Source organism: Neolamprologus brichardi, chromosome 18, assembly GCF_056152115.1.
Source record: "Neolamprologus brichardi isolate AB-2024 chromosome 18, ASM5615211v1, whole genome shotgun sequence".
Lineage (NCBI taxonomy): Eukaryota > Metazoa > Chordata > Actinopteri > Cichliformes > Cichlidae > Neolamprologus > Neolamprologus brichardi.
The window spans coordinates 32,137,526-32,208,277 of record NC_142121.1 but is presented as its reverse complement, the minus strand read 5'-3'; the positions used below and the strand labels follow the sequence as shown (position 1 = coordinate 32,208,277).

Genomic DNA, 70,752 nt, shown 5'->3' with positions numbered 1-70,752 from the left:
AGTCTCGTAAAACTATGTACTGTGACTCAAACTTTATTTACATATGCACCATGAACGCGTCACAGATTTAAGGTGTCGAGTGAAGTCGTGTTAAGTTTATTGAGAGTGAAGTTTATTGTGTGTTGTCAACGTGGAGGATTTCTCTGTGCAGTACTGCATTCACCATTCCTTGACCCTGACTAGTCTTACAGTTCCTGCTGACTAAGGAAATCCCTTTTACCCCGATCGTTCAGATTGGCCAGTGAAAGTCTGCTCACACGTGGATTTTAATCAAGTAGAGTTAGTAGAAACATTTGACAGATGATCAGTGGGAGCAGGATAGACTTGAGCTCAGTTTTGAGTGTCACGGCAAAGGCTGTGAATGCTTATGTACATGTTATATATATACTTTTTTTAATAAATAAATTTCACATTGTCATCAAGGAGTATTCTGGCAAAAAATGAATTTAAACCATTTTGGAATAAGGCTGTAACATGACAAAATGCAGAACAGGTGAAGTGTTATCAATACTTTCTGGACGCACTGCACTGTAGCGACGAACAGTTTAAAGGATTTCATGAGTTACAAAAACTTTTACTGGCAAATAAATACAAATTTTTGTTTTGGAAGTGCTGCCACTGCTGTTTATCCTCGTGCACCTCCTGAAATCACCTACTGTCATTGCAGTGTGTTCAGTGAAAATACTGAAGTCTCACACTTCACTGATCGTTGCTTCATCCTTTACCTTCAGCCCTCCTCTGTCTGTCATCCTATCATCCTGCATGTTGCATTCTATAAATACAGAAAATCATTGACAGACTTGTGCTTTCTGTACTGGCACATATTAATGAAAATGTAGCTGTAAGATAATGTTGCTATAGATTTGTTAACTATAGCAAAAACGGACCCATTTACAGATTGTAAGCTGTGTATTACTAATATTTGGTCAGCCTGCAGAAACAATATTTTAATGTACAGATTGGTAAGTCTTTTAAATACACACACTCTCACTAAGACCTGATCATATGTTTTATTATTTTCAGGCATATTTTGTTCCTCCATCCTTCGATCGTTCCTTTGTTCCAAATCCTTTTAAATGCGTGGGTGACAGACCGTCATGTGCATTTATCCACGTTCACGTCTAAAAACCCCAGCTGTTTACAGCTTCGTGCGCTTGTGTGTGGGTTTGGCAGGATTTGGCATACATTATTGGAGTTGTTTGTTTGTATATGCGAGTGTGTCTGTGAAAGTGTGTTTTCCCATGCTGTTGTTCTAGATATTAGAATGAAATGAAGTGTGAAATAAGCTTCTCTGTCTCTGGAGTGGAGCTGTGGGAAATCCCCCCTCCTTCAGCTTGTAACACATGTTTACCATCTATCCCGCCATCTATATACCCTCCCACCTTGCCCATTAGACCTCTACTTAAGCTAGTATTTGATAGTGACAGTATGGGTATATCATGATGTATACACTACTCACGTATAGGCACATTTAAGGGAATGTGGAGGAAGTACAGAACAGATGAATCCTCCTGTCTGAATGGTTATCTGCTTCTCTTTTCTTTTTTTTAAAGAGTAGATTTAATGTAATAATATTTTGAATTACGAGTTATACATTTTGCATTTCTATATACATGTATTTTTAATTATTTTTCTTGAAGTTGTTATTCAAGAAAAATAATTTTTCTTGAATTTTTCTTTTGTTTGGTTCGATAGGAGTATGACATTCCAGTGACAACAGTCCATTTCTCCACTCGGTCTCTTTGTTTGTAGTTGGGTGTTTGTCCCCAGCCCATGTGGGTTTCCTCTGGTATCAGAGGTGTGGATGGGAGTGGTTGTCTATCTGTTTTAGTTCTGTGACTGACAGGGAGTACACTGACTCTACACTGACTCTAGGCACTATGTCAGTTGGGATGGACTTTAGCCCTCTCATAACCGTAGTAATACAGGCCATGACATAAGGAACTGCCATCTAAAGTTGACGCATCCAAGACTCTTGGATGGTTAAAATTCATGCAAACAGTGCCTGAGGTTTGTATCCATGCAAGAAGCCATGTCAGAAGGATTTCTTCCACAAAATGCTACTGGACAACATCCCTTTTGTCACAACATTAGCTACACATAATCACACCAGACACCTGTGTTTAAGTGCATATCAGCTGGACTGATGTTAGTTACCCCTCCCACCTGAAATGACAAAAAGAGGTTATCAGTAGGGGTGGGTTTTTATAATCGATTTATCGATTAAAATCGATTCTGGCTTGGATAACATAAAATTGATTCATTAAAAGCCTGAATCGATTTTTTGATATAAATTTATTTTGCCCGAAACACCAGAATCTCTGGTGAAATCTCACAAAATTTCAACAACCACCAAACAGCTAAGACAGTAAATGAGAGCAGGAACACGGATTCTGCACAAAGACTTAAACACACAGCGCAACCCGTGGATCAGAATCAGTGAGATGTCGCCTTTCTCACAGTCGGGGCTGAAAGCCGACAGCTCGCTGATTCTGATCTGTCGGCGGGTCCGAGCTTTGTGTTCACGCCCTTTATGCGCTGATTCTAGAACTGTTACTTTCTCCAAACGATATTGACCGAACCAGCAGCAAAAGAAGATCCAAACTACGCTTCACAAAAACATCGTCATGACCTCTGACTTTTACTGTTTTGCTTCCACCAGGATAAAATCACACTTCATGCACAGCTCTCTCTCTCTCTCTGTACTTCAAGAACAGTTTCCCATCTAAAAATCTGTTTTCTTCATTATTCGCTTGCTTGTTACGCACAAGTCTACCGTTGTTTACAGCGCTGTCGGCCGACGTTTTTTTTTCCCGTTTTATATACTTCCGAAAAGAAAACCCAATTTCTGCCGTTCAATACTGAACAAATTCAAACTTTTTAAAATTATGCAAAATGCAAAACGCTTAGCTGTGTCTCTAATAAAACCGCTGTAACTTCAGAGGTGATGTTCATGTGTTGATTAATGGTTTTCTTTCGTTTTTGATGTACTGCAGAATATTTTTATAAAATCCCAGGAAAATCGCCTTCATGTTTTTCTGTGTTTTATCTTCAGCTACTTTGACACAAAGGCATCTGCTGTGATGCTCACACCTTTGATAAAGTTTTGCGTGTGTCAGCTTCCTTTTTATAGATACAAAAATATGTAAATGTACTGATCTGAATTATAATTATTATATACTGATCTGGCAAAATTTCCCAGATTCAAATCGAATTGAATCGAATTGAATCGAATTAAATCAAATCAAATCGTGGATCGAATCGATTCAGGACCTTGTGAATCGGAATTGAATCGATTCTAGAAATCAGTGACGATACCCAGCCCTATGACAAAAATGACAAAAAGAGGTTATCAGCTATCTCTTGTATACCTAGAACATCTTCTACCGCAATCGGCACGTAGTAGTTATTATACAATGTACATGGTGTCCACAACTACAGGTTTTACAGCGTAGTTAAGCTTTCAAATATACTCAGAAAATACATTTAGTAGCTTATAACTGGGACAGCACTCTTTAAGGCCATACCTTTGACTTGGAGTACTTACTTGCAGCCTTGTTTTTGTAAAATATGGAGACCAACCTTCAACTTCTTATGGCAATTCAGTACCTTAATGTAACAATATAAAATGCACCTTTTGATGAACTTGGTGAAATCATACATCACACATTAATTTACTTCACTTCTCAATGTAACATCGTGTCTTTGAATTCCAAAACCAGATAAAACCCACCAGGCACAAGGAGGACAAAAGCCCCACGAAGATTCGTTCACAACCATCCATCATGTGAAGCAACAGTGCTGACCTCGTGCATACATAGCTTTTACAACATGAATATATACATATCTTGGCCTTGATAAAGGTACCCACAGTTACATTGAGGCCCAGTAATTAGCCTGGGGCTGTAAATTTGTGTAGAGACCTGTACATGTGCTTGTACATTACAAACAGATTTTTAATATATCCTTATTTGGGCTCGGATCTCACAGTTGAATCTGAAGCGGTGCTATTTCTTTCACTGGAGCCTCCTTTCTCACATCTTACTGCTCCGTGGCCTTCCCCAACTCATACAGGAAAAACTGAGCATCAGCATCGCTACATTCTTCTGTCGATTCGCAGGTGCAGTCCCCCCTCACATCATCAAGAATTAATAACGTGACCTCCTCACAGCGTTCCTTGAAGTTTTGTAGCAAGCAACTGTATGAAGTTTGTCCCTCAGTTTGTTTTTAATATAGTGAGTACCAAAATCCTCCCCTTTACCACTTTTTCCACATTTGGTGACATTAACTTGCTAAATAAGACCCATTTCACCATGTCATATTATAATGTTACATCATCTGCTGCCTAGAGATACAGATTTAATTGTCTTGGAGTGTTCATTGATGCTGCAAACTAAAACAAAGCCTGTCAAAGTCGTGTTTCACGGCCTACCTGCCCGTGATTCAGCCCCTCAGTGGCCCGAAAAGAAAGCACACAAGAAGGCAGTCGACATCGAGATAGTATGTATCTGCCAACCCGCTGCCCTGCGCTACCTCAGTAAGCTCCATATGGAACATCTCCTCCCTACAGTAATGCTCTCATGCTCCCTAAACTCAACACTTACACCCCAGATTGCAGTTTCCAGCCCCTCCGTGGTAATGTGCTCAGGATTACATTTTTAATCCCTAACTATGCCCCTCGAGGGCCACTCCTTCGACCCAACAGTGGATCTCCATTAGCTGAAGCCTCCAGAGGAACGCTGTGGCTTCACCTTGCCCCAAGGCTCTGCTCCACTTTTTCATTTATTAGCAAAGGCCAGACAAAGACACTTGTCAGCATCCACATTCATGAACTCCCCACGCTTGCTCTCTCCCCACACATACACACACACACACACACATTGAAGTGGGTTGGAGGTGGTGTACTGTAGGCTTTCTTTGAAAGCCTCAAACAAATGAAAAAAACACCTCTATTTTTAATAGCAGCATATTTTTTTGAATAATAATAACAATAATGCCGAAGGGAAAATGTTACCTGCCAACAAGCCCACGCCTGGCACATTTTTCCCTAGCAAATCATGCAACGCATTCCTAATCAGAATTTGGACGCATGCTAAAGAACACAGTGTACAGATGTAGAGTGACAGGAACCTGAAAATGATTAAATTCCACTCTGACGCACGGTATCTTAAGTCCATCTAACACTGATAAATTTATCAACATCAGACAAAGCAAAATTTAAGTCCTGGTGACTCACACTTTTTTTCCCCCTAAGTCTTTGTGTCCTCTCCATTGCCCCCCCCCCCCACCCCCACCCCAACACACACACACACACCCTCCTGTCTCTCTTCCTCCTCCTCTCCAGCTGTTAAACCAATTAAATGTTCACAGAGGGTAGACTGCCCACTCTCCTGTTGAGAAAAATACATGCAATAAAAGCTCGTTCTGTGCAGAGCCATTGTGCAACAGCAAGGCCGCCATCTTTAATTATGGCCTACGCCCCCACCCTTCTCCTTGCTGAATAGGAGTGGGCTGTAGGTACAGACAGCCGCTGGCACTGGATCAGGTTTTTGTGTTTCGTGTTGAGCGAGCAGCTAAAAAGAGGTGAGCTGGTGGATGGTGCTGATCCTGGACCAGCTCGGGGGGTCAGGTTGCATCACAGAAGGCTTGATAGCTGTAGTTTGGTTGGAAACGTGTGTTTTAGAACACAGAGACCATTAGCTTGAAAAGTTTCAGAGAGAAGTATAATTGTATAGGTAGAATTATAAATTGTACGTGCCTCCTTATATCAATCCAGCCAACAAAACTGAGTCAGAAATTATAGCGCTTTGGGAATAGAGGAGATGATGGAGAGTGTGTGCGAGTGAGTGTGTGGGAGGGGAATGGGCAGAATTGATGTAAGAGACTGAGAGAGAAGAGGGAAGGCTGTTAACTGTCAGTTTTATGACCGGCCACAAGAAAGGAGAGAAAGGGCATCAGTAAAAGCTTGGAGAAGCCTTAAAAAAAGGAAAAAAGATGTGACGGTGGTGGTGTGGTGGGGTTTGAAAGAGCGATACTATCAGAAAGAGAAAGGGAAATGGGGGTGTACAGAGACTCCTGCCCCTCCCAGTGCCCTGTGCCTTGAGGGGGGACCCAGGGCAGGACTAGGGAATGTGAGGCATGAGGAGGGGAACAAAGCAGACTACTGTCCCCCAGAGAGAAGCCTTGTTCTGGGGCGGGGAGGAGGGCACAAGAAGTCAGCCACTCTGTGTATGAATGGATGGATGGCTGACTGGCTATATGGATGGATGCTGGGTCCCTGGCTGGCAGGCTGGCTGGCCTGCTTGCCCACAGAGAAGGCATGTAAGCGAGCGAACCAGGGAAGGCCTTGGGAATGTAAGGCACGATATAGGAACAAAGCTGACTACTGTCCCCTGGAGTGAGGCCCTGTCCTGGGCTACAGGGCACAAGGAGTCAGCCTATATGGTTAGAGGCATGTCTGACAGTAATACTTGTGTGTACTGTGGACCATTTAAGCACCCACATTATATTTTATGTAATTTAATTTGGAGTTAATATTCTAAATTAATCTTTAATGTGCAGAAACGGTTGGAGGTTCATAGATTGTGTGTATTTGTCTTACATTTATTGAACTTGGCCTATCTGCCTCTATTTTCCCAGCTGCATACTATTCAGAAATACTCATAAAGAAAATATGAGGCTTTTTAAAGAATTATTATTTAAGCACAGCACAGCAACAACTAGTGAATTGGCAGCAGGGGTGGGAGGTTTTTTCTAGAATAAAAGAGGCATACTGTCAAGACGACTGCAGGTTGCTGGTACAAGTGTGCTATTCAGCCCTGTATGTACTTTTACATTATTCAGCCTTACACTGAGTTTTCGGCTTTCAGTCATGCATTGAGCTCTGCGTTCACCCCCTCCGCACAGTACAGCTTGGCATTCATCTTTAGGCTTTCAGTCCTGCATTAAGTCTGTCACAGAGCTTTAACTGAGAGGCGAGATGCACAGAGTAGCTCCAGTCAACAGTATGTGTGCTTTGATGTGGCGAACAAAAGAGTTTTTATCTAAGAGTTTAACCAACTATGTTCTCGGTAGTGTGAAATAGAAGAGAAACGCCATCTGAAAATGCTGGTCTTTGAGTGGGAACAACTTCAGGGTAGCCACATGACAGCTCCTACCCAGCTGTGTCAGACACAGGTTGCTCTCTGAAGGTCATCCATCTACCGCGGGGCTCCTTCAAGTCACATCACTTTATTACTAAAGTAAATTTAAAGGTTGACTGAAGTCTTCTCAAAAATAAAAGTTCATGTGAGCTGATTTGAAAAGAACAAGATATTGCGTGTATAGCAGGACATAAAAGGCATTCATAGATCTTTAAAAGCTTTTGAGTTGGAACTTTTCATTTTGACTTTCAATTGTGAGAGCTCGTCTATTAATAGGAGAGGCCGATTCATAGCACCGGAGCAATAATAGCAAAGGCTCGGTGTTGCTTGCAAGCCAACTAAGCCAGCTAAAGGTCAGATCACCTCAAGGATGTGAGGGAATTCTTGGAGTTCAAAAACGTGGCGGAGTAGGTTGGGGGGCTCGTGACCCATGTTCACAATAATATGAGTTGGAAAACGCTAAGAAAAAAAAATCGTTATCTCGACCTTCCATCAAGACCAGCTGAGAAAGATCTTTTCAAAAGTGCTCTTCGAAGTGGGTGTATTTGAAAATGGTCCTGTGTTGAGGTTTTGAACTAGAATAAAAGGGCCTTTCAAAGCCGACATGTAATATTATTGTCCTGGGATAAAGTGTCACAAGCCTGGCTAACTCTGGGGACCTTTCCTGCAATGGTTATGAGCAAAAAGCAATAAACCTTAAAGCAGCTATAATTAGCAGTTTTATAATAATGTAAAAATAGTCAGACAGTGTGACAGGGATTATCTGTGCTGATGAATCTGCTGATTCGCTAACACCCAAATTTGCAGCAAAATTATGGAGCTCTTTTTGTTTAGCTGTTTATTCCCATGATTATTTTAGCTGGTATTTCATCAGTTTCGGCCACAGCTGGCAGCTGTTTCTAATGCAAAACAAGATGAAAGGATCAAACCAGTTCACTATTAAACTAAACAGTCACAGTTAGGGACAAGCTGATGAAAATAACAATGCACATAGCAGATAAAAACACCACAAAACACAACATTTCCCTCATAAATAGGCAGAGACCAATGACTGTAGTAAACATGGTTCCAAACACACCTCAGATGATAATATTGTAACACATGGAAAGACATGGAAATAAGTAAATGCTAAAAATTTATATTATCATGTTCATAAGTTTTTATTATTCCTGAGCAGCCCTCACCCCTTACTAGGGATGGGTATTGTTTAGGTTTTATCCGATACTTTTGAAACGGTAAAGCGGTACTTTTGAAACGGTGCCGGTGCTTAAACGGTGCTCAAACCGCTTAAAGAATGGAGAAAACAAAATTGGTCCAAAAACTTCTCATGTTCAGCTGTTTTTTTGTAAAAAGATAACAATGTTAGCCTTTTCTGCAGCTATGGGGCATATATGGTATCACTCTTGGCTGGAAGCAGTGCTTAACAATGGAAAAAACACAAACTTTGTCCAAAAACCTCTCATGTTTAACTGTTTTCCACTTTTTCTTTGGTCATTTTAGCCTTTTTGGCCAGGGTGAAGGGAGTATCTGCCATCAAACAAGAAGACAGCCGCATGTAGCTATGATAATGTTTGCTAGTTCACCTTACATGCATTAATGTAATAACGTGGTTAGCCTACTCAACGTAAATTACACACAAACAACATTAAGCTACTCACGCAGAGAAGAACGGCTGCTGCTGCCATCATCATCCCTCATCATTTCTGCTACACTGGCAAGGCCAGGACTCTACTCTTCGGGTTCTTGGGGGATGTTGCTAACTCCGGGTCCGATAACAGGCACCACACCCGCAGTAGATGTGCTCGGTGTGAGGTCTCGCAGCAAGCTATCAAATACGGCGCATTTCTCGGCTTTTTAAAAAAAACGCTATGCGTCGCCAGGTGTTTCATCGGATTTGAGGTGTTATCTCCTTTGCACAGTATCACAGTATCAGCTTAAAGCACTTGTTGCAGGCTGCTGAGTTTGTATATTTTGCTGTGAAGTACAGCCAGTTACTTTTCATGACAGCGTTGTTCTTTGTAGCGCCACTGAAAGGTGAAGTAACCAGCATGCTTTCACCAATCAAGAGGCAGCCGTTAATGTGAATTTTTGTGAATGGAGACAGCAGCAGATCTGGAACAGACTTGCAAGTTTCACTTATTTATCGCTGTTAATTACTGTATTTATCACAAACAGACTGTGTGTAACTTCACTCCAGTTGTACACTGAAGGCAGATTGATAGCAAACTGACTCTGTCTCAATGTTTCACCACTTTCTTAATCAGTGCTGTGTCGTTGCTCAAAGAAAAAAAAGTACATTATTCATTACTTTTCACAAAAGTAATTCAGTAGATCACTTAATTACTCACTTTAGAGACTTCAGAGTGATGGCCACTGTGCTGCAAGCCTGACTGCTCATCACTGCCTTTGTTATCTGCTGAAGTTCAGGCTCTGGCTGCTGGACTGGGGTTGCCATACACTCACCTTTAACATCACTCTGGGTTTTTGGCTAGCTTTGTGTTAGCATGCTGTCAGTGAAGATGTTTGAAAACGAGCAGAGTTGTGTTAGCAGAAATATGTAGTTGTTTCCGTCTTGAAATTTCACCGTCATACTCACATTGTTATGTGCAATAACAATACAAGTATAGCCAGGGGTGCACATAAGTGGTCTGCAGGTGCGCATGCGCTGTCAAAATAAAAGACGCACACCAGATAAGAAGTTGCAACGCGTGTTTGCGTACATACGATTTTCTGGAGGAGGACAGACATTTGTTTAGAACTCTCAGAGATGTAGAAGAAGCAAGCTCCTTTAAGCAATTACTTTGGTGTTCCTCCACCCTCAAAGAAATCTCAGAAGGAACATTTCTTTGAAGAACCGCAAAAGAAGAGCATATTCTCGGAAAACTGGTTGCAGGAAGTGAGCTGGCATTTGTTTGAAGCCAACAAACATGTACGCAAACGTGCGTTGCAACTTCTTATCTGGTGCGTGTCTTTTATTTTGACACTGCATGTGCACCTGCAGACCACTTATGTGCACCCCTGAGTATAGCCCATATCTCCTTTCCTAAAAAACTGTAGGTCCTTCCACTATTTTCCACTAAGTTCATTACACACGGCTGAATAGTTTTGGTCTTGCTGTGATCTCCAACCACAGTTTTGCCAAATGTTACTGAAGTACTGGCTATAATTTTCAAACATTTATGATTTGTTGAATTTTTCATGGCAATTCTGTCAGATATCAGTGTAACACACAAATACACAAACAGGACCACAACCTGTAAAAACTATCTTGTTTGTGTTCCTCGGGCTGACCAATAGAAATGAAGCCTACAGCTGCGCCAAGTTCAACCACACGATGAAGGAAAACATTCTGTGCGTATCAGACTTCGGTGAACTTTTTAACACGGGTTTAGATGCATATATAAGGACCTCCAGAGCCTTTGAGAAAGCCAATCCTTTCAACGACACCGAGGACCTCAGGAGGAAAGCAGTGTTGTGGAAACGATGCACAAAATGATGTACAAGCAACACAAATTTTGGGTCCTTTGCTCAAGTTAGCGGTCAGTGCAGCGCATGCAGCATCCTCTGTGAAAGGGCCTGGAGCCTTGTTTTTTTGTATTGCAAATTCTGAGCACATTTTAACGACCATTAAATCACTGTGATTTTTACTTCCCACAATACTGAGTTTGTCTCTGAAGCACGTTCTGGCTCACGGTCAGCTTATTTTATTTAAATGTGCTGCATGCTATAAATAAAATCCACGTTGACAGTCAATACAAAAAGGTTCTGGCATTTTTCATTGTGCATGTTTGAAGTATATTAGTTTTAACGGTTGTGAAGACAGAACACCTTTGGTTATGTTTTACAAACAGTGTTTTTGTATTTTTTGTCAGTTGCATGAACATATAGCTGACAAATTCATCTTGAAGAATGTCATGTTTGCGTTGGTCAGGTATTATGCAATAAGTGAATTTTGGAAGATTCTCTTAGAACCAGACACGGATTTTCCAAATTGGTGTGACGTTAATCAACACTATCATCAAGAACAGCAGGAAATGGCTGGAGTTTGTGACATATGCTATAACAAAGTGCTTTTGGAAAGAAGTGCAGTTGATAATAATTTGATATGTAGACAGAACTACGGGGGTTTCTTCATTATCAGGTTGGACCAACCAGATTTCACCAACACAGAGGGGAAATACCAGCAAATTACCAGGGTTACTGCAGTTGTTTCAGGTAATTCTGGGTTATTAACGCCTAGGTTGCCAATCACATTGTGGTATGTCACCCATTCATTATCCTTACTTTCGCTCTCTGGTTGTTGCTAGTTTTTCTTATTGTCTCAATCCCATCTCATCCAAACCAAATTAGTTTTTCTTTTTCTGCATCTTGTTATTCAGTTCTGTAAAACACCGTGATTTCAGCAGTTGCAACTGAAACTGGAACTGAGGTAAGATAGAAACGGTTCATTGGCAGCAAACAGAAATCTTGTTGAAGAGACTGAAAAAGAAACACAAACATATTTGGATCCACCTTGCTTTAAGTTTACTAGTTAGGGTTAATCTCAGGAATACAAAGGGTGCTTTATGTTATGCCAAAAGTAGCCATGGCAACAAACCATCCAATGTTGGTTTTGCTGTTTGTGATATATGCATAGTGAATATGCATATATGTGTGTGTGCGTGTGTGTGTGTGTGTGTGTGTGTGTAATGTAGCCTCCCTTCAAAAATTCTACACAAATCCTACAAAGAAAAAAATAAAAATTGTTTGATTCTTTGTGTCTTAAGGGATCCAAGTAAACCTTAATGTGAAGTCATTTTTATAGCAGGGATGAAATTTCGCTTCTCTGGAGTCAATGTAGAAATAATACAAAGGACAAAAACTTATGCAAAGTAGCCTGAAAGGGTTAAATCCTGTGAGGCTACCCAAATTTCAACGTGCCCAAGCTGAACGTACCATGGCCGCATCTACTGTGGATATTTAAAAGTCAGCCACAGAATAACAAAGCTGATGCTTAGCAGTTATTTTTTTAATATTTCTAATTGCCAACTGTTAAAAAAAGAACCTGTGATGAGGTAAAAACAAGTAAAAATTTATGCTATAGATGTATGAAGTTAATGAAGATGGAGGGGGGAGGACTACTGTCCCTTCTCGTTCACTTCTCCAAGGTTAGTGCTAGAAACAGCTCCCCCTTTTGTCTTTTGCTTTTCCATTTTTGTCAAATACTAGATGTGCGCAGCTCGATACTGAAATATGGATTCTTCTGATACCAGGTATTTATGTTCTAGAATCAATTCTCATAGAAAAAAAAATCAATATTTTAGTCATTTTGGATCAATTTGTAGTTTGTCATTTCCAGGAACACAGTGGAGAGTAACTATACTACTGAGACTGTCTAAATGATTGGTAGGAACTACTTCTTCTTTCGCCTGCCATGGGGATATATGAAATGTATAAATACGTCACGTGTGCTCACTCACTTAGTTGAGCTATTTCAGCTCCATAAACAGCTAAGATGCAGTTTGTGACACATGTGCCAAGGCTACAAACCTTGTCAAACATAAACAAAAGTAAATCATTACACAGAATGTCATCACATTCTGTGTAATGATTTACTTTAGTTTATAAACTTTAGCTTATGATGAGGCGAACGGAAGAGGAGTGGGACAGGTGTCGCTCATGGAGTTCTTTGGTGCTGCATGCAGGCTCTATCCTGGTACAGAGGGTGAAAATGTCAAGCTGTTAGCGACATGTAGCACAGTTGCTAAACTTTGGAAAGTGACTTGGTTTTTGTGTTGATGTTTAAAGGTCGGGAATTCCCTGCATCCTTAAAACTATGTTATCCCATTTGTTTAAATTTACATACATAAATATGTTTGTAAAATAAGTAATGAAATAAATACATGCTACGTTAAATAGTATGTATGTATGAGTTTAGCTTTAAGTAATGTGTGTGTCCCCGAGATCACCTGACAGCAATTCAGTTGGCCTGATTTAGTCAGGTAAGGTTGTAGAGTAGAGCATTTGAAGTAGATTAACATAGGCTAGGAATTATTAAAAAAATATAGTGTACTTGCAGTACTATCTATAAAATGTTTCGCAGCTGTATTATTATTTTTAATCAGTCACATTTGTTTTGAGTGATGGTTAATAGAATATTTCAAAATGTAGGTATTGACTTTTAAGGGTTTATTTTTTATTTCTTGCGTGATAATTCTTCATAATTAAGCAATTACAACAAGTAGTCTGATGTCTTGTATTCATTATGAAAGTATAATTTGAAATACACTGCTTTTAATTTAGATTTTCCAAGCACGTTTTTGTACTACGTATCGCCGACACCAGCCTGAGTTTTACTTGGTTTTAGATTGGAATAGAAATCAGGGGTATCGCATGTCGCTATCAAACAGTTCCTCCACATGAATGAATTTGTTCTACAAGGTGCAGGAAAGGTAGGGCAGGGCTGGTTGTATCATAGGATTTGATTGGGCAACATGAGTGGGTCAGCCCACTGGGCAAATTACCAGTGCAGCTGTGAAGACATGTGTAGCACACGTGAACAAAGCACAAGAAGTAGAAGTGCTTCTTGAGTCACTCATTTGCTTCTTGTTTGTAGTTCAACTGCTCCTTTCATTTTGTGCCAGGTTCTTCTGTTATGGAGAAACCAAGAATTCTCTCTTTCTTTTTCCCATCCAACCAGCCATTAGTTTTCTTCTGCTTAGTCAATTCAGGGGCGAATTGGGCTAGAGGCTATCCTAGCAGTCGAAGGGCGGGAGCAAGCTCAACATCTGTATGCAAAAGATGAAATTAGGGAGTGTCTACGTCTATACTTGGTAAAAAAGAAGTAAGTGAAAATCAGGTTGGTACACGTGGCTTTTTAATTACGACTCTGATGTTTAATGCCACCACAACCAGTAATAGCAGTGATAGCAAAGTTTTTTTTTTATTTTGTTTTTCGCCTTTGCATTTGTGCAAATGCCTCAGAAGTTAATCCTACCACGTGACTTTCACAAATGCACATCCTGGGACACAACGGCACAGAATACAGGTCAGCTTGTTTGGTCTCGGTGTTTTTCAGGATCCATCCATCCATTCGCTTCCGCTTATCCTTTTCAGGGTCGTGGGGGGTGCTGGAGCCTATCCCAGCTGTCATAGGGCGAGAGGCGGGGTACACCCTGGACAGGTCGCCAGTCTGTCGCAGGGCTAACACACAGGGACAGACAACCATTCGCACTTACATTCACTCCTGCATTCACACCTGTGGGCAATTAAGATTTTTCAATTAAGCTATCCCCACAAAGTGCATGTCTTTGGACTGTGGGCAGAAGCCGGAGTACCTGGAGAGAACCCACGCAAACACGGGGAGAACATGCATACTCCACACAGAAAGACCCCAGCCTGATGGTGGAATTAAACTCTTGCTGTGCAGCAACAGTGTTAACCTCCGTGCCACCGTGCTGCCCTGTTTTTCAGGATGTTATCCAAAAACTCGCTGTTGAGAGGCTGTCCATCAGTCTGTGTGTAGAGAATAAGATGAACGTGCTCCTTAGAGACAAGTCGCAATATGTCACGATCCTTAACTAGTAAACTGTCTCTGGGCCTGAAAACTGAATATGTTTACTCTCTGCAGTATTTTTAGGGGCACAGTGCATTGTCACTTTTTAGGAAGCAATATGAGAATAGACGCACTGGAAGAATCCTGGAGGTGCATCAGAAGAGAAAAATTGGCCAAATTTAAATATTTTAAAACATGATTTTGGGCTAGTTTGTGTAATTTCCCATATGTGCATTCACCTGAAAGAGTTGTAGTGTAATAATAATCCAGGTATCAAGACCTCCAATTATATTGACTTTTTTTTTTGTAGTTAACCAAGTAAAGCATGAGCTCGTCATGTTTTACTTATCATCACGTCTTAATCTATTAATGAAATTTAATTACTAACATCCACAATGCTTGGTGATGCTTGTTCATACTTGAATAACATGTTGCCAGCTTAGGTAGAAACACAACACTGTGTTGACAGTCTGCGTCACAGACATGCAAGTACATATTGCGACTTGTCTCCAAGAGCACTTGAAGGTGCAGATCACAAAAACAGAAAGAGAAACACAATATGGAGATGTTAACAAGCCATTTTCTCTCCACTTCTGGTTGCAGAGATGGAGGCCAATCAGAAAAAGGCAGAATGGCCAATCAGAAACAGTAGCCTTGGAAATAGCCAATTAGGCCTGTTTGTCTGTGAGGACAAAGGAAGCGATATTGCAGAGTGATTGCGCCAGCGCCGAGCTACACAAACACGCTCAAATGACACCTTGCTTGTTGCCTTCCAACCCTAATTTTGCAGGAGTGTGAGATCTTGATTGCATCTGTGCTGGCGAGAGAGGACGTCTCATTATTACACCAAAACAATCGCCACCTCAGAGGCAAAAAACAGAGATTTTGTTTTCATTAGGGAGCTATTGAGTCACCGGCTCTCGAGTCAAGGCCATCAGACGCACACGCACTCACACACATGTACATGCACCAAGGGTGTAGTCTGGCAATTTTACTCAAAAGATTTGTACCTTACTCCAGTCCACTTAATGAAGCTGTAAATTTAGAGACGTGAGGGCCTTTACAGTGCTCCTTTGAGAGCTGCTACAATGATCCTGGGACTGAGCTGGTTAATTAACTGATTGTTTGCTTGGCTTGGAGCCACAGAGAAAATGGGTGGATGTGGAGCGAGACAAGGAGATGAAAAGAGGGTGCATGAGGGGAGAGGATGGAAAAGAATGGGTGTGAAAGGGAGAAGAGAGCACAGAAGTGGTCAGGGGGCAGTAAGAGAGAATCAAAGAATAGAACAGAAAACGGTGGGAGAGGATAGAAAATCACAGGAAACAAGCTTCAAGGGCAGCATCTCCTGTTTCAACTAACATGTGGATGCTGAACAGATAAGCGCCTTGAGGCGACTTTTGTTGTGATTTGGCGCTATATAAATAAAATTGAATTGAATTGAATTACTGTCTTTTGTGCTTGCGATTGCTAATTAAAGGTACAGCTGAGGCTGAGAGAAACAACATTAATACAAATGTCTGTACCAAATTTCATGGCTGTGAATCATTTTACATTTCAATTTCATGGTGATGCTATGGGAAAAGCTGGGGGATCACCAAAGTTAGGAGGGTTTACTACCAGACACCAAAAACACACGTCTGACCTCGGAAACATGTGATCCTCTTTGAAACGTTGCCTGTAGGCAAAGGTTGGGTGTTTCAAACAAGGACCTTTTCTAAAAAAAAAAAATAAAAATAAAAATAATATTATTCATTCAAAAAAACAGACCTTCAGCGGGAGATGCTAGTATTACCTCCTTTATCAGAAGTAACTTCTTGGGTGTTTTGACGCTGAAATCTTTAAAGACGTGAACTTCTCTATAAATGAAAACTTTAAAATCATAAAAACTGGACACCCAGAAGTCCCATGTCTGTGACCTGATGGTTCAGAGCTTTTATAGTGACCTAACCTTAGATGGTTCCAGTGTTTTCGCGGTTTTATTGTTGTTCGCTGGCGAGCTGTCGTGCTCCGCTGTTCTTTCCAGACAGCACTCTCTTTCTAATCGTGGATATATGCATGAAGTGTCACATAAACAGTTAAAAGACCTGCAGACCCTATGTCATCATTTCTTGGTTCTTCAAGACTTTTATTTTTTTACATGAACATGTTGTGCTCAATAGCTATCTGTAACAAACCCACGACAGACCTGACCACATCTCACCACTTTTGAGCATTGTTTCTTTATTACGGTTGCTTGTTTACATGCGGCTCAGGACCCAGTTCAGCCGGCGAGGCGTGATTGCAGATGTCACTCAGGTGCGTCCCCCTCCCCCCGGACGAACCTACCCCCTCAGAATCATACCCAACCGTCGGCATCCCTAGCCCATGGCCCAGCGGTGGGGATGTGTTGGTTCTGGGGGTTGGCCACTTGTACCGCAGTGACGATGATGCTGGTCTGCAGGCCGCAGTGGCGTAGCAGTCGAGCCCATGATCCGAGGCTCCCAGGCGGCTTGGTAAGCGGCCGGCGGACAGGACCACACACCGGCCTCACTTCCACCTCAGGCTGGTGCGCTGTGTGGTCGGTCCGGTCCCACAGTTCTCCCCATTGGCGGCGTGCCTCCGCTGCCTGCTCCTTCTGCGTGGCCGCAAGCTCAGCCACCATTTGGGCCAGCGCCTTCCCTGGCTGGCCCGGTCCTGGGTCTGCCGTGCCCCAATACTGGGTTTTGGCACCAGTGTAACAAACCCACGACACACCCAACCACAGCTCACTGCTTTTCAGCATACTTTCTTTATTACGGTTGCTTGTTTACAAGCGGCTGCAGCATTTCAGCCACCAGCACACACCACCAACAACAAAGCTCAACAACAAAACCGGTGTTCTGACAAAACGTCCTACTTTGTCACAACATCCTACCGTAGCGTAAATTTATAGTCATGTCTATCAATCCTTATCAGAATATACTACCTTACTTAGTGTATGCCTCCATCATACAAATCTATAGGTAGGATGTTCTGGTGGCCAAATCACGCTATCAAAACATGCTTCCAACACACATTCATCTAATGTTAACACAGAATACAAGGAGAAATGGGATCCATTATGTAAGACGCAACGCACATACAGTAAATAAAATGATCAATGTAAAGGTTCTTACAAATTAAACAATGTTATCACTCAGTTAACAAGTATGTAGTGCTATATTACTTTCTTCGACATAACAACGGAGCGTGGTGTCCACTAACTGCAGGAGGACTAAAATTAATTGACAAGGTTTACGCTGTACGCCAGTTAACGGATGTTTATGAGTACTAAATCAAGACTTGAAATATGACTTTAATTGAGACACCAAATTGGAATATCTTTGCACAAAAAACAAAACACATGTTAGCTTGAAAAGTTAACAAATTGACAACAGCTTAAGGAAAAAAGTATCAACTGTAATAAAGAAGTAAAACATATATTACTAACCTTTTTTTGCACGCACAAGATTGGGGTAGGATCAAATAATAGGCGTGTACTATTCACACCGAAAACACACCGTTTTGAGTTGTGCGCATACGCAGTAACAACATGTAGGACAGTTTTGTCAGAACGCCGGCAAGGCGTGATTGCAGATGCTGCTCAGGTGCGTCTGCCTACTATGCAGCTGTGGCGCCGACCACGCCCTGCCACACTATCCTAAAAAAATATGCAGTTATTTGGAAACAATGGAATTCTTACAATGAAATGGACTACTTGTGGAGAACCTTATATATACCAGACTCAGAGGCGTCCTTCATCATTTTTGATGAGTGAGCTCTTTAATCTTAGATTGATGGCACCGCACGCTTAGATAACAAAAAGAAAAGCAAACCTGAGATGTCAGAGATTTAAATCTGATATACAGGACAAACTTGCCCCTGTCTTGGGAAGTCACTAATCATCATCTGATCAATTACCTCCACACAGGAGGTTATGTTTTTGGCAGCGTTTGTGTGCGTGCATGTCAAGGGCGTAGATTTGGTTTTGGCATTGGTGGGGACGGATGATTCAACCACTGAACTCTGCCCTGTTTCTTATTTTTGTCCTTTTTGTCTTTGCTTCTTGATAAAAAAGGAGAAATATACTTGCCTGCATATGCTATTCTACATGCTTTTAAACCATTTAAAATTACAATTCATAGTTTTATATGTGAATTATGTAATGTTAAATTACTATTAAACAAATGACTGACTAAGTATTTTAGGCTTTAGTTTACTTCAGCCATATTCCATATAAATCAGTTATCATACAAACATAAAAATAGCTTCAAATACAGTCATGACAATAAAAGAATATGACTTTAAGGACTTAACAACATTACTTCAGTTATAGTACACCAACATCTCTTATACATTAGCACAAAGGGAACACTCAACGACCTGGTGGTTTTTGTCCATAAAACTACTCATCTAAGATTACCACAAAGTAAAAGATCTCTCAGCAAAATTATGCAACATTTTAGGCACTATTGCCCCGATCAAATCAGTGAGCTGGGATGTTTTATTCTAAACATGAACTACTGTTACAGCAACAGACATGGACTACATGTCCCACACAACAACTCAATGTCCACTATGTGAAGGAGCCAAACACATGCCTGCTCCTCTCATTAACAGAGATAAACTGCTGGCACATTTTAACGTTAGACATATAATTTTAACAGCCTCTGTAAACTAAAATCCTGGCTCGCTCGAGGCTGCTGTTTTCTCTAACAGTTTCAATCAAAATTAGAAATGCTGCTCTGAGACTGAGATAACTAATAGTGCTGCCTGTTGTGCAGTTAGTTTCCAAAACACGTTATTCATGGTTCCATACAATTTTAGACTGATGTGGGCCAAAGCCTAGCATAGCCTGTAACATTATGACGGACACATTTTATGAGTGAGCTTGACTTTAAGTGACTTACAGGTTTCTTTGAAAAATACTTTCTTATATCCAGGTTCTTCCTTTTTGCTCCTCTCCTCCTCTCCTCCTCGCAGCGCAGGCTTGCCGCTGCTAAAACTAAACAGAGCTCCCTGAAAGGCTCAGCCAATCACATTGGCCATATTTGTCACATGACTAGGACTCCAGTAGAGAACGTAATTTAACTCTTTCTGCTCTGCTGGGTGAATGAGACGCTGACAGATCGTTTTTTCTTACTATCGGGATTGTTGTTCTTTACTCGAAGAGATCAAATTATTGGTGGGGACAATTCAGTAATCGCAGGATATTGGTGGGGACACGTCCCTGCCGTCCATGCCAAATCTACGCCCTTGGTGCATGTCATTCTGTATGTGAATCGATCGCTCAAAAAGTTTTGAGTTAATTCTAATAAAACTTTGTAGGTTGTAGAGTGGGGTCAGATTGACAGGCCATTAAATTTTGCCTTACATCCTCCAAGGTCTTCAAGGTCAACGTTATCATTTATTGGGTGGAAATTGATAAATTCTGATAAAACAATGTACTTTGTCTCATACTATATTTACATCTGCACCATGAACACATCACAGATTTAAGGTGTAATGTTAACAATCCATTCAAATTTGGCTTCAAGGTCAGGGTTTAATGATTTATAGATCGAGAATTGACAAAAAGCCTGATTCATACAAGCATGATGTGTATTGCTAACATGTACAAAAAACCTATAAATAGAAAATAATTAAAGAGATATAAACTATCATGTCACATTTGACCTCTTCATTATATTATATATAAGAAGGTAGTCAAGACAAAGCGAATGAGTTGCCTAGTTAGACATACACCTACATACTGTTTGTATAATCAAAGTAAATATGTGTCATGCTACTCTAATCTGATTTTTACTGCACTACAAACTTCCTTAAGTACGTTTAAAACGAACAAAGAAAACAAAATCAGTATAAAGAAAATACAATACTGTTCCATCCATCCAGCCATTCATCCATTCTCCTCCACTTACCCTTATCAGGATCACAGGGCAATACAATTACCTTCAAAGTAAATACTGCCCACAGAGCAACCTGCATTTGCTTTACAAATCTTGTTTACCTTGATTCTAGTTCAGTGAATTTAAAGAGGTGGGATACATGTAGGAGAGTGTTGTTTGAGTACATCATCTTCTTTTTCTAGGCCCTCTTTCAATGCTTCAGTGCTTCTCTGACTGTGCTACTGAAAAGTTGTACTTGTTACTTGTTAAATTAAAACTCAGCGTCTCTTCTGGGAACCAAGAATTTCACAGTGATCCAATACTTATTCAAATTTTTGAGATATTTCAGTCCAGGCCAGTATGACTGATCACCATGTGTATTGATAAAGTCAGCCCAGGTCATCTGTGCAGAAGATAGATGAGTGTTTACTGCACCCTGGCTTTGAGCCACCACTGGTTGCAATATAAGCATTGCAGCTGAGAGGCATGGCACTTAGTCAGACTTCAGTTTTTCTTTGTCTGAGATAAAAGTTTAAATTATCCCCTTCCTCCAGTTTCTAAGAGAAATGACACCAAGTAGGTATTTTTCTTAGAAACACTTATATGAGAGCAATTTCAATGCAAGCACTTACAATTTACTGAAACATCTACTAACTGTAGCTTAGAAACGTTCAGATCTTTGTTAGTGTTTTTGTCAGTCAGCTGTCAAACTGTCACTGTTCTGCTTAAACTCCCATTTCTGTCAATCAGGCAAATGCTCTTTTCCTATAGAAAACGAACAAACTAATAGACGTGTTTAAAGGTCACGCCGCTGCTATCCCCTGCAAAGTCTGAAGCCACAGTTGTGTCTTTATCGTAGCCTGATTCTTTGTCATCAACTCTTGTAGTTTGAAAAAAAAAAAAAGCATGAGTTTAAACTTATATCATCTAGAAGTCACATCGTATCCCCACAGAGTAGAAAACATAGACAGAAACACAGGTTCAAGTTGGCACGGTGACCATAGTTTATTAATTAACACAAATATCGTTCCGAGGTCTCCATTGTAACTGTTAAAGATGAGAGTTAGATCTTCTTGCTGATTCTCTTCAGCACTACAGAGCCGGCTTTGGAGGTCTGCAGAAAGACAGGAAATGACTTCAATTAGCTTTTGCAGTGCTTCTTTACATCTGGTTTTATGCTGTGAAACTATTTCTTTTGAAGTGTCAGACAAATTAAAAAATACCACTGTAACAGTAACTTTATCCTTGTCAGCTTCTGACCAACCCTGACACCTGAAAACTGCAGACTTTAGCAATTTAAGTAATTATAAATTAAGCATCTGTGTCAGTCAGCTGAAACAGTCTTCATTTTGAATTTTCCACTGTGTTTGGCTTCCTTTTAACTGGATACATTTTTGCTGTTTTTCTCAAAATAAAAGTGTTGAAAATTTCTGAAAAGCAGACTATAAAATGGAAACAAAAAAGAGATAACCTGCAAAGAGAGAACTGTCTCGTATAAATTCTCAGGATTAAAAGGTTAAATATGGGAATGAATTGGTTGTTAAAGTGCATTCAGTAGCAATACTCTGTGTTTCAGAGTTTTTTTCTCATTAGCCGTTCCTGGTCTCCAGCTGCAGAAGTATAACTTTGATGACTCTAATGATCCCTGCGGGGAGTTGAGTGTAATAACTGCTGTCACTGCCCAACGTTCGCACCACTAAAAGCCTAAGTGAGTGTGTTTACCTCGATGAGTTTGCCACCACTGATCTCAGAGGTGTGGTGGTAGTTGGGGAAGGTCACACTTAGCTTGCCTCCTTCCATTTGTACTGTAGCCTGTAAACAAAAGTGTGATATAACCAGTTAGGAGAGTAGCATTCATAGCTTTATGCTTCTGCTAGCTATAGCTAAAGTGAAACTTTGGATCATTTCCTCCCAACCTTGAATTTCTTTCCTCCAATGGTCTCCATGTCGGCCTCCTTTCCGATAGTGAAATTGTTGGTGACCTTGGCATTGGCAGGATATAAGAGGGTCCAGGTGAAATCTTTGCCATCCTGGGTGACCTCTGTGATCAACTTGTAGTCACGGCCCCTCTCGATGACATCATCTGGAATGCCTATAGTGGGACGGGATGCAGGGTCAAAAAAGGCCAAAGATGTGCAGAAAACAATGGAGTGCAGAAGCAGAGGAAGTGGAAAATTTGAGCCTGCGTTCTCACCTAGCACCTTGCAGAAGGCGTCGTATCCCTCCTGGGTCTCGGTTTCCCATCTTCCAGCGAATGCCATTTTGGTAACGTTGAGGGTAGAGGAGTGAGATCAGAGATGCTGAGGCAAGCTGAGGAAAGAGCAATGTACTGAGACCAAGAATATTCCCCGTTTATATACTTTACATCTCTCGCCACCTCCTTCATTTGCATGTGATGACACAAGAGAGCAATTACAACTGAATATGATGAGTTCAACAGGTTACGAGGGAGAGGCCAATAAAAAGCATAAACGGGTGTTCATGGAGTTCACAGGCAGGGAGTAAAACGCTGACTGCTCTCTGGGTGAGCTGCAAGCTTACCTCTAGGTCAGTGAACTCACCTGCAATGGCTTTACGGACATACCCTCCACTTTTACTGCTGCTGATTCGAAAAGTAAATAAAAAGACAATAAAGGCTCCATTTCAAGATATGATCCATCTTTTTCAGAGTACACTGTTATGTCCAAAATGGAAACTGTCTGGGGTGTAATCGGGTCATCATTTACCTATAAAAAGGCTATAATCATTGTCTGGCACCGGGAAGGCTCGAGATGATCTAATGTAATTGGAGCCATTTCACTATTTTAAAGGTGTAATTTTTACACAGTCATCGCATTAGTATAAAGTCTGAAGACATTAAGACAGAATTTTACACACAATCAATTATAACATCGTGCATGTAAATTCAAATGTATTATACTGTAATCCTTTCATCTAGCAGATGAGCTCCTTTACAAAATGTAAAATGTATCAGCACATTTCCTCAGTTCCTTTCTTTGTAATTCAGACCCAAACCCAGGGCTACCAAAGTACAGACAAAACACGCAATAAACACAGTTAATGATGTAGTTATTAACCTGTTCTTGTGAATAAAACCTAGTCACCAAGTATAGCATCATGACTTAAAAGTACGATTTGAATCATCTTGTGTTAATAAGGAAGCTGTACAGTATGGAAGCTAATTTCCAAAACTGAAAAAACTTTCCAAAAGTCAAAATTTGGGGTCATTATCTCAAAGTTTCAACTTTAGCACAAAGGGGACAGGGGTGGGCAACTCCAGGCCTCGAGGTGTCCTGCAGGCTTTAGATGTGTCCTTGAACCAACACAGCTGATCTAAATGGCTAAATGACCTCCTCAACTTATCCTGAAGTTCTCCAGAGGCCTGGTAATAAACTAATCATCTGATTCATGTGTTGACCCAGGGTGATACCTAAAACCTGCAGGACACCGGCCCTCGAGGCCTTTGCTGGTTTTGGTCTTTCGATCAGTTCTACTCCCACTTAAACAAGGAATTTATAGAATGAATCATAATTATGGCACAAATGAATGTTTTGGCACTGTGGTAAAAATATAGTTATCAAATACTTTTGTGTAAATAAGTGCATTTAATTTGTTTTTTATTTTTTCTGATGAATTATTGATAAATATGTGATGCATCTTTGTTTTTTTGGATAAGAAAAACAAAAAGAAAAACATATTTAGTCATAAAAATGTCATCTCGTTGTCAGTGTAGGATATGGCTTAATCTCATTATAGGAGATGTGTTGATTTATTAGTGAAATATTACTCCATATAGATGACTGACAGGCTTCTGACAGATGTGTGACAGCAAAACAGATGAAAGCAGTAAACCAGTGACAAAAAACACTTCCTGAATCTTTCTTAAAGAAAAAAAAGTAGATAGCCACAGTGCTAACACAATTACAGTAAAGTGTTGCTTATACTGTTGGTAGCTGAAAATTGTCCATTATGGTGACTATATGACTGAAGCACACTGGGCTTTCAGTTCTGACAAACTGTGAATAGGTAAAAGCTTTTGACGCTGCACTTTGATCGCACACAAACCATGAAAAGTCAACTTGGCCTTGGAGCTCTTTATTGATACATAAAACATCATATTGGCCAACATCCTATAAAAGACACCCACTATCTCTTTCTTTTATTTCACTGTCACTCTCTGCCCTTTCTCACTCTTGCGCGCACACACACACACACACAGACACTAATCAGTGTGCAGAAGCAGATCAAATCCAGATCGAAAAAAGCGAAAACACACACACACTCGTATCGATATTTGTCATGAGAATTTAACCTGCTGAATCTTTATCATTACAAATGCATATTTATAAGTGCATAGTCATCATAAATGTGTAGTTCAAACATCATTACACACTTTAAACACACTGAAGAGGAGGCATGGTCGAGAGCTTGCTTTGACTTATAAGTGTGACATTAGAAAGAAAAAAATATGAGTTCAGGAAACGGAGAAAGTGGCAGTTCAGTCCCTCCCTGCCCGATTGCACTAATCTGCACCCTAAGCACGGCACAATGGGACTGCACTCCATAGTTTTTGATAGGTGTTTTAATAGCCTACAATACACTTGAATTCGGGGTTTTAGTATCAGTGTGGAAGATTTTACAATATAGAATATATGGCTTGGTCATAAGCTGAACATGTACCACCATGTAACACTGTGTAAGTGCTGGTGTGGATCCAGTTCTACCCTGGTGCTTTCTGAGAACCAGCTCAAGTCTTTAAGAACCAACTATTAAGAAATATGTCTGTGTAGGTTCTCAGTCATCAAGGTCATGGTAGTCTATGGAGCTTGGAAAGAAAGCAACTGGACTTCTTTAGTAAGTTTCACCTCTCGCCCAAGAGGCTTCTTCAGTTCTAAAACCAAACGGTGAAGAGTCCCGGGGACTCTACCAATTGCTGGGACTCTCCACCATTTAGTTTTAGAACTGAAGAAGCCTCTTGGATGAGAGGTGAAACGTCTTCATGAAACTGTTGCTCTTTAGACAACTATTAAGAAACAAAGAAAATCACGATGAGTTTCTCTACTTTAGCCCCTCTATTAGCCACTAGCAAGAATGGTTCCAGCTTTGGTAAAGTCGTTTTTTTGGTGGCGCACTGGTGATGGAAATGTGTGCAAATAGTTCCAGATTGAGAACCAGCAGCACGTTGGTGGAAAAGGACTAGACATCTGTGAGAAGTTGTTAAGTTCTCTGATTTTGGATAACTGCTATCAGATCAAAGTCTCTGGATTTTCTTTGGATTTAAATTCACACAAAAATTTTCAAATAAAGAAATAAACCATCACGATGTTCACATTATTATACTGAATACATTACATGGTGTAGCATCAGATATAGCCATTTATTATCTGCAGACGCCGTGCCAGACACATAAATCTTAAATATATTTTTGAGTCATCGCAGTGATTCAGTGTGGCGAGCAGTGAGAAACTGCAATGTCAGGTACTCATTTTTCCTGCCACTAAAATCTGATGTTATGCAGAACATGCCAGAAAAAAAAAGATTTCAGCCGGTTTCTGCCCGTCAGTCTCGAGGTCAAACTTATTCTCAATTCACAGTGAATAGTGAGCAAAGTGCACTTGTCTCTCGAGTTTATTGTCAGTGTTGTAATTGTGTTGGTTACATTTTAATAGTTGGCTGTAATTTCAACTTTTGCCTAAACTTTTTTTTCCACTCTCCTCCCTAATTCCCCCAAGTGCGATTCCAACTAGATAATAAGTAACTAGGATTACTGGCCATTACGTTATTATGTCCAATCACATGTCGATGAAGTTGTGCTTTACTTTTTCCCTCTCCTCTTGTCTTATGAAAGGCATCTTTCGAAATACACAAGAAAGGGGCACATATAAAGGCGACTTAAAGGAAATGATGAATACTAAATGCAAGAAAAGAAAAAAACAAGGATATGAACAAACGAACAAGTAGTTAATGAAGAACAAGAAGGGGGAGAGGAGGAAAGGAAGAAAAGATTCTAAAGAAAGATACATATAGATAGATTCCTTTTATCTACAGCTCTAAAGAGGGGATTTGCGATGGAGGAATTAAAGGAGGGGAGGCCTTGATATGCAAATGAAGCCCCTGCTAATCAAAGCAATAAGATTAGCCTTCCAAATTGAGATGAAGAAAGGCTCCATTATCTGGGCCGAGTGTCATGTTTAATAACGCGGAACGGCATGGTAATTCACTAGTGATGCAACTGGAGCCTATGTGCGTGAGTGTGTGCGTTTATGTGTTATGCGAGAAAAGTGGCGGTCTGCAATTGTTCGATGTGAAAATAGGAAAAAAAGACAAAGATGATTATATAGATATATATGCATATATATATAGAGAGAGAATTAAACTTTTGAAAGACAATTCATGAACTTGTCTGCATGTCATCCAGTGTGAGATGAATAGGAAGAGTAAATGCAGCAGGCATGAGAGGAGAAAGTGTGTGAGTGCGTGTGCTTGGCTTTGATGCTAAAGTTTTGTGCTATGTTGTACAGGGAAATGAAAACTCTGTGAAAAATGCTTCTGTAGAGGAACACTGGTGTATGCTCACACATTATCAGATAACACTGAGCCACGTGGTTTGATCAGGTACACATTTACTCAAAGAAGGAGTGCAACGCTTTACCCAGAATCCCATCCCAACGTACACACTGCCAAAATAATGTCTGCTTTCTCAAACCGCAGTGTGACTATAGCATAAGGTTTGCTCACTGCTGCAGCAGGAGGAATATTTGGTTATAAAATGCACATAAACAAAAATGTGAGATGTGTTTTGCTGTTACCAACCAGCAGTCTCTAACTAGTAGAGCATGTGGAAGCTTACAAGCTCGATGTCTCTCCCAGGAGTTGGTGAAAATCAAAACAGCCCAATTGGAGAGGGAATATTGGGTTGATAGATGTGCAAATAGGATGCTGTTTGTATGATATCACATGGTAACATGTCAATATGGTATTTACACAATAAACAAGAAGCGCTGTGAGAGTGCAAAACTCCACCAATGCAGCTCACTCTCTGGGCAGTACTTGGGCTGAAACCCATTTTATTATACATGAAATAATTTTGAACATATTTTTTAAATGTATACATGGTGAAGTACATGTGGAGCATTGATTTCATCTTTTAGTTCAATTTGTCCAAATGTTTAGTTATTGTAACTAGTGGTCAGGTTATCGAGGAACATTGCACACGTGTTCAAATTGTTATTTATTTAAATGCTTATAACCTGGCACTGTACTGCACTCTACAGCCCTACAAAGTTTTATCAGAATTTATGCAAAACTTTTTGAGATATCGTGTTAGCAGACAGAATGACATGCATGCAAAAACATAACAGAATTTATGTTATATAAGCCAAAAATGTAATGTCCTTATGGTCTTATATGTCAATGAAAGGGTGTTAATCCACAAGCACCTTGCAGACATTTCTTTCTTATTTTGGGATGTAAACAATCCTGCTCAGTGTTATCATCAAACCCGGTATCACTAAGGGTGTAGAGACAGAAAATAACACAAACACATTTGCTTACGTTGGAATTTACAAAAACTGAGGGGAAAATGCAAAACAGCTGAATTGTGACTTTATGTCTGTTTTACAGTGTTTGTTTTTGTAATCAAATTTACACAAGTGATATTTATCTCTTCACTATCAGAAATTAACATAATTAATGGCTTCAGTCTAAACTTCACACCCACACAAAGGGGATCATCTCGTCGACTGTACAGTTTTAAAAAGGCATCCCTTTAAAAATGAAAGCTGAATGGATCAGTGAAAACTTCCATTTGGAAATGCGAAAGCTGGATAATAGTGTGGTTCCACTAAATTAGAAGAATTTCACCTAGCTTTAAAACATAGCCTAAAAACCTGCTCCAGCCGAGGCAGAGGGCTGGCCTCAGTGAGCTTGGTTCTGTTGGAGGATTCTTCCTGTTAAAGGAACCGTTTTACTTCTTTCTATCATCCAGTCAAAATCTTTACATTACAATATCAACTAAAACTGGGGTGAATTACATACTGTTCAGTGGTTTGATCACTGCATGCTAAAATTATATATATATATATATATATATATATATATATATATATATATATATATATATATGTGTGTAATATAGAGGGGTAAAAAGGTTCAATATTTCCATTTGAAATGCATTTGTGTAGTACTTTATATTCTAGTGTAGCACTAAATATACTTATATGTTTTCCACCTTCTACTGCTTTATATAACAGAACAGCATCTCACAAGGACACGGGGTAGATTTAGTAAGTCAATAAAGTTTTTTTATCCTCAGGAAAACAAGTGAAGCAAACAGAAGGGAGTGAGGAACAAGCAGAAACAGCTTCTCTGAAGCAAACGTGTTTGTGAGAAGCAGGACTAGCAATATCACTGGTGCGCAAGAGAGACTACCAATTGTTTATGGTAATTATACCAGTCTATCACCACTAATTTGAGCATGACCACTGATGGTTGAAAATGCTGCACATGGCACCTTTAACTTTGAAAAGCCTGAGAGGGAGAGCTGCTTCAGTAACTCAGGCAATGAGCCAATATAACCATTAAACACCAGGACAGAAATAGGCCACAGTAGCCGCCAACACTTAGCATTCTGTTGTTGTTATCTTTGCTGTTTCTCAATCCTTCCTGACAGCCTTACCATCCTTTGGGGAAGGAAACAGCAGTCACTGGTGATTATGGAGAGCCCACCACCCCCACCTCCACCCCTCACCCAGGGAGCCAAATTATGCCTGCATTAATATTTCATATTACACAAGAGAAACCACATGTGTACTCAGCCCTTTGTCTTTATGTCAAATGAAATGTGCTCGGCAATCATCAGAGGGCGAACCGACGTGGAGGGAGGAGGGGTGAGAGCAGGAGAGGAAGAGGAGGAGAAAAGGAGGAGATGAGGGAGAAGGAGGAGGACAAGAAGTGAGGCAAGTCAGGCAAGAAGCGGAGAGCCGAGGGAAAAGATGAGGCGAGACCAGGTGAGATGAGCAAAGGGACGGGGAAGAGAGGATGTTTGGATGCCAACAAAGATGAGGCAGGAAGAGGAGCAAGAAGACATGAAAGTGGTGGAGAGTCTGGAGATAAGGGATTAGGAGAATAGATGAAAGTACAGGAGAGGAAGGAAAAAGTAAAGGGAAAGAGGAGAAGGGAGGAGAAGAAAGGGAAATACCTTTGTGCTTTAAATAATGTAGAGAGGTGAAGAAGTAAGCTAGGCTTTGCCAATGGACAAAGAGCCTAAATGACATTTTTTCTCCATAGTAGAAGGAATGCCTTTGAAATACAATATCAAGCATGCACAGAAATGAGCATTAAAAATATTAATTTGGAAGTTTACAACAGTAACTCCCCCCTCATTTGCTTCATAATAGTTTTATCCAGCAAATACCTTTCAAATGTTCAAATTTCCCAATTAGATTCTTGCAAATCTCACACAATATCACGTGATGAGGGTTGATATGGATCCAAGAAGCTAGTTTTACAACGGATGTGTGGTTGCATGCAGGCCATTTTTCAGTACAAGCCAAAAATTTCATTTTAAAATCTAATTTTGAGTGAAAACAATATTTTCATCCTAAACGGTTTGATTCAGTTATTGCCATAATTACTGAAACCCTTTACACACTATTGCTGTGACAAATGCAGCAATGATGTAGCTCATTGGCTTTTGTGTCTTGCAGAGTTAATGAATTATGGCTTAATGAATCATCTAACTCAAGTTTAATGCGAGAGGCCTCAGAGATGTGAACTCTTCTTTGGTTGGTGACAAACCACAGTTTGTTTTATAGTAAATATGGTTTGTGTGTTGCAACTGTGTGTGACACCTCCCCTTTTTTGAATGTGGATAGATGTGATTAAAGAATCAATTCACAAGTTTGGAAGAGTAATTGGACTGGTGATTGATTCAAGGCTTTCTTATAAAGTGTCTTGCACTTCATAGTTTTCAGTGTCATATGTACTAAATTCAACTTGTTTGACCTCCAACATTTACTGAAAAAGTACAAAGAAAAAAATAAAATATGAAATGCTTCAAATACCTAATATCAAACCTCAGGCGTAAATGTAAATGTAATTAGTGATTAAGGTGGTACACACCCTAACCTTGGCTATTGTGTTGCCCATCTTAAAATTATCAACTATGAATGAAACAGAGTAAACAGTGAAGGTGCTCAAATCAGTTTGAATTTGCAATCAAACTGCAGAGCTGAATCCAACCTTTCCCTTATCCATGATTAATGTGAGTTCACATCACCTGTCATTCATTTCACCATTATTATTATTATTATTATGCCTTCTGTTTGTTCTCTCCAGTTTTAAAAATGGGAAACAGCATGTAACGAGTAGAGACACACACACACACACCGATCAGGCATAATATTATGAACACCAGCTAATATTGTGTTGGTCCTCTTTTTGCTGCCATAACAGCCCTGACCCATCCAGGCATGGACTCCACTAGATTCCTGAAGCTGTGCTGTGTATCTGCACCAAGATGTTAGCAACAGATCCTTTAAATCCTGTAAATTGATAGGCGGGGCCTCCATGAATCAGACTTGTTTGTCTGGAAATCCCACAAATGCTTGATTGAACTGAGATTTGTGTGAATCTGGAGGCCAAGTCAACACCTCTAACTCACTGTTGCACTCCTCAAACCCTTCCTGAAACATTTTTGCTTTGTGGCAGGGCTGGAAGAGACCACAGACAGGGAATACCATTTCCATGAAAGGATGTATATGATACTCAGAAATGCTTTGGTAGGTGGTACATGTCGATGCAACATCCACATGAATGGCAGGACTCAAAGTTTTGCATTCGGTTTGCATTCTTCCTAAAGTGCATCAGGATGCACACACCTGGTCATCCATGCAATCCAAAAGAAAACATGATTCTAACCAGGCCACAATCTTCCTTTTCCCTGTGGTTTAGTTCTGATGCTCACTTGCCCATTGTTGGCGCTTTCTGCAGTGGACAGAGGTTCAGCATGGGCATCCTAGCTGGTCTGCAGCTATTCAGCCCCATACAGTGCGATGCACTGTGTGTTTTGAGACTTTTCTATCAGAACCAGCATTCATTTATTCCACAACTTAAGCTTCAATATCTCATCTGTTGGATCGGACCACTCAGAGCAGTCTTCACTCCCCATGTGCATCAGTGATCCTCGGCCATGCGTGACCTTGTCTCTGGTTCACCACTGTTCCTTCCTTGCACTGCTTTTGATAAATCCTGATCACTGCAGACCTGGTACACCCCACAAGAGCTGCATTTTGGAGATGTTTTGACCCAGCCGCCTAGTTGTGTGTATATGTGTGTGTATTGCCTCATCTTAAATGTTAAAGGACTTGTATATGCATTGATTTTATAGACCAGAACTATAATACATGTATATAAAAGTCAAGATGCCCCATCCACTTGCTGTTCAAATCTTTTGTTTTTGAGGGGCAGCCAATGTGAAAGACAAAAATATGGATGGACATTAAAGCAGCTCATGTTCAACTGTGGATGAAATGAGCAGTTTCAATAAGGCCCAGTATACAAAGGGGGGTTCTTTTTGGCAGTTAGGCTTATATAACCTGCCCAAAAGTAATGGACACACACAGTGTTGGGGAGTAACGGAATACATGTACCGCTGTTACGTATTTAAAATACAAAATATGAGTAACTGTATTCAGTTATAGTTACCGCTTAAAAAGGTGGTATTTAGAATACAGTTACTTTGTTGAAATAAATGGATTACACGGCGGTACTTTCCTGTTTCATATTGTGGCGAGTCAGGACTGTCACTACCCGATCCGTACCGGAAACCCGATCGGTACCCCGCATGCGCAAATCTTACGTCACTTCCTCTCTTTGCCAACATTGCGACATTCAATATATTTGAATGATACGGTTAGCGCCCAGTTAGCTCCTAGCATTTCTCAACAGCTCTGCCTCCTTTTCGACTGCCCGGGACATTTAAACAATGGATAATCCGTATACAAACAAATTCATGCTTTTCTCCTCAACAGAGAGCGTTCCCCGATTGAACAACAGCGCTGTAAAATAAGAAGAATGGCGCCTAATTACAGACTTAATAATATTGATTTAGCAATGTGTCATGTGAAGATTCATCAGCCAGATTAAGTGTTTACTGACAATTGACAGCGATAGCGGACATCATCATCACTATTCCAGTCAATCCTCTCCTCACAGACAAGCATAAACACATTCGACTATCACTAAATCAAATTTAACACACGTTTGTAATGACGCCAATTCATTTTACAATGGGGTTCATTCGCTCGGTCAGCAGGTGGCAGTATCCTCGTACACTGGGGAGTACACTGCCATTAAACGAACAGAAGAAGAAGAAAACATCTGCACATGCGCAGTACGGATCGGGTAGACCCGAATTGTACGGTCCGACTTTGCACATGCGTAGTAAGGATCGGGGAGTCCCGATCCGTAACTATCTTTTTATTTTTTGTTTTTGTCTACATTGTACTGAAATGCTTCATTATTGCAAACATTTTAAGATATACTTATTATTCTTAACATCTTAACAGATACTCTGACCCATAACTATCGTAAAACGCAACGACCGGAAGTAGACACCTTTCGCGCATGCGGGGTACCGATCGGGTTTCCGGTACGGATCGGGTAGTGACAAGGACTGTTTGGGTTTTGTTTGACAGCTATGTTCTGTTGTTCCAGGTGGCAGCGTTACGGTTGCCATGGTTACAGGGTGGCGCTCTCTCTCTGCGTGTTTCCTGGGTGAGAGAGGCCTTTTTGTTGTTGTTGTGCTAAGCTAATAGGCAGAATGCTACAAGCATAGCCCCAAAGAATGTAGCATCATGGGCAGTGTAGTCCGTGCTGCAGGGAGAATGGACTGCCATACCCATTATGTGTCTGTGAGCGAGGGAGGGAGAAAAAGGAAAAGTACGAGCTGTCATCAAGCAAAAATGGGAGCTGGAAGCATGTAAATATAATAATAACCACTGCAGCCAAGAAGAGAGCCTGACGAGCCCAGTTGTAAGTAAGCTATTAAGACTCGACTGTACACCGTGTTCGTGTTTTCCTCCAAAAACAATAAGTTCCGTTGGAGCAGCCTTTCAACACCTCTCTCTGTCTCTCGCTAGCAAAGTTGACCCAGACAACAAAGTAAAGTTATTTTTCGGCTACGAGCCCGACACAGAACCCACCATATTAGCCAGAGGTCCCTTTACTACGGTTCGGAGCCGCGGACCTTCAGTAACAGTAATAAATCACAGCAATAGTACATTCATGTAGTTGTAAACAGCATGATAATATATTAAGTAATCCAAAGTATTCAGAATACGTTACTCTCATTGAGTAATGTAACGGAATACGTTACAGAATACATTTTGGACACTGGACACACAACACAAGAGTTTACCTCCCTAAACATAAAAAAAAAACAGGAGAAAGTGGTTACAGAAGGAAGCGGCAACTCATCTCTACTTAATCATTCTAAATACAGATCAAAATTCAGCTAATACAAGCACTTATGTGGCTGGTTGGTTGAAAGGGAAGCAAATGATCCTCAGCAGGTAGCAGCCATCTTGGCTCCTTATATAGGCTGTAGTCCTTGAGCTGGAGCCAGTCATGTGTACGCTGTAGTCTTTCCATCCAGGCGGCCACCTGCACAGTGCAATTAGCATGCTTTCTCCCCACAATACAGACGTCTTCATGGCAGGAAACACATAATGAAACAAACACGACAGCAGTCGTAAAACCACAAGTGGGGTTTCTCTTGTTGTTAAAAAAGATGTGTACACACACACAAGCTGTCCATCCAGTGCCCTTTAAAAGACAGAGTTTATTCTAGAGGTTCAGAATTTGGAGGAAAAACAGTTTCTTTTCTCAAAAATCTACTTTTTAAGATTTTCACGGTTGCTCATTACATGCACACTCTTAACACAGGGCTATTAGCTGGTTGGTTGGCTGATTAAGGCTATCTTGCTTGTAGCTGAGTGTGTTCCCATCAAGCTGAGATTGCTACAGCCTCTTGTTAACCCTCGTTGTATGAAACTACCTAGTGGCCCACCTTCAAGCACACTTACCAGCCTCCTCTTCCCAAACCACTCTTGCTACCAACAATTATGTCAGCATGTGTGTGCGTGCACAACAGTGTATTTGTGTGTCTGTGACTGTGTGTGTCTTAGTCCCTCTCACTGGCTAGGAAGTTAGCAGCAGCCACTCTGAGAGCGCTTCAATATCCTCTCACTGTAACCTGATTATTAATTACAGTCTGCCTCTAGCTGACCGCGGCCCAAACACTGTCTGGAACAGTTACCAAGGAGACAAAGTCATTCACAAACAAGATTCAGCAAAAACACATTTGAGTGCATTCACGGCAATGCGGTTTCACAGTCCTCCTGTCTATTTGCGTCTTTCTGAACGGTGGTGGTTAAAGTATTTTAATTAAGAGCCATGCCGATCAAAAGTTATGCAATCAGGCCATATATAAGTGAAAAGTGTTAACGACCAGTTGACACCTCTTATTTTAGTTTGGCATAATCTCAGAAGTGCCATAACTCCTGAAACACTCAAGATGAAACCCATCATCTGCTCGCAAAACTGCAAGTTGATCAAAGTGACTGCATGCCAGAAAGTCAGTCATGCCTGAGCTGTACAGCACTCAGCAGTAATCAACCTGGAGCTATGCCTGCAGCGAGGCTGGGGGACATCAGTCTTTAAATGGGCTGCTGGCAATCAGCTGAGTGTGTGTGTGTGTGTGTGTGTGTGTGTGTGCTTGTAACACCCTTATGGTGAGATGGAGAGCAGATTAAGTGCTTGCTAGCAGCAAAATATGGCTTATAATGTTACACAAGTGTGTTGTTATTTTAGTACTGGTCATACAGTGCTGTTGACACTCATGTGCATATGCACATCAATAACATGCTTATAGTCTGTCACACTGTAGTAGACAAAATGTGCAATGAAAATTAAATCAAACATATAACACCAAGAAGTTAGCATACCTGTGTGCAAACAGAGTTTGATCTCCAGCCTGCAACTTCATACCGCAAATATGATGCGTGTAAAATTAAGGAACGGCGAGTAAACGTCCCTTTGGACCCTGCTAGTGGACGTTGTGGTGGTGGAGGGGCTGGAATAGCAGACAGCAATGCTGGGTAGCAGAAGTACTGGGATGTCAGAGGAAGAGATTTTGCAGCTTAAAGAAAATGCCAAATTGGGAGAGTGAGACATGTTAGTGTGCATGATGTAATGCATCTCAAATCGTCTGCCTGAACTAGCTCGCAGGCTACTCCGTCCTTTCTAAGTCACAGAACAGAGCATTTGCTACTGTCTGAAATAAGAATAAAGAATCTACAGTAAAGTCTGCCAAATACAATACACAGGCTCCACAGTAACATTTCAATGCAGCAAAAGCAGCCTATTCATAGTGAGATCCAAATATGCTTTTTCTCCCAATACTTAATATGTGCAAATTTAATGATAGAATTGATCTTTGTCAGAATGGAAGAGAAATTGCAAATTCTTCAAAACCTTTTATATCTGCTCTCTTTAAATTACACTGAAGGTGTTGTATGGGAAGTCAGCGATATACTTGGCCAGGTCATAGTTTCACTTTTTTCTTCTGTAGCTTTGGCTATGGCTCATTATAATGTCTCACTATTCCCCTTCTTCCAGGCATCTGCTACTGGGAGTCGTCTCATCACCCAGTATTCGGTATATCCACAGGCAACAGTTATGAATGTCATTTGCCCAGAAGTTTCTGCTCTCAAGCCTCATTACACACCCGTTTCCCATTTTCATTGGTACTGTGCTCTTGACTATTCCCTTTCACTATGGTCAGGTTCATGCTGAACATGCTGAGCTCCCTCTGAGCTGGGCCCACTTCCATGAGTAAGTGATTGTATGAGACATAAGTCATATATGAAACAAAAACATTAACCACTGGAAGAAATGGGGATTTCTCTTTCCCTGATTTCTCATTTGGGTCATAAGACCCAAGAATGTGCTCCTGATATTCACCAGGCTTCTCTTCATGTTATTTTGCAAAGTTTAACCTTCAGGTTTTGTGGAGCAACCACAGGTTTTTTTTTCTTGGACATTGTCCAAATCATTGATATATTGCAATGTCCTTCAGACAATCTGAGCTCTCAGACAAACTCTGATTTCCAATGATAACCCCTGTGCCAAGTCTGCAGCACTCGTCCATCTGCAAGATTGTGCATGTAGAGAACTGCCAGTGTTGTAATTTTAAAACTGCTGGGACTCTGATTAGTGGTACTGCAGCTTTTGCCTATCCTTTTCCAGTTTTTTTTTAAATTCCTGTGGAGACCTTTTTCCACATGAAACCTTATTGCAGACCTCCAGCATCAAGTTTCTGTTTCACGGTCTTCATTTTCAGTAATTCATTAGTTTTTCTAAAGCATTGGTTTGATTGTTCAGAAAACAAACCCTGCGTGTTTTATGATACCGTGGTTGTGTCACTTTACATAGGTATTTGCCTTCAGAGGGCCTACAGAGAGGGGTTTTCAGCCTACACAAATGTGCTTCTATGCAGTCGTCCAATAAATACATCAGCATGTAGCTCAACGTGGATGACCCTGTGCATTGGCTGAATGCTGATTGCTTGACAAGTGGGCCGGAACAGAAAGGCAGTGACAGCAGAAGAGCATGAAAAGCACAGACTGTTGCTGCAATGGTTACTTTTCATTGTTTTTCACACTTGGCTTCACTTCAGTTCTTTGTGTGTTCTTTCTGTGGTTGTCTGAAGGACCAGTGACAACACAAGCAAATGTAGCCCACAGAACGGTTGTACCATATACTTTGGACGCTGTTTCTATCTGGCAACAGATGCTCTCTGCAGTCCACTATAGTCTGCCAACTGCCAATGGAGAACCACACTCAGTTCAGTACTGTGCTTGTCAGATATTAGAAATCATACAACTGTTGAAAGGTTATACAAACTTAAAACATTTGTCATTAGAATAGTTTTGGTGATACACTCTTAAGTAGGTTAGGTTAGTCTGTTATATCTTCAGATGTCTTAAAACATATTTTCTTCCTGATCAAACAGTAGCAAAACCAATTTTCCATAATTTATTGTTTAAATGCAGGTGATTTATTAACAGCCATTTGTCATTAGCTCTTAGTTCTAAACTTTCCACTGACTTATTTTAACTTTCATGTTCTTGGCTAAATTAAAAGCATGCCACTGCAAGACGAGTGATTGAAGTCGCCACTTGTCTTGTCACCGCTTAAGCTAGCAAAGAAGATGCAGCAACTACATCAGGGCAAAGTCTGGAGATCCTGGTCACATCAGTCCCCGGGTGCTGAAGTTGCCCAGCTGTCTGGCATCCTGCAGCAGACTCAGGGTGAAGAGATGCTGCAGGATGCCAGACAGCTGGGCAGCACAGGTGCTGGTGCTATGGAAGACATCATGTTTAATGCCAAAGAAAGCCACCCCACCAGTTACCTTGATGTCAAAGGTCACGAAGGGGCTGGAGAGACTGGTTCTTGCCAGGCTTAGCTTACAAGTGAAACATCCTCTCGACCTGCTTCAGTTTGCTTACCAGCATCTTGTAGGGATGGACGGTAATGTTATTTACCCTTTGCAGCATACTTACTTTCACCACTGGTGGTACTGGTGCCATTGTGAGAATTACGTTTTGTTTTTGGTTTTTCCAGTGTCTTTAATACCACCCAATTTAAATGTGTGCTTTCTGTCTGTAGTCTTCTTTTCAGCTTCGGTCAATCAGTGTAGGAACGAATGCATTGCACATGAATCACACAAACAATGCCCCATAGGACTTCTGCATTTTAAAAGCTCCTACCTTTGAAGCACACAATGATCGCCACTGTAATTATTTAGGATTTCTGAAACGATTATGTAGTGTTTTAGTTTCATGTAAACTTATTGACATTTGAACTTTACTTATTGGGCTCTGCTTTGAACATAAGCACAGGTTTTTGACAGTTCCAGTGAAATATACAGTGGCCCTGAGAGGCCAAATGGACTGCAACTTAAGAAAACACCAGCAATAAGCAAAATGCTGCAAAAGCACACTAAACACAACACAACAACGGAAATAGGAATCCACCAGCTCGATAGCTACCCAGGAGCTCAAGGGTCACTGGAGCCGCCGAGAACGGCACAACTCCCGGCACATCATTTTCAGATCACCGCGGTCTTTCGCTACTCAGGTTAAACGTAATATATAAGTCACTTAGATAACCTAAAAATGTTATTGTTTGGCTTTTTTCAGTGTTTTATTTGTTCGTGAGTAAATCTGTTTGGCTGAGATTAAAGTTATTAGATTATTAGATTAAATAGGAACCCCACCGAGACAGCGGTGACGCAAATCTGAAGGCTAGACTGTCCAATTTCACAGCCGTTTACTTCCGGCCTACCCGACCTTCTGAGGACCCCACGTAGACCGCGAAGGCCAGGTCCTCAGGAGGATGCAGCCCATGAATTTGGACACGACCTAGGTGTGTTTTATCATGATTCATATAATACTGATGATGGATTTTTAGGCTAATAGTTAGGCTAACACACTTACCTCTCATCTTTTCTTTCCTCACAAAACTGATAGATCCTCCACTTCTTTTAAGTGTCTCCCAGTGCAATTCTTAGCATATTTTGGTTCCTGCAACTGGTCCGTTGGGTTATTGTCTCCCCAGAAACACTTCCCTTGTGCTCTTAGGAATCATTTTTTTCCTATTTCCGTTGTGTTTTGTGTGCTTTGGCAGAGTTTTTCTTATTGCTGGTGTTTTCTTAAGTTGCAGTCCGTTTGGCCTCTCAGAGGAACCGTAGAAATACACCATAAGTAGTTCAGCAAAATGCTCCACATTAATGCACTTTACACTAATACTTTTGGCAATCTAATCATGCAGTCACAATTAATGTAACAGGTGCAGGACCTCGCCAAGGAGCCGCCTCTCCCCATCCTTCTAGAAATGTGTGTGTGCATGTTTAATCAGATGGAAAAGCCTGTTGTTCTTTGAAGGATCAAGGGGTTATCTGCAGCACTTACCATAATGCTGCAGCAACGTTTCAGTGGGCCAAGTGAAAAGTTTGAATTCATGCTGCTGGTGTACAGTTAAGAGTCTATGATCAACAGTCTGCATCACCACCTTAGTTTTTGGTAGTTTTTGTAGGAATGATACCATCATCAGATGGTAATATATGTACTAAAACTGCACCATACTTGGACATAAATAGGCATTTAATTGTGAAAATGTGAAAATGTAAAGCTGATAACAGAGGCCTGTGGAGAAAGGATGGTGCAACTAAAACCATAATTTGTTCTTTCATTAAAGTGTTTCGAGCTGCGGCTAGATCATTTTTAAAAAGCCTGTGATCAATTGCTGCCTAATGCAATTTTGTGGCTATAATAATTTCTAATTTTTAATATCGATCGGGGATCAGCTTTGCATTTTAAAACTCTCCTTTGTAGCAAGCAATTGTTTCCCTTCTGCTTCCTTTCTGTTATATTCCTTTGAAAAACACATAAAAATGTGAGATTCTATATCACTAATAACAGGCTAAGATGTTGCCTTTGTAATGTTGATTTAGCAACTTTTTCATGTTCATTGTCATCTCTTATTGAGTTTAAACATAGGAGAGTCAAAACTGATATGGTAGTCTGAGAATTTATTATATGGTATTGCATATTTGGCTAATCTATTTCTTCCTTTAATGGTCCTTTCATTACTGTCTGCAAAGGTTGGAGAATGGAACTGTCTCACTTGTCTGCCCAGTTATATTTTTACATCATGACAGATGGGGTGGATAAGTAGGTGGTGGGTGTGGTGTCTCCCCATCGGTAAGAGGGGATTATGTGCTGGGAACTTTGGAGGCAAACACAAGTAGAATAAATATATAGAGAGCATGAAGTGCCATTCTGTATGGCCAACATCAACCTACATCTGACTGCCATCCAGTGGGTGTAAAACCTCCAATGGAGATTAAAAGTATTTTTCTAATAGCAGCTGGGGGAGGAAACACAGTTATCATGTATTGAGTGTGTTTGGGATCTTGCTAGATGAAAAAATAGGACTATTCACTGCACATGAATGTAACCAGCACTGTTGTGAAGCAAACATCTCTTTATGGGGGTAAATATGCTTCACCTGTCTGGTGTTACATTATATTGTAAGTTTATATCCCGTTTTTCATACATAATAAGAATTACCATCCAAACAGTCGCTAAAATTAAATGATCAGGATAGCAAACAAACAGAGATGGATTTTTGTTTCTTTTTATTTCCTTTTTTTCCTCTCTCATAACAGTTTTGAGTTTGAGTTAAGTTTTCTTGTTCTTTTCGACGAGGTAGCTTCTGTAGTAGAAGTTACTGAAGAGAATGATGAGGCTGAGAGAATATGCCACAACAGTGATGTTCATAGAGTCAGGGAAGTCACAGTCAGCAAACAGATTGTAGCTGGTATGGATTGTCACTATGAAAAACTGGAGCTGTAAAGAGAAACAATAGCATGATGGTAGACTTTCAGGGCACTGAGTACAAGAAAATTACAAGAGGATGGTCACGTAAGAGATGAAAGCAGTAGGGGATAACAGTTAGGCAATTTTCATACTTGCTATATGAGCTATAAAGGCTTGAACACTTTCAGCAAGTTCTCTGTATATTGGGTGTAGAGTGGTTGGAGAAACATCCACAGTCTTGTATATAGAAAATGGACAAAGCCATGTTGATGTTACCAAGTTATTAGTGAATAATGAATAATGAATTAGTGAATGGTTGTCTTGAAAGGGCTTTTTTACCTGGCTGTTTTCAAACGACAAGAAAGGAGTGAAACAGAGGGGCACTACATGCTTATAGGGTAGTGACATGCCAGACACACGGGCAAGCTTACTCTCTCACTGGACCATAAGTTACAATTTTATATATAATATTATATTTTATATTTTAAAAAACTGAGTTAAAATTGAGTTGTCTTCAGTGTGACTGGAAATCAGTGGTTAAGACCATAAACTGTCCCAGAGAAGAGTTATTTTCCCATTGACCTTTACAGAAACCAGAGAAGTTTGCCCTCTGCTGGCCATTAAAAAGAATGCTTACTTAAGCCCATCTTTTACATACAGTCTATGGAAATGACTCCAAAGTTATTCTTTAGTTACTCGTAAAAAGGAATGAAATTATATGTAATATTGATGATGTCATTAGTAATCTTACACCCAGTGATGCTCACATGGAAACAAAAATAATAAAGATTAGTTATCTTGCAGTATGTGGTGATTTTTTGGTCGTTTCTCAGTAACATATGTTGATGTTTCTTGTGTAACCATATACATATCATTTTGATACTATGCAATATGACTGTTTTTTCTTTTTCTTTTATAAAAACAGAGTAGGGTTGTCAGCAGAGAGTAACACGGGCAAAAGTGCTCATTAAAAAAAGAAAATAAGTCACCATGTGAAGGTGTCCATTGGATTCATAAAGCTAGTCACGAGTGAACTACCTCAGCTTCAGTTAACTAAATTGTAAAGACAAGTGTTAATGATGGCTTGGGGGTCGTTTTGAAGGTCAGTGCAATTATTGTCACAGAATGGCAATCAGGCACCATACTGACCTATATAAGCTGAAGCCATAAGGGAAAGAAAAAAATACAGGATGCATTGTCTTTTCATTAGACTATAAGTAGAAAACAGATGGTCCAGTAGTTAGCTGAGGAGCATCAGTGCTGCTAATCTGTCTCGGTTTGCCAGCAGTCAGTCAGAACAATGACAAACCAATCAGGAAGCCTACACGTTAAGCTCATCAAAACCAAATTATTAAGCCTCTGAGATCTAAGTCGTCGTTGGTGATGACTAAGCCTATCAGAATAAGGACTTTTTGGTCTTATTTAAGTGTGAGAGAACAAAGAAAAATATTTCTAACTGACACACATCCACCACTTTTTATACTTTTCCCCCAAAAAGCCAGTTCTGGCTTTTTCAGGATTATCACCTTTGATGGCTTAGTAGTTGTTGTTATTGTACAAGCTCCTAAAGTACACATAGCAGAATCAGGAAGGTGACTGCCTTTATGTTACAGATAGAAATACAGACTGACGGCTTAATGAACCATAATGAACTATGCAAAAACATAAAAGGGAGCTAAAAATTAAGAGGAGATCGTTTTTAAGTTAGAGGATGATCACTGTAAAATGAATGTGAATGAGATGCATACTGACCAGCTGTAGGGTGGTGAGGTAACGTTTCCACCACAAGTATTTGGTCATGCTTGGTCCCACAGCTGCCAGGCCGTAATACATGTACATTACTATATGGACGAGGGAGTTAATCAGACCTATCAGGAAAGCTGTAGACAGACACTCTGAATGAGAACCATATATTATCTTCTTGAATATTTCTGTTTGCTGCTCAAAGACTCTTTAATCACAATATTTTGTAAAACTGGACTAGTGGGTTGTACTCACACTGTCCACCAGCCACATATTTAACCCCAGCCCACCAGTTGAAGATCATTGTGGCGTGATGGTAGACATGGAGGAAGGTCAGTTGACTGTTCTTCTTCCTTAGGATAAAAAATATCTGAATCACAGAATCACACAAAGACAGTTAGGCAGAAGCGTCTTGCAGCCATGAAAACACATGCTCGTGTAAGCTTGCTTGAAACTCACAGTGTCACAGAGCTCTATAACTTTGGAGAAGTAGAACCACCAGCACACTCTGGCCATCTGTCCAAAATTATAAAAAGCACATTATTAACCTTCGTGCACTGCAGTTCAAACAATTAAAATATATATATATATATATACACAGTTCTGTAAAAAATATTGAGCCATGAGCATTCTTTACAGTTTTCTGTGAAAATTGGAATTGCAGAGATTTACTGAAATATGCAAACATAAATGGAAACAATTCAACTCTCTTAGGATACTTTCTTATAATGTTTCCTATTTCTCAAAGACAGGAACTGTCAAATACTGTTTATCTGATGTAGACAGCTTTTTAGGCCTGCCACCTCTTCTATTATGACATGATGTCAGTAACAAAGGATCCAATTTAAAATTGGCTCTTTGCTAAATTGTCTATTATGTGTAGACAAAACATTGTCTCATCAGTTGGCGTTAAGTGGGTTAAAAAAACAAAAAAACTTTCTTTTGAAAATGGTCAGGTACAAGGACTGGACTGAAAATAAGTGAAAAAGCAGCCAATGTCCAAAGATAAACTTTAGAAAGCCTGGAGAGCTATTGCTCTGCAAAACAGTCTGGCTGCTCAGAAACAAAATCCAAAGAAATGGCTCGACAGTTTTTTCACAGTAGTGTACATGTCAAAATTAATTTAGTGAAAAACATTTACCCTCATGGCCAATGGGCTGTCACTGTAGTCCACTGGCTGGCACAGCAGACTGTATCCTGCCAACCAGGAAGAGGCTGTAAACTGTAAAGAGAAAAGATGCTCATATCTCTGCTTGTTTTTTCTTTCATTTAGCAAAATGACGTTTCATTAAATAGTTAAAAATCCTTTATCAAATATTCCGTGGAGGAATAGGACACATGAACCATGCGGGACCATTTGATCTTTAAATCATACTGTACACGGTGAAAATGTAGCCACTGATGCGCAGCACAGACTCCCAAACAGAGCCGATGGTAAAATGTCTGTTTACACTCCGACAGATGTGGATTGCTTTAGGCGGTGTTTCTGTCCAAAATTACCTATATTAAACTATTTTATAGCTCACATTAGGATTTTACAGATTCACAAACTTTGACAGCCATTTGGATGGTTTATTTTTTTTTATGATCTATTTGCTCTGTGTGTTTTATATGCCAATAACTGTTTTAAGAGAGTGGACATGCAAGTACCAGAATCCACCAGCTACAAACTGCTACAAACTGAAACCACTGGGAAGTGAAGAGAGTTACAGTGATTATCTCAGAAGAGTAGAAGCTTCTGTTGGCATTTATGTATAACTGGACCCAGAAGAGAGATACAGCAGGGATTGAAGGACACCCCCAGTGGTTCTGTGTCCATCCCCCAAAACATCAGAGCTCTTTTGGTTCCATGACTAACATCTACACAACATTAAGCAGGTGGTTTTAGTGTCATTGGAAGTTGTTGTATTATCCTATACTGACTTCCTTTTAGCTGCTCTGAATTCCAGCTACCCGTTGTCTTTTCCGATAGTTCCTCCAAGCAGTATGGTATTTACCTCATAGAACATGTAGGCAGACAGGCAGACCATGGCAAAGTTGTAAACTATCAAGACAGGTCTGAGGTTGACTGGCTGCCTCCTTGCCATTAGCTTTGGCCCCACCCATATAATGATCAAGTAACACAGGAAGACACAGCTAATTGGCACAGGAGAATAGACCAGAAGCCAGTTGTCTGTCCTTTTGTCTAAATGACAAGAAGGTGAGAGAAAAGCAGAAAGACCTTTAGAAAAAAATAAACTGCTAATCTCTGAGAAAAAAAAGGGGTAAATTAATTTACATGCCTCCTTTTTCCAAAATCCCATTGTAAAATAACTGGACTTTCTGCCACACAGTGAGCGCTTGAAAATCCTGAAACAGAAAAAAACAAGAGAAACTTTGATCTGCAAAGCTGAAGCAAACACAAATGTTTTAAAATGAAATAATATAAGTCTCTCACAAAAAAACGGAAAACATCAAATACCTTTTTTGGTATAATGATCACACTTGCTTATATGGCATTTATGCTGTTCTACATTATTGATTTTTCTAATATTGTGTTCATTCTGCAAAGGCAAGGCCATTTTATGGTACAAACCATAAAATGTACTCATATAAACGTTTTTTTATATCAGTACAACTAACTGTTCCCAGGACTTTGCACGCTCATAAATAGTACTCTTCTCAAAAAGTACTTTGCAACAAACAACACCTCGCTGCAAAATTGATTAAACTACCAGGAGATAATCTGGATTACAATTTAAGGATTATGTGCACTAATCCAAACGTATCTCTTTTGATAATGGATGATAACTAATAATCCTCTTGATGAGTGGCTGACTGATGTGGACGACAGGGTGACGCGTGTCCTGGTGTGATTAAAGTATTACAATGCTGCCATCTAGTGTCTGAAGATAAAAGTTGTGTGCACAGCAGGTGTGTTTCTCTTTACTTCACCATCAGACTCATCTTGTGGTGTTGCCCCATGTTTGCCTCAGGCTTGGGTAGAACTTAGAACAAGTAGAACTTAGTGTTTTTACAGATAAACTGGATAACTACTGCTCTGAACTGCTATGTCTCAGAAGAGTTGATTCATTAGTTGCACTATTATATATATAAAAAAGAAAAAAAATACAAGAAGGGGAGAATCTGTATATATAAACCTCTGTATAAACCTCCTACTGGACTTTGCCATGGGATCAAAGAATGGAAATAAATTAACAACCCTACTTTTTCCAGGCTAACACATGCTTCATCCACCATCAATGAAGCCAATGTCGAAGAGTCCGAAAGTGCAGTTCTTCTAATGGCTTCCAAAGAGTATCAGTCCCAGTAGACTGCCATGTTAAAATGTCACTCATTAAAATAACAGGTATCCAGCCTGGCAACTATACTGGTATTGAATTTGTGCATGTATGTGGTGTTGGTGCCTTTAATAGTATTTTTACTGAAATTCTAAGCTAAATAATGTGGCTACAGCAAGTTGGTGCTCCAGTTTTGATGTCTTTGTGTTGCACCTATACTGCTGATGGATGCAGCTTGTTAGCCAAGCTTGCTAACCTTAGCAGATGACTTTAGCATGGCACTCTCATGTCCAACACCTGGTTTCAAAAAATGCAATGGGGCCCAGGATAAAACGGTAAGGTCTTCCAAAAGCAGAACCCTGAAATCAGTGGCCAATTCCATCTTTTATGTACAGTCTATTCATCAATAACCAATAATATGCAGCAGTGAGGAAATAAATTTGTTCTTTAACAGTCTGTTAATATTAAATGCACTCTGCTACTTAATGTAAGTTAAAGCACTATTTAGAAGCAGCAGGCTGTGTGGCCAAAGCTAGGCTAAGCAGTTAAGCCTTACCTGTGTACTCATAAGGATTTACGGAAAACAATCCCTAACAGAGCTGAACAGAACTCCTATGTGCTAAGGTTTAACGTGTAGAGTAGTACTGAAGGGAAAGTTACAAGAAGATGCTTTCAAGACCAGAAATATACAGTATTTCAAAATAACAGCATGAGCCTATGCATCTTCATTTATGCAGCAGTTATCATTAAGATAACAGCTTTTAACCACGGCAGCCTCCAACAATGTGAGGAGAATCTACAATAAACACAGCTGAAAATAACATTCACATTCAAAATAACATTCACTTTACCTTCATTGTGATGGTCTATAGCTGTGATTTCTCTCTTCAGCTCTGTCCTGTCAGAGCATGCGGCATCTCAGTCAAGTCCTAAGCAGGACTGAGTCAATCAGTGTGTGTGTGCGGTTTAAAATACAGTACTACGGTGTGTAACTGCCAGCTAAATCCTGTCTGAAAATGCTACTGCAAGTGTGACTGAAGAAAATTCAAAATCATATGATACAAAATGTCGAATAAATTCAATATACAGCTTGAATTTTCACTTAATAGATAAAATAATAAATCACTCGGTGTCTACATAACTAGCAACAAACCATTGGTTTAAGGGAAAAGAAGAAGTTAAACTAAATTAATTTAATTAATTAATTAATTAAATTGAATCCATTTAACACTGCCTTGCTACTTTGTTATTACTAAAGTTAAAAAGGACACATACCATAGACGTAAGACAGAAGAGTCAATTTTAATGTTAATTTTTAATAAAAATCACTTGGTCTCTATATCTGCTTATTTAAACAAAACAATTTATAGTTTCTTTCCACACTCTGAATTCATAAGAAGAAACGTGAGTCACACAGCAAACATGCAGTGAATAACAGTGTGGGCTAAGCCTGTAGTGGATAAGGTGGGTCAAACAGAAGCGAATACTCTGAATGTCTTCTACATGCAACACAGTGTCTAATGATTACATATGATTAGTATACTCAGTTTTAAATAACCTCCTGTATTCCTTAAATGAAAAGTTGCAGCAAAGAACAATTGGCACACACAAATCACTACAAATATTCATCATGAAACATGCTATTAATGGTAGTCATATCCCCTTTAAACAGTGATCTGACAGAGGTTTGCTCAGCAGCATTGCACACCCTCCCCTGGCTCTGTGTGGGTGACAGTAACTCTTGATCCATCCCATCTCACCACACACATCCATCCACAGTTTCCTGCAAGCAGCTTTTACACTGCGGACTTCATTAATGTGAGGAGATGGTGGAGAATGGTTACTTTATCCACACAGAGATGTGGAGTGTGGAAATGCCAGGAGACAAACCACAGTATAATCACTCCTTATAATTAGACAATACAATAAAATAAAAATGCACAAAAAACATTCTGATTCTAATCAAACTACACTAAAGCAAATTACAAATGTTAGTTATCAGTGCTGCTGCCAGATTAATGATCATGTTGGTGCTGCTGATGGGGGGAATGGTGGTGGTGATGAGAAGTAGAATCACCCTGATCCTGCTGATGTAGCGACTGATTCTGGTGACTGGAATGTTGATCGTGGTGGTGTTGATGAGAGGGGGGGTCATCATGATGATGGTCGTGGTGGTGGTGAGTCCCTCCAGAAGCTGTGTCTGCCACTTCTGAACCTTCGTCAACAAGCTGAGCTGTGCCATTCTGTCTGATGTTGTTACCACCGACAGATGAAGTAGAATTATGCTGGAAAAGAGGAATACACAGTCAGACACACCATATTCATTATTCTTGAGTTAAAGCTGCATCACACTCACAATTGTCACATTTATTTCGGCCACTTGGGGGCAGCACATTGAAGTAATGGCACAACACTGAGTAGTAAAATGTTATCAACTTGCTATTAGTTATCATTAACATTAGCTAATGTTTCTGATTAATAATCTCTACCTTGTTTTTAGTCAGCCTCATTTCTGTGAAATGCTCTGCTGTTCTTAAAACCCAATTAATACTTTTTTCTGGGGTTTTTTCAATCAAACCAGTTTTATTTCCAACATTTATTCCTGTGGCTGATGAGAACCCAAACTGAGGGCCAACTCAAGACAACTCAACTAACTACAAGACAATGTACAAATAAATCCCAGTCAAGTTAATGTGAAGCTGGCCAACAATTCCTTGTCAGTCCCTCACTATGAAAAGGAAACATTACAGAACATAAAAATATTGAGTAGTTTATCCATCCATCCATCCATTCATTCATCCAACCATTCAGGCATCCATTCATCCACCAAACTAGTCATCCATCCATCCTTCCATCCATTCATCCAACCATCCACCCATCTTTCCATCCATTCATCCATCTTTCCATCCATTCATCCATCCTTCCATCCATTCATCCATCTTTCCATCCATTCATCCATCCTTCCATCCATTCATCCATCCATCTAGTCATCCACCCATCTAACCTTCCATTCACTCATCCATTCATCCATCCATCCATCCATCCATCCATGCATTCATCCATCCATCTATCCATCCATTCATCCATCTATCTATCCTTCCATTCATTCATCCATTCATCCAACCATCCATCCATCCGTCCAACCATCCATCCATTCATCCTTCAGTTCATCCATCCATCCATCCATGCATTCATCCATCTATCCATCCATCCATACTTTCATTCATACATCTATCTATCGTTCCATGAATTCATTCATCCATCCAGTCATCCAACCATCTTTCCATCCATCCATCCTTCCATTCATTCATCCATCCTTCCTTCCATGCATCCATTCATCCCAGATGTCATAGAATAAATGACGGGGTACACCCAGGTCTGTTGATTAGTTCTGTGAACTATAACATTGGACTTCATTCATTTCGCACACATTTTGCCACTGATCACTCACAGTGCAGTTACAGATATTTTTCTGATAAGTAGCTCTGATTGCAGCCTCTACGAATGGGTGATGCAGAAAACTGTAAGGCATCACTATATGAAAGGTGAGGAGACCACACCTGGAGATAATGAAGCAGAAAGACAGGGAGAATTGAAACGCAAATTCATAATGTCCACATGATGCATACAAATATGACATGTGTGTGGAACTAAAGGAAGAACAACTTGTTCCGTCTGGAGTTTTATACATGTTCTCTCCTCTACTCCTTGATGTACACATCATACCATTATCTACATTACCCTGTTTTAAGTCACATCCTGCTATCTATGTAACCGTTCACATGCATGATTTAAAGCAAAGTTCAAACATTTAAAGTGTTTTGCCCTAAATAAAATCAAAAATATGGGGTAAATGTCATGAAGGGCAGGTTCATCTCACCTGTCATAAACCAGGAAGTCATCTTTGTCTCCGTCCAGAGCCTCCCAGACGTCATTTTGAAGAGGTTGCTGCTGAAACACGGGGACCCCGGTGGGAGCATTTCTCTTCAGCTCCCAGTACATTGCTCTGGAATGAGCGTCACGTTCATTTACTATTATGAAAGACACCTCAGTCATGTTGCTGCGATTCAGCCTATCACGCAGGCCTCCAATTCTACGGATGAACAGATGGAAGAGAAGATAGAGAGCTGGGTATAATCTCACATCGCTGTTAATCTGGACAGTTGGAAAAGGTTTTTCTAGAATCACAGGACGTCAAAGCCTCGACTCAAGGAACAAGGAGGGCTTGTCTGTCTTCAAGTTTTAAGAGAAAAAAAATAAAAGGATGATAAAACTTTACTACTCTAATTGCAGCAGAATCATGTTTAGAGGCTTATAAGAGGAATTCTGAGCAACTGTCTCTCCACAAGAACACCTTTTGTACATAGATCATGTTTGTTTTACATTTTTCTTAATTTTACTCTTCAAAATAAGACAAAAAAATCAGCTCGGATTATATGGTCTAATAATACATAATTCTTCTTATATTGTTAATATTAGTATACTGTAATGTTGTATCCCAGGAATTTCAGTAAACATATGAGAGATTTAAGGTCTGTATAAAGATGGTGTGGATTCATTTTCTGTTTTTCCTTTAACAACATGCTATCTAGTAGTCTATTTAAAATGACTTTTTTTAAACTAAAATACAAATTTGAGGACTATCGGGAAATAGTGTTTCAGAAAATAACAAGACTATAGAGAAAATTGTATTATTAAGAAGCCAATAAAAAATACATACAACTAGTTAATGGGTTTACTCTTCAAAATAAAACTTAAAAATAGAAGTTTCAACTATTACAACTTTCTTACTTGGATGCCTGCCTGAGGCAGAACTGTCAGGCAGCCTTCAGCAGCGCCACTACAGCCACGTTTCCCAACAGGTCTTGCATGGGTGCATATCCCTTAATGTCCCACTGGGGGGCAGGTTTGCAGATCCTGGAGGCATCATTGTCCCCCTCCACAATCAGAGTGCTGTGTGAGGCCCACAGCAGGCCTGGCAATGCTGCGAACAGCCACAGCGTCAAGAGAGAGCCCATTGTCTCTCCCTGGCAGCCTGGACTGTATCTACCTGACAAGAAAGACATTGTGCAATAATTGAAAAAACAAAAACAACAAATGTTTTGCACCTAATGTGAAGAGGTGAAGAGAAAAAAATCTTTTCCAAGGCTTTGTGGCACAAAGTCAGGGAAAAGGAGATAGCACATGCAGACTAGGCAGTCTGGGGTTCAATCAGTAGCGCTCAGTCTGATCCAAAAATAATTAAAAGAGCAAAACATCATTGTGTCTGTCTTTACATGCGAAGATAATGTGCAAAAAGAGCCGGGGTAAACAGCGGGCACACAGAGGTATTTTGGGTCACATGGAGAGCACGCAAGCATCAAAGCAAAGACAGAGACAGACTCAGAGTACTGTCTCTCTGTTTCAACGTGATCTGGATCACTTTTGTTAGATAATTAAAGCCTTTTTTCGGTCGCCATTTCTTTTCCTCTCCTAATTTAAATGTTTAGATGCATAACAAGAATTAAAGTGTACAAGACAGGAACAGATCTCTGTGGTAAAACTGCAATAGTTGGAATTCCACAAAATACACCCCCTACAATAGTTAATATGTTTGACCTTCAGAACAAAAGACTTAAAGCCTTAAAAACAAACACTTTAAGCCCAAAAAGATGATCTTACCGTTTCTCTTTCTCTGTTCTGCGACCCACACATGCAGACAGTAAACCCCTGTTGTTTTTAAAGCCTTTGAGGTTGACTAAGCACTTCCCCCAAATCAAACAGAGAGACAGAGACAGAGACAGAAGGAGAGGGGGGGGGGGGGGGGGGGGGGGAGGGAGAGAGAGAGAGAGAGAGTGTGTGTGTGTGTGTGTGAGAGAGACTAAACAAAGGACTTTATTTGAATGCAAGTAAATTTGAGTAAAATCACACTCTTTATTAATTTAATGTACTACCACAAAATTCTGGTTACCTTGTTGACTGAACAAGCAGTTATTGATTAGGTGGTTATAACTATTGAGTGGACCAATATGAAACATGATATTCATGGTTCCTTGATTCCCTGCACATTTTTGGTAATTCGACTTCTAGGCTATAGCACTGACTCATCTATGCTGTAGCACTATGTGAAGATCATGTGGTTTTGAGAAAAAATGTCAAAATAATATTTGGATAATTTAGATTTAGTTACGATGAGGGAGATTTAGTGCAGACTTTCCTTGAGAATGAAATCTACCCTTGGTGCTGCATGTAAGACTATTATCCAAAGGTTTTTACTGAGCACCTCTGTTGTACTTTGTGTGTGGTGTTAAATATCAGATGTTAACTCCACATTCCACTATAAAAAGCTGGTGAACACAGTAAACATGCAGTTTTTCAGCTGCTCAATCATAGTTACCTCCCTATGCAAGCCAAGCTTTAGAGTGTGCAAAGGTGAATGTCTCCATGACAAACAAACACAGGGCACCATTTAAGAAAGAGTTCAAAGGTAAAAAATCAGTGATAACCAACATGAAATACTCAACTTGAAAAAATGTACTAAAAAGAGTTGTTTGATCAATAAATAGGGATGCGCACGAAGACCATGCTTTGTGTGAACTTTGCAAAGTTGATGGTTAATCTTCAAAAATGTAGAAAAAAAACAAGATCATCTGTTTACACTGACTTAAAGTTTTCTTGCCATTGAATGTTAACAAGCCAGTTGCAATGTAAATAAATATATTGGCTTTTATGTTACCGATTTGCTCAAAGTCCAACCTGGGCAGCTGTTTGTTTTATGTGGGGAAAAGTAACACACATGACCTGAGATTAAGTTACAACAGTGGGATTTAATGAGACTTGGGTTTAAGTTTTATCACTAGTAAATTAATATGCTTTCATTTTTATTCTAGCATCCAATGTTAGCTGTTACTGTGAGCTGCCTGACATGGAGAACGTGTATAGTTGCAGTCAGAAGTTTCCATCCACTCATGAGCATGAATGTCATAGTCATTTAGGGCTTTTAACGACTTCTTTGAACTGTTATACGGATGATCTTACAGTTACAGCATTACTTTAAGGACTTTTAGAAAACAAGATTCCGGTGCACAAGTTTAAATTTATTGGATTTTCTCTGATCCACACAGGATCAAAATTATACATACAGGCTCAAATAGATACATGCAGTCATTTAAATCTTTTAATAAGTATTGCTCAAGGTTCTACAATGTCTTTCGACTTCTTGTTGGGGATCATAATTGAGCACAATTGGGAGTTTCTCTTTGCCGGTGTAAAAAGGTAATGTTTACTGTATTGGCCAGTACTCCCAATGTGAAGGTCTCAGGAACTCAGGTATTATAGTTATGTATTTTATAAATTAGGTTTTATTTTTATTTTAACTTTTTGCTTTTAATTTAATTGAGTTTTTATTAGTTTTTGTAGTCTTTTTTGTTATTATTGTATAAAGGGTATATATCAGAGGCAAGATTTAGGAAAATGAGTATCACAAAAAAAACACAGACCTCCATCCAATACCTCAATAGTTGAGTTTTACCAAAGTAACGTACCAAAACTAAGTATTTTCCTGTTTTTTTAATTTATATTTTAGCTAGTTTTCCAAATTCACAAAATCATGTTACTTTAATATTTTTTGCAAGTTTATATTTGTGTTTCAGTTAATAAAATTGTTAAGTGTGTTTCCACATCTAGTTTAAGTGAACTATAATAACCTCGCAAATAACTATCAAAAGGACAAGTTGTTCGACTGCTTTGTTAAGGTCTGATAGTAGATCTAAACTGTCCCCCTCAAATGAGAGGAAACTGGTTAAGAACCACTAATGTTCGCATTTGCTATGAACTGGGAACTGCTGGAACACTGGGGTCACTGTCCACAGAGGAGAGATTTTTACATTGCCATGGGAGTGGATGCCAACCAAAAAAGAAGCCTCTGCTTCAAAATCAACAACTTGAGCCTCACTCATGAATGAGAAATGGATGCTTTCTGCAGAAAGGTTTTATGGTAAGACAAGACAAAGGCTGAGCCTGTTGGCCTCAGTGACAAGAGGTATGTTTGGAGGAATAAAGGAGAGACTTTCAACTTAAGAACATTGTACCAGTGGTGAAGCATGGTGATGGTAGCATCATCTCTAGGTTTGTTTTACTGCCAGTGGTACTGGTACTTTGCACAAAGTGGACCGAATAATGAGAAAGGACTGCCTCCAAATGGACCCAAATGTATCAGAGTCTCAACATCACAAATTAACAGCTAGACGGTTGAAACATGGACATAATTGGTTGTTCCAACATGACATGATCTCAAACACACAAAGCAGGCCAACATTAAGCTGCCAGAATAGCCTTCCCAAGACACTCAACAGTATCGACAATTTGTGGATTGTGCTTAAAAGTCATGTCCGTACCAATGGAAACAGCTACCAAAGGTGTCTGGTTGAGGTACAACTTGCTAAGGGACATTTAATAAAATATTAGTTGAAGTATGTATATATTCAAGCTTCTGTATAAATTTTGAGGTTGACTTAAACTATCCAGAAAATTTGAACACTTCAAAACAGAGCAAAGGGGAAATTCTCAGAGTGAAATTTACACTGTAGTGCAAAATTAGGTTATTCACCAGTGCAGGATTTACTCTTATTTCCTTTTCCATACATCGTTTTTGGAACCTTGAAAAACAGCGAGGTCTCAGTTGTGTACATGTGACCAAAATAAGGTACAGAAATTCAGTTTTATTAATGCTTAAACTGGAGAGGTATGATTGAACAATATAGTTTGATACTAAACCCATGTTATGGTTAAAGACATAAATCATGTGCTTTACATCCCACCCAAAAAAGACAAAAAACAAACCAAAACAAAAAGATTGAAAATAAATAAGAAAAAAAAAAAAATCACAATGTCGAGGGAACACTCTGTAATGAGATGTGTCTATATGAAACTTAAATAAAGTTAAATATTCCAAATGCTAATTTTATTATACATGTAAACAGAGCCAGGAAATATCAGCCAAGCTCAGACGTGAGACACTTAACTTTAAAAACACAAGCATCAAACTTGTCAGGGTTTGTGCAAATGACTCCTCTAAACAATTCTCAACTACAATCAGTAACAAGCTACATGGTACACATGCTCTGCACATGTTCAAGCTCACAGTGGGTCAGCATTTTCAGAGGTGGCGAGTCCATCCCTGTTTCCTGCTGTTCTGGCGTAGCACTGTCCTTTGCTTTTGGTGCTCGTTGCTCTCAGTTGCTTTTATATCGAGAATCGTTTAACAACTCATGACATATCAGATTTTAATGCACACTATACTCATAGCCACACGTCTCAATGTGTATGCTTATCATTGTTAAGGGCTCATTTGATTTTAAACATCTAGCTCCAAAGCAGGAAATGCAGTTTTCTGGTGGAAAGTCTTGTTTCACTTGTAATAAGCTTCACTGTTTCCCCTATCATGATGGTAGTTGGATTTTGCCGAGCACCTATTCTGCATTTTAGTCAAGCTAAGGGAAGCTGAGATTTAAGCTGTTTCAAATAGATTCTCTTAATGCCACGCACCAACACCAAAGCTTATATTTTTATCAATACCTCTTTGGCATCAGGGACCTGAAAAAAAATCATCAGTATCTGATTCTAGATGGGATAACAGCAGGGTGGGAAGAAAACACTACAAGTAAAACTGTAGGCTAGCCTGAGCATCTCTTATCAGCTGATCACACGCATATAAGCATTAGCAAGTGCAACCAGTTGACATAACAAAAGCAAATTCACGTCAAGTCATTCAAGGAGGAGAAACAAAGCACAATGTCCCTCACAGCAATTCAGCAAATCCTGTCTTTAGTCTTTAGCAATTCAAACAAACTGCTAAGAAGACAAAACACCTATCAGTTCTTCCTCATCATTATCTCCAACTTCAGGGGGACTGTCGCACGTGGCCATGAGCCCCAGGCCTAGCTCTGCCAGCTCCTCGCAGCTCATATCAGTCGTCACCATGATCTTAGTCTCCAAACGGTTACACAGAGTCCTATAGGAGGGTAACGGGTAACCAATCTCTCTCAGGTACTCGTACCCCTTGGTGCCAACCGCACAGCGGATATTCCGGGCTTTCAGGATTGTCTCTGGAGACCAGACAGCACGTCGGGAGCGTTTGGTGAGTGACAGGGCTCGGATCTGGTCCTCATACAGAAAATTCTGGAGACCCTTTTCAAGCCGGTCAAGTCGATAAAGACGCTTCTTCATCTCTTCAGCCTGACAGAAACAGGAGTGTATGGTTAGTTTGGGCCATTTTATTGCACATAACACTCATTATTTTGTAACAACTTTCATAATAATCTGCATAATGCAATAAAACCTTACAATGCTCTCCAAAAAAAAAAAAAGAAGCCCAACAGACCAGGCTTTGATTTGCAGGGGAAGTCATCAGCTGTCCTACCTCTTTCTGTAGCCTTGCAGTGTGTTGCATCTCCTGCTCCAGCTGTTTCCTAAGCAGCTGGCAATGTGTGCAGGGCTGCTGATCTTCAGATGTTCTGTCCGCATCTTCTTCCTCTAAGCCAGGCAAAGGGGTGCGTCTGGCATAGCCATGATCCCCGAAATTCAGCTCCTTCTCCACTACACCAAAACACAAGGGAAAAAAGTGCAATTACATTTCTGAGAACTAGAGTAGAAAAACATCCAAACATGAAGATATCTTCTTAAATATTTCTGCAGACATGGAGCAATAACTGTACATAGAACGTCTGGGTTTTTCTGTTGAGACAAACATTTCTATTTTTTCTGCAAAATGCTCATCTACATTTACGAGCAACCAGACAACACTGCTTATGTGCAACGTGTTGCTGGGCTGTTTTTACTGTATTTTCCAATAGAAATGCTTTCTACAGGAGTTCACGATGTGAAAAGTAAGAGATAACAGACAACTATACAGTAAGTGTCGTGACCTTTCACACACAGCAAGCATTTTGTAGTTCACCAAAAATCCATCCACTGAATTAAATTCTAATCAGAGAAAAAGGATCCGGAGCAACTTTACACCTTAAATTTCCAGTACCTGGCTCAGGTTTCAAAGGGTGCAGGATGTAGGGAACCGTGAATGCAGGGTAGGGAGGTTCTCCAACATTGAACAGAGTGGGGATAGCATTAGGTTTCAGCTTCTTCCCCCCAGCTGGAGACCTGGCTATTTCCTCAAACTGGCTCTGCTCAAAATGGTCCTTAAAGAAATGAAGCAAGTGCAAAGAAGACATACACTGAATCAAGATAATGAAAAACCAAAAGACAATAACATGAATTATAGATATTATGACAAAAGGTTAAAGATTGACAATTAGCTGAACTCAGAAGATCCGTGAATAAATATATAAATCCTAATTCTATTTATTCAATTAATCCATGATTCTAGTCTGTTTAGATTTGGGTCTACTTTTTTTCTACTACTATGTTGTAAACTTACTTGACAGAGTCTGGAGTGAGGAGTTGGTTCAAAGTCCCGTCGACAGTTCACCACCCATTTCTTCTTCCGCACAGGGTCTTTGGGGAACCGAAACAGCTGCTTGCCTATGCTGGTTGAATTGGAGCAGTTTGGAGCGGAGCAGCCACCCATTGCACACACAGTCACAACAAACAGCAACAGCAAAGCTAAATGTTAAGTTAGCTTGGCTTACAGTACAGCTCAGCTGTGACTTTTAATCATTACTAACTGCGTGCACGCTCTAAAAACGAGAAAATGTTACATTTGCATCAAACGTTAACTTGTGGAAAGCAAAGTCATGCCCTGTAGATTTTTAACAGAAAAAAAACAACACAAAAACAACTTATATCATCTTAACGGGGATAAAATATAGCTGACTTTGTTTGAGCCAAAATGGCGTACTTCCCCACGGTGGTCAAGTATAGTGACGCACTGTTTGTATGCGTCTGTCAGGAATGCCTGATTGAAAATACCACGTAAGCGCAAAAAGCGAAAAAGAAGCGGTCAAATGAAAACATAAAGCACACACGCTTGATAACGTTTTACGCTAACTAATTTTAATTTTTTTTTTTGCAAGTATTTAGTGGCAAGTGCTCTTTATTTGGAGTCAGGAAACAGTCGAACTGCTGTGAGATATTTTGTCACAGGACCCAAAGAAGCACGTTGAAATGTTTTTGGAAGTTGTTAGCGGTTGATACAATTAAATACTCCCAAAAACAACAGTAGTTAAAGTAAACACTGCGATTTTGAAGACACTGTAACAAGTAAGCAACGAGTAATGTCTCGGAAATCCAGCAGCTGTTAATTAAAACTCTTCCTGAGATAAACTAGCTCATATTTCAGGTAGTCGTCAGCAACTTTGCAGTTTAAGACAAGCATGGCATCTTCACTGGTAGTTCCTGTCATTGATGTCCAGAATGAAAACTTTAAAGAGCTTTGGCCTGCTATGGTCGTGGCTATTAAAACGGCGTCCTTCGTTGCACTGGACACGGTAATTACAAGTTCTTACGTGTTGAAAGAATTTGGTTTCTTCCAGGTTTCTCGCTACTTGCACAGATGGTAATGTGGGAGTTTGCAGAAAATTCACATTCCTGTTTTTTTTTTAGGAGCTGAGCGGTCTTGGGAACAGGAAGTCCTTGCTGGCTGAGTGAGTAAATGTCTTTCTGAGCTGAGATAGTATTAGTAGGTTGTGCAAGAAGCCTTGGGAAGTAGATGCTTGTATTTTTCTCTGACTCTTGTAATATTTCAGATCCATTGAGGACAGATACAAAGCTATATGTCATGCAGCTCGGTCCCGCTCCATCCTCTCGTTGGGAATCGCCTGCTACAAGAAACATGATCAAAAGGTGCAAAATGATCCTTTTAGAGTGGCTTAAATGTTGTCATGTACTACACATTAAACCAGTTATTACACCGTACTCATAAGTGTAACATGTTTGTACAGCAGTGCCAGTTAGACTGTTATACACATTTAAATAACGCTGTTAGATCTGTATCAAATTACAGAAACTGCCACTGCAGATTTCACAAATGCCACAGGTGATTCATCCTTCCTTCTCTTCCCCCAGCCTGCAGACTCGTACCTGGTGCAGGTGTATAACCTCACCCTTCTATGTTCAGAGGAGTACATCATAGAGCCCCAGTCAGTGCATTTCCTGGTGCAGCACGGATTTGACTTCAACAAGCAGTACGGCCACGGAATCCCGTACTGCAAGGGCAACAATAAGGTAACGTTTCCTGCTGCTTTGAGTTGTGTCGTCCATTCTGAGTGTTCTGTACCCGCTGTGTTCACTCTGCTGCTTTTCTCTGTTATTTACCACAACTATGTTCTGTCCAGCTCATCACATGTACAGTGACTAACACGCACTTATGCAAAAGCTCTACAAGGATGTAGAACTTGCTCAGTCAAAAGGTGTACTTACTTTTTCAAATAATATTACATATGCTGACCTTTTTCTTAAAAAAATAAAAATAAAAATAAAAGGTGTCTAACTTATCACGCCAGGGAGTAGCAGTAGGTTTGCCTCTGATGTCAGTTCATTTTCCTCTCTGTTCTTTGTTCTTCGTAAGGGAGGTGCAGATGACCGTGGCGTTCACATCCGAGCACTGTTCACTGAGCTGCTGCGTGCTCGGAAACCCCTGGTGCTACACAATGGTCTCATTGACATGGCTTTTCTGTACCAGGTGCAAGTTGTTGTCTTGTTTTCACTTTCCTAAGATGTGAAATCTGTTTATGACATTTTCTAAATACCTTTAACATTTCTAAAGTATTTATAATAATAGAACTCTTATATTTACTCTATAAGACTGATGTTTAGCACTGTTGTTTCACATCAAGATGGTCCTGGGTTCACAGCCAGAGCACGTCTGTGTAGTGTGCATTTACAATAAAAGGAAAAACTCCGAGGTTAATGCTGCCTGTCTTGGGCCTGGATATGTTTTACAAAACTGATTCAACATTTCTAATGACTTCCTGGTCAAAGAGATGTTTGAGAAGATTGACGAATGTTTGTGTTTTTTTTCTGTTAGAGTTTCTATGCTCACCTGCCCGAGCGCCTGGCCACCTTCACTGCTGACCTGTCAGAGATGTTTCCCGCTGGGATATACGACACCAAATATGTCACAGAATTTGAGCTTCGACTCTCTGCCTCCTATCTTGAGTATGCCTACAAGAAATGGTGAGTAAAGTTTTATTTATTTATTTATTTTTTGTGTTTTTTTTATTGAATTTTATAGTGGACGTTAATTTGCCACTGATATAATTTGCACAACTTGACGCTAATTAAGTTCTCTAAAAGGTAAACAGGACTGTTCCACGTGTGTCCTCTGTGATGTAATGCAGCAGTTACCAGTATGTAAAACCAAAGAACAAAGCCCTTTAACACCTCTTAAAATAATTGATAACTCTTTTTTTTTTTTTTTAACCTGTTGGCTAAGTGGATGATGAAGGTGCTAAGATTTGGAGCAGAGCAGAAAAGTCTGGTGTCCATAATTATGTCAGCGTACGTTGTCTTTGAAACATTAACCCTGTTTGTCCTTTAAAGCAAACAAAATCAGCTACCTGTCCCTCTTCTTTCATATCATGTTCTCTTCTTCCCAGTAAGCTGGATAATGGTCGCAGTGTGGACTCCGGAACAAATGGACCTCATGTTCACATAGAGTTCTGTCAGTATGCTGGTCACATGTCCACCTATGTGGACTACAGGGAGTGTCCAGCTGTCACTTCTGTTGAGGAACAGACTGACATCTGTCAGCGCTTCTCTGTAAGTTTCAACCTTGGATCTTCAGTTGTACAGTTGTGGAAAACTAAAGTGTACTTTTCTCTCTTGTGTGTGTGTGTTTTTTGTTTTTTTTTGTATGTCTGTTATAATGCAGGAGCCAAATAGATATCATGAAATTGTGTGTGTTTTTACTAATTTACCTAACTTTGTGTTTGTTTGTTTGTCTGCCAGGCATTTGGTTGGTGTCCGAATGGCACCAAATGTCCGTTATCCCATGACACAGACCGCATCATCCTCCAGGACGAGAAAAATAAGGAGGACAAGAGGAAGAAAAGGAAGAGACAGAGAGAGAAGAAGAGAAGTGAAGGAGAGGGCTCCTCCATCTTTGATGGTGCTCCGGAAAATAAAATCCCCAACATGGAAGTGGATCCAGAAGATCCTCCAGGAGACCAGCGAGGGACAGTTGCTGAGATGTGCCCAGATGGTTTGCCAGCAATGGACAGTGATGGAAACACCCCACAGAGTGAAGGAAAGAGCTTGGAGACTGACAGCAAGGGGAACAGTGTGTGTGATGAGAACATAACAACAGCCTCAATTGATGACAGCCGGAACACAAAAAACAACACAAATGATGGAAAAAGTGGCGAAGGGAGTGGGACAGGAGCAGGGAGAGAAAAGACGAATGACCGCTCAGCTGGGATTGAAACCCAGAAGAAGAATGCTGACGCAGGGACACATCGGGCAGGATTTGACGCCTTTATGACAGGATACATCTTCGCCTACTCCTGTACCGTCATCAGGAAGGAAGAAGCTGGAGAAGCAGACAAGGAGCAGGAGGAGGAGGAGCAGTCGTGGCTTCCTACCTGTCTTAACAAGGTCTATCTGAGCGGCAAGGTAGCGCCTCTCAATGTGGTAAAGAGTACCTTCTCCAAGTCGTCCAAGGCCCACATGCAGAAGATGGAGATGGTGTGGGGCAGAAGGTGTTAAATTTTGTTTCTCTTAGTTCGTAAGGAATAAATCTCACAGACTTGGACTTGAATCCAGTGACCATTGGGGATGTTTATTGTTTGAAATATATTTGTTTGTAATTGACCTTCTGTAAATGCCATGGTTCACCCAAATCAGGTGGTCTTCATACTTTGTCAAAACCTTTGTTTAGATCAAATCAATCCAATAAATACCAGTGTCAATATATTAGTTTTTCCTTCAGCCTCAGCTTAATTTGTGTTATTTCAGTGTTGGCATGCTAAGTCATTGTCAGCATTTAGGAGTTAGCAGTTAGCCCTAAACACAGCAGCGCTAAGCTGTGAGTGAACGGCAGGTTGACTCCTGACTGAATGAGAGGACAGTTCTGGTGTAATCATCATTTTATCCTAATGGGGAAATGTTCCTGGAAGATGGAGGAATTGATACCACTGACCTAACTCTCATAGAGCACCACCTTCTAATGCAATCATTAATCCATTTGTCAAATATTACATTTAAGATCCCTTGAGTATCGAGGAATTATAACAACAATGGTGAATGAGCACCCAGTTTCTTAAAATCAATGCAGCTTCGCGTTTGAAAAAATATCCCATATTATGCTCACAGTTGATTAAAAGATTAAATGTGTTTTTCTGCTCTTAAAATGTGAGTTGGCAGTCGTCAGTAATTAAGATAAAAACAATGTGTGATTTATAATTAAAAGGGAAGTTTGGAGGTACAGGGGAGGAATAGTGGATACAGTGAACAAAGGATTTTGAATATGGAGCTGCCAGGCAGAACGAACATTGGAAGCTCACAGAGAGGATCTATGCATACAGGGAAGGAGGACATGCAGAAGGTTGGTATGAGAAGGATAGGGTGATACGGAAGCAAACGTACTGTAGCAATCCTAAAGGAGTTGTCAGAAGAAGAAAATCTATTGGGTTTCTTAAGTGCTATTAGCTGAGCTACAATAAGACAGGCCCCAAATCATCTAATCAGATTTTTACTACTTTAAATAATTTAAGTTATAACATCCTGTGGGTGATTATCTATGAACAATTTGAAATGTGATAAGTGAACTGATAAATTATGCATTTAGGTTCTACTTAATGATAACATGTGGACTTTGCCATTCAGTTAAACACACATAGAGAGTTAAGTTTGATAAATGAATGAATGATAATGAAATATTGAACAATCAGAAGTTAGGAACTGAGCTTAGCTTAATTAAAAATTAATATTTCAAATGATTGTGTTACTTCTTAGATTTTTTTTCCTCAGAAATTATAAGGGGATTTAAAAACCTATTACAATGACAAGTTATCTGAAAAAACCCCCCAGTATTTTATGCACATTTGTTACTTTTTTCTTTCTTTTTCAAGTAGTTTTTCGTTTATGGGACACACACACTGAGAAATGACATGAAAGACGAGCTGAACGAGCAGGTGCAAAATTGTAGACGCAATTGCGCCTGGAATGCAGAAGAGGGCGGTAACGGGCAGTAAGGTCATCTTGACGCTGCTGAAAAAAGCAACGAAGAAGAAACACTGGTCGGGAGGAAGGAGTGTGTGTAGTGGAGAAGCTGGTGACAGTCCGCGGACCTTTAGTGTGCGTGTCTCCTTTGGTTCACACAGGCGTCACCTCAGCGCTCTGTGGCACAGTTACAGTTATTTTTCTGTAACGGCCAAATGAGCGAGATAACGTTAACGTCAGAGAACCGCAGCTGATACTCTAGCAATCAGAAATGGCAGCCGATGAAATAGACTACAACATCGTGTTTCCAGATGCAGGGACGTCGGGTGAGCAACATTTCATTGTACTGTATGCTCATGCCTCTGTTAGCTTAGCCTACACGCTAGCTGTGAATTACAAAGCCGCGTTAAAAATGTGTTTTTTCCCCCCAAATTAGCTCCAACTGTTTGGACAGTTGGAGCTAATTTAGCCTAGCTTTCTGTAACTGGTTGCCTCATCTATTTTCTTTATTTCTTTGTTTTGTGTGTGTTTTAATCGTGTGCCTTGTTTTCAGAGAGACACTGGCAGGGGACAAAGGAGCCAGTTGTGATACTGTTGGGCTGGGCTGGATGCAAAGACAAGCACCTCTCGAAATACAGCTCCATCTATAATGAACAGGTTCAAACTATATGACACGAGCAAATCACCTGCTCTCATCCATTCATGAGGATTGTGCCATTATAAATGTTGCACAGGACTGGCCAGTTTTTTATACATCCACTTCTCTCATTCATGCTCATTGTCTTTGTTTTCCATGCTTGCAGGGCTGCGTCACCATCCGCTACACGGCTCCTTTGAAGACTGTCTTCATCTCCGAGTCGTTTGGATACAAGGAGCTGAGAAACACGGCTCTCAAGCTGCTGGAGATCCTCTATGACTACGAGGTGGAGAACAGTCCTATTTTCTTTCACACGTTCAGCAATGGTGGCTTCATGCTTTACCGCTACATTGTAGAACTGCTACACAGTGACAAACAGTTCAGTTCGCTGTCTGTTGTCGGGGCCATCGTGGACAGTGCTCCAGGTAGCGGGAACGTCCGTGGGGCCCTGCGTGCACTGACGGCCACCTTGGGTCCAAAAATAAGTCCTGTTTTAAGGTACATCCTCCTAGTTCTCTTTGCTGTGACTGTTTTCCTTCTGAGAATCGTGCTGTACCCGTTGACCAAGTACATTCACAAGAACCACTACGATGCCGTGCAGGACAGGCCGCCTGCCTGGCCTCATTTCTTCCTGTACTCCAGGGATGACCAGGTGATTAGGCACAAAGATATTGAGGGCTTTTTGGAGACTTTGAAGCAGAAAAGTGTCCCTGTGGACAGTTTTGATTTTGTCTCCAGCCCCCATGTTGGCCATTTACGGTATTTTCCTGAAGAGTATACTCTCAAGTGCCATGACTTCCTGGTTGCCTGCATGAAGGACTTGGAAGGGACCGAAACAAAAAAGAGACAACACATTCAAAGTCATTGAAATTTCTGCAAAGCTGTCGTATGCAGATGACAAAGGGAAGAAAACCAGACTGCTGAGTCAGTCAGTGTGACAGTAGGGTGTGAAATCCTGCCAGTTTATCAAACACTAACTCACGTACTGATGAAGTATGTGAAGTAGTTATATACCACATGAACCTGATGATGAATACAATCCAATCAGTAGCTATACACTGGAGAATTTGAACTCTATCCTTTAGGATAATTTAAATATATTTAATATTGATGTGAAATGTGATTTATTGTAGATTAGCGGTAGTGGTAAGCAGTTTTGAAAATGAAAAATCTGGTTGATCTGTATCTCCTATTTATTACATTTAATATATACGGGGTTATATTCTAATGGTTTTATATCGAATGAGAATGCAAGGGTGCTTCAAGGAAGGCAGATTTTAAACATGATTGAATGTTTTCTTCATTAATGGAACTTTGAAAATTGTTTCCACGTAGAGTAAATTCCTTTTATTTTCCTGTGCAAGAAAAAAAAAGTAAATACCCAGCCCTAATATGTGAGTTTTAACATGAATTTAATTGAAGGACAAAGCTGATTAACAATGAATGTATATGTCCTCTGCAACTAATGTGTTCTTTTTAACTGACGTGCCTTCAATAAACCTGAATGCTCAGAACATGTTGTAAATTTCTTTTGGTAAGATGCCTCGTTCATTTTTGCCAAATAATAGGTCTCATAACATAACGATGTTGTGTTACATGTTACAAACCATTATGAAGCCTGATTCCTCTTGAGCAACATGGTGGCCATAGTGCAGCATGTTCCGCTGAACAAAAGCCGGCAATGAAACGTCTACAGTGGGGAAAATAATTTGATCCCCCTGCTGACTATTTTACTTTGCTCACAAAGAAATGAAAAGTCTCTGTTCACTTGTTTTTGTTTCATTTTAACAGTGAGAGACAAAACATCCACCAAAAGTCCAGAAAGACACATTACATAAAAGCTATTTCTCCCAATGATGCAAAGCAATGTAGTAAGTATTTGATCCCCTACAACCGAGTCAGAATTCTTGCTACCCCAAATTGGTTGTGTCCATATGATGCACACATTAAAATCAATCAATTACACAAACTCTTAGTCTCACCTCTCTGTGTCTAAAGTACACCTGTCCACAGAATCCATTTTTAGGACCAAAGATGTCGAAGGATGTTGGAGATAAAGTTGTAGACCCTAACAAGGCCAGAATGGGCTCGAGATCATCAGCAAGAAGGTGAGAATTGCTTGTGCAGTTGGAAGAAATATAAAATGACCATCAGTTAACCTCATCCTGGCGCTCCATGCAAGATCTTTTCTCATGGAATGAGATGATGATGGAAAAAGTGGTGGATCAGCCACAATCCCCAAGAACATCATTAGGTAATTAGCCCCGATTCTTTTGTCCCCATGATAGAACAGAGAAAACCCGACTCATAGTGGTCAAAACATTTTATATTTCTTTTTATTCAATCATCTTCCGGAAGAGAGAGACCCCTTCACAGCCCAAACACCAGTTGCAGGATCTCTAACATTTGAAGCTCCACATGTGTCTTATGTGGTGTTATTTCGGTACTTCAGACGTCACACACGTCACACACAGTTTCATTACAAACGAACTCCTTCTACTCAGTTCCTCTTTTCTGTGTCTGATTTATTAGTATGCCTGTGCACTAAAACCTCCTGTGCAGCTTGCAATAACTTCCCCTTTCTAAGGTCTGTTGCCAGGGCAACCTGTCTAGACTTAGTCTCACTCTGTTCCTCATATTCTACAAAAAACATGCAGTTTCTGGTCAGCCTGTGGCTAAGCAAGTCTGGGCCTCTCATAAAACACTCTAATGAGCAGATAAGCCTTAAAAAATATCTGTTTAATTCTTAACAGTCCTCCTTTTTCATTTTTCTCTTGAGAAATGAACTAATTCCTTATTTATCCCATTAAGTTTACTTACATGTTAAAAGCCTAGGGTATAACATAAGTGATTATGCCAAACAAAATGAAACCTTTCAATTGCCCAACCCTATCTGTCCCCTCAACGGGTTGTATGTGTTCAATGTTTCCTTATTATTTTGTCATAATTACTTCTATCCACAATTAATAAATCAAACAAATAAATCAGGGTGTGAGACAGCACCTTGCATTTGCGCCGGGCTGTGAGCTGTCCTAAACCTACTTCCGACACCCGCTTTTCAACTAGAATCCCAGTTTAAATTTCTTTCAATGCCAGTTTAAAACCACTCCTGACTTCCCTCAGTGCACACTGTAAACTCCAAAAGATACAATTAGCGTTTTCTGGTAAAAGGTCCTACTTTACTTTCGTCACTGGTTTGGAAACAGCCTCTATAAAGTTAACCTGTTTCCTCTTTAAAAATTTACCTCGTTTCTTCTTTAAACTTAGGCCTGGTTTCTTCGCTCCCTTTAATGGGTAGCTCCTATCCGGCCTGAACACTGTTTGGGCAATTTACATAACATAAAAATCCTGCAACAATTCCTAAAGTCCCTCTCATTACTTTTATGCTCCCATTATAACCTGTGTCTAACAAGCTTTTGATCTTCTTTGCAATGTAAACAACTAGGTGTCTTTGTGCTCTGTTCCCCTTTCTCTGGTTGGTTCCGTTCGGTCTGGGGCTTCCAGGATTCTCGCCACCCCTGTGTCGCTGTGGTCCTGAAATCTTCTCCTGTAAAGGATAGAAAACAAAACGCCTCTCTCTGCTACACCTCACTAATCTACTGTGTTCATCTAAGGTCCTTTAATTATTCAAAGTTGGTTCACAATATCATGTTCTGGGCTCTATCCTTTATATTAACTTTAGTTAATCTTAATTTACTTAATCTCAATGCTCTTTATGTGCGTGAGCAACACTTTTAATTTTATTAAACACACCCAGGGTAAAAAATACACCATCCCCATATCAGCATAAATCTCCGCTAGAAAGCACGATCCAAAATTTTGTCTATCAGGATTTACGCCTCTTTTTGCTTCCAGCAGATACATAACGTGCAAAAGTTACAGTTAAGACAGACAAGTTTCCATTATCTGCAACATTTTTGTTTCAGCCGTCTCACCCCAACACGTTTCCTGTTGACTTATTCATGGCATGCTTATCTTCAACACCTTCTACATCACTAGTTGCTAAGCAAAGACAAAGCAAGATGTGTTCCACCTTTACCCTAGAAAATAAATCTATGTGATGTTTGTGTATGTAAGCCTGTTATGCATTCATTCACTACACTCCACGCCATCCCTGCAAGTTAAAAGCTGTACAGTTAAAAGCTAAATGAATTCCAGGCCTTTGGCCTGGCCTATGTTTAAATCGTGTGTTTGTAAGCGTGTACGCAGTTTATCCTTCTATGCTGCAAGTCACTTACACAATATATCGACTGAGACATCACGCTCATTGAAGCTTATGACCTTAAATGGACTGAACATCAACTCTGTTAATGAGCACAATCATGCAATGTATGTATACAATGATTATAAATGCTTAATCTACTAAAATACATCCAACCCAAGTCAGAGATTTTCAATCAGCTAAGCTTAAGCATATAAGCAATCACTGCCACATGTTCACCTGCTCAATACACAGAAAATCTTGTTAAACGCCACACAGTCACAGTGTCTCTTCCAGTGAAAGCTTCACGTCTACAGTCAGACAGGAAAACCAAGTTCCTCTTTTTCTTTTCCTGTCATTCCAGTCATTCAACTACTTTGCATACTAAGTCATCTCTCAAGAAGTTGCCGTGACAAAAGAAATGCATGTTTAAACATTACCACCTTATTAAATTGGCCTCTAGAGCACCAGCCCAAATTGAGGAATATAAATCCAATTTAAATGTACAGAAATTCACCACCAGCCTGAATACTTCTCTGTGGCATGCCCACTTTTTAGGAAAGCATTGAATAAAGACAAGGCACTGGGCAAGAAAAGTGGCTGAATATAAAACAAAGAGATCCAAAGAATCTGCAAGGCACCTAACTGGAAACATGAAATGGCTACACACACCACAGCTGCATGGTCGGTGGTCATTTTACACTCTGTGTTTTAGTCCTCTACAGGAAGGTGGTCGGCTTTTTTGTCTGCACCCAGGCCCCCGATGAGTCCTTCCTGTCACCTATAAATCAAATCCTCTGATTGAATTATTCATGTAAAATGTTATCCTAATCTTTTGGAGTCTGAAATTCCCCCCTTTTGACACCTCTTATGTGTCACAAACTGAAAATGCTTCACCAGAGCTTAGGAAATTAAAAGAAAAAGGTTAGTCATATTATTTGACTAAACACCTCAGCGATCCTCCTCTCAGGTATATCTGCTCGGGCCTGCAAACCTGTGTTTAAGGGATGAAATCAATTTCATCATCATGTCAAATCTTATTGAACTCCTGGCTCCATCCAGAGCCGGCATCCTTGGAACTTCCTAGAAACAAAACCTGTGTGTTAACCTGAACTTCACATTTCATACTCAGTTTTCCCCACTTATGATCCAATCTGTGTTATAAGAAAGAAAACCTAAAACAGGACAGTTATCAGTCATGTGTTTCTTCAGTTAATGGTAACATGAGTTATATTCAAAAAATGTTTCCCCTTTAGCATTTGGCATTCTCCCAACAATATAATGTAATACTAAGAGCATAATCTAACCCCAGAAAGTTTCTCAAAGCAAACATCAGCACCCCAAAACCAGCATCCCCAGAATTAAGTCTTCCACTCCTCCTGCTCATGGCAAAAGCAAAGCAAAGCATCCCCTTTCTCTTGCTGGCATGGTAAATTGTTGGGCCACATTTATTCATCCTAACCTTGGTCCAGTCACACACATTCACTCACACGCATTCACACGAGATATTGCGGATAGTGGAGACTCCCGCGCAAATAATCAGATTCTCCACCCTCAGCAACATGAGCTCATTCATTTGTTTTATTTTGTTTTTTAGGAAAAGAGTTCTTTATGCTCTTGGACTGGATTGACCTCTTAAGTCCGGGATGCAGACAGCCTCACCGCTGGATGATTATGCTAGACACGTTAGTGAACCTCTGCCTCGAATCCTTAAGCTTTGTAGACTTGCTGCGTGTAACCTTATTTTCTCCTGTGCACAGTTTTCCCCGGACCCGTGACTAACCTGTTATTTCTACTGCTGTAAAGAAGAAGAGCCAGCGTGTTTGTGACTCCAATCCCGGACCTCCCTTTCGGACCTAGGACCTCCGTTCCCCTCACTGTATATATCTGCACCTGGTGGTTGTGTAAATAAACGTTGCTTTCCCCTGAACTCTGCTCTGCGCCTGAGTCCTACTACACCGCATGACAGCAATCCTTTTAGACAAGGACTTACAACCTGATCAGGTTCCCACAGGTAGCCTTCTCCTCAGCCAGTTGTAATCTGGAAAGGGTCACCTTATATTTGTTCTCCCGGAAATTTTTACAGCGCTGTTAATTCAATCTTGCAGGCCTGCTTAGAACAAAGATGAGAAAAAAGAGAGCTGATTATTAGCTCATCAAAGCACAAAACAAAATCACCTGCCACATGTTCACCTGCTCAATACACAGAAAATCTTGTTAAACGCCACACAGTCACAGTGTCTCTTCCAGTGCAAGCTTCACGCCTACAGTCAGACAGGAAACACAAGTTCCTCTTTTTCTTTTCCTGTCATTCCAGTCATTCAACTACTTTGCATACTAAGTCATCTCTCAAGAAGTTGCCGTGACAAAAGAAATGCATGTTTATACATTACCACCTTATTAAATTATTTTTATTTCTCACGTGCTAAAGATGCTGTCTAATCTTCATGAGCTCTCTTGTATTTGTAAGGTTAATGCACTTTCTGTTTGTGTGTGATTGTGTATATGTTTCTTTTCGCAGTGTTTCAGACTAAACAGTCAGTTTTCTTTCCCAAATTTGCTGACCCAAATTTTGATTTCCCACATTAAATAACAGCATTCCTCTGTGTTCAGTCAGGAGTTAGAGCTCACTGGTGAGGTTTAGTGACACATGGCGCTGTAAACCTTCAACCAGAAACTTGCCTGAACATTTCCAGTGATGTTAACCTATAACTTTCTTCTGACTGCTGCATGTGGAAAATTGATCCAGGTCTGCTTTGCACCGAAAAGTATTCTCATTCCTAAGTGT

The 70,752-nt window shown here is 40.1% G+C and overlaps 6 protein-coding genes across 8 annotated transcripts; 2 read left to right on the top strand and 4 right to left on the bottom strand.

Moving 5' to 3' along the window:
• Positions 1-21,564: 21,564 nt before the first annotated feature.
• LOC102779304 (gastrotropin) lies at positions 21,565-22,874 on the bottom strand. Its single transcript, XM_035912983.1, has 4 exons — positions 22,756-22,874; positions 22,478-22,653; positions 22,284-22,373; positions 21,565-21,675 (listed from the first exon to the last, which is right to left on the bottom strand). The coding sequence occupies exons 1-4, from the start codon at positions 22,820-22,822 to the stop codon at positions 21,625-21,627; spliced, it is 384 nt and encodes a 127-aa protein (XP_035768876.1). The 5' UTR covers positions 22,823-22,874; the 3' UTR covers positions 21,565-21,624.
• A 17,996-nt stretch (positions 22,875-40,870) lies between these two features.
• Positions 40,871-47,664, bottom strand: elovl8a (ELOVL fatty acid elongase 8a). The gene is made up of 8 exons (XM_006802747.3): positions 47,652-47,664; positions 45,034-45,090; positions 44,749-44,936; positions 43,893-43,973; positions 43,211-43,267; positions 43,007-43,121; positions 42,761-42,888; positions 40,871-41,038 (listed from the first exon to the last, which is right to left on the bottom strand). The coding sequence occupies exons 1-8, from the start codon at positions 47,662-47,664 to the stop codon at positions 40,871-40,873; spliced, it is 807 nt and encodes a 268-aa protein (XP_006802810.2).
• Positions 47,316-51,787, bottom strand: selenop2 (selenoprotein P2). Of its 2 annotated transcripts, none has more exons than XM_087832663.1 (5): positions 51,694-51,787; positions 50,824-51,078; positions 49,913-50,125; positions 49,484-49,592; positions 47,316-48,317 (listed from the first exon to the last, which is right to left on the bottom strand). In XM_087832663.1, exons 2-5 carry the CDS (start codon positions 51,048-51,050, stop codon positions 48,048-48,050), a joined length of 819 nt encoding a protein of 272 aa, XP_087688789.1. In that variant the 5' UTR covers positions 51,051-51,078; positions 51,694-51,787; the 3' UTR covers positions 47,316-48,047. The 2 variants fall into 2 exon arrangements, with proteins under 2 accessions (XP_087688789.1, XP_087688788.1); XM_087832662.1 differs by having other exon boundaries at positions 50,824-51,082; positions 51,694-51,781.
• Positions 51,788-52,773: 986 nt separating this feature from the next.
• Positions 52,774-57,855, bottom strand: si:ch73-382f3.1 (uncharacterized). Its single transcript, XM_006802746.3, has 4 exons — positions 57,446-57,855; positions 57,047-57,206; positions 56,432-56,607; positions 52,774-56,247 (listed from the first exon to the last, which is right to left on the bottom strand). Exons 1-4 carry the CDS (start codon positions 57,593-57,595, stop codon positions 55,864-55,866), a joined length of 870 nt encoding a protein of 289 aa, XP_006802809.1. The 5' UTR covers positions 57,596-57,855; the 3' UTR covers positions 52,774-55,863.
• Positions 57,856-58,110: 255 nt separating this feature from the next.
• Positions 58,111-62,253, top strand: toe1 (target of EGR1, exonuclease). 2 transcript variants are annotated; one of them, XM_006802745.3, is made up of 9 exons: positions 58,111-58,227; positions 58,307-58,454; positions 58,570-58,610; positions 58,713-58,809; positions 59,032-59,190; positions 59,534-59,647; positions 59,993-60,141; positions 60,564-60,726; positions 60,916-62,253. In XM_006802745.3, the coding sequence occupies exons 2-9, from the start codon at positions 58,341-58,343 to the stop codon at positions 61,669-61,671; spliced, it is 1,593 nt and encodes a 530-aa protein (XP_006802808.2). In that variant the 5' UTR covers positions 58,111-58,227; positions 58,307-58,340; the 3' UTR covers positions 61,672-62,253. The 2 variants fall into 2 exon arrangements, with proteins under 2 accessions (XP_006802808.2, XP_087688458.1); XM_087832332.1 differs by having other exon boundaries at positions 58,118-58,454.
• Positions 62,254-63,179: 926 nt separating this feature from the next.
• Positions 63,180-65,277, top strand: tmem53 (transmembrane protein 53). The gene is made up of 3 exons (XM_006802743.3): positions 63,180-63,452; positions 63,680-63,783; positions 63,930-65,277. Exons 1-3 carry the CDS (start codon positions 63,398-63,400, stop codon positions 64,629-64,631), a joined length of 861 nt encoding a protein of 286 aa, XP_006802806.2. The 5' UTR covers positions 63,180-63,397; the 3' UTR covers positions 64,632-65,277.
• The last annotated feature ends 5,475 nt before the right edge of the window (positions 65,278-70,752 follow it).

Excerpts from the sequence above, each read along its gene's own strand:
- elovl8a (XM_006802747.3), bottom strand. Across the intron at positions 43,268-43,892 it reads ACAGCCCATTGGCCATGAGG|ATGGCCAGAGTGTGCTGGTG; the intron begins GTAAATGTTTTT and ends AATTTTGGACAG. Across the intron at positions 42,889-43,006 it reads ATATGTGGCTGGTGGACAGT|CTTTCCTGATAGGTCTGATT; the intron begins GTGAGTACAACC and ends GTCTGTCTACAG.
- LOC102779304 (XM_035912983.1), bottom strand. The coding sequence starts at position 22,822 with ATGGCATTCGCTGGAAGATGGGAAACCGAGACCCAGGAGGGATACGAC. Across the intron at positions 22,654-22,755 it reads CGCCTTCTGCAAGGTGCTAG|GCATTCCAGATGATGTCATC; the intron begins GTGAGAACGCAG and ends GTCCCACTATAG. Across the intron at positions 21,676-22,283 it reads GTGGTGGCAAACTCATCGAG|ACCTCCAAAGCCGGCTCTGT; the intron begins GTAAACACACTC and ends GTCTTTCTGCAG.
- si:ch73-382f3.1 (XM_006802746.3), bottom strand. The coding sequence starts at position 57,595 with ATGGGTGGCTGCTCCGCTCCAAACTGCTCCAATTCAACCAGCATAGGC. Across the intron at positions 57,207-57,445 it reads CTCACTCCAGACTCTGTCAA|GACCATTTTGAGCAGAGCCA; the intron begins GTAAGTTTACAA and ends CATTTCTTTAAG. Across the intron at positions 56,608-57,046 it reads CCCTTTGAAACCTGAGCCAG|TGGAGAAGGAGCTGAATTTC; the intron begins GTACTGGAAATT and ends GTTTTGGTGTAG.
- toe1 (XM_006802745.3), top strand. The coding sequence starts at position 58,341 with ATGGCATCTTCACTGGTAGTTCCTGTCATTGATGTCCAGAATGAAAAC. Across the intron at positions 58,455-58,569 it reads CCTTCGTTGCACTGGACACG|GAGCTGAGCGGTCTTGGGAA; the intron begins GTAATTACAAGT and ends TTTTTTTTTTAG. Across the intron at positions 59,648-59,992 it reads ACATGGCTTTTCTGTACCAG|AGTTTCTATGCTCACCTGCC; the intron begins GTGCAAGTTGTT and ends TTTTTCTGTTAG.
- tmem53 (XM_006802743.3), top strand. The coding sequence starts at position 63,398 with ATGGCAGCCGATGAAATAGACTACAACATCGTGTTTCCAGATGCAGGG. Across the intron at positions 63,453-63,679 it reads TCCAGATGCAGGGACGTCGG|AGAGACACTGGCAGGGGACA; the intron begins GTGAGCAACATT and ends CCTTGTTTTCAG. Across the intron at positions 63,784-63,929 it reads GCTCCATCTATAATGAACAG|GGCTGCGTCACCATCCGCTA; the intron begins GTTCAAACTATA and ends CCATGCTTGCAG.